Source organism: Myotis myotis, unplaced genomic scaffold (assembly GCF_014108235.1).
Source record: "Myotis myotis isolate mMyoMyo1 unplaced genomic scaffold, mMyoMyo1.p scaffold_m19_p_4, whole genome shotgun sequence".
In the NCBI taxonomy this organism is placed as follows: domain Eukaryota; kingdom Metazoa; phylum Chordata; class Mammalia; order Chiroptera; family Vespertilionidae; genus Myotis; species Myotis myotis.
Genome location: NW_023416346.1, coordinates 92,294,591 through 92,361,493, shown reverse-complemented (window position 1 = coordinate 92,361,493; position 66,903 = coordinate 92,294,591). Strand labels below are relative to the sequence as shown.

The window sequence follows — 66,903 nt, the reverse complement described above, 5'->3', positions numbered from 1 at the left end:
ACAGAGCAAACTATTTCCTTTGCACTTTTTTACTTATCAACATTTATTAAGAGTTGTTAGCTTTTAAATCTCTTCACCTCAGCAATTTAGGGATCAGATTGCTGCCATCTTCTGCAGAATAGCTGATTGATAAGCTCAAGTTTCAAGCATAGTAAGTGTGTTCTAGACAAGCACAAAAGAGTTTGACCAGGGCTAAGGAATTTACTACCAGAAAGGTGGCCAAACTCATGTGGCATTAAATGATGAACACAAAAGCTGCACTCAAGAAGGGTCTAATGGATGAGCTTTGGACTTCTGATCTATGCAGTATTCAACATCACAGAATAAAATGTAATGGAGGACAGTGCACAGCCATGTAACCCACTTTCTCCTACTGCCCACTCTTTGGGCAATGAAGTTGAACGTTGGTGGAGCAGAATTTCTTTAAGAAACACAACCAGGGGATTTTCTAGATAGAAAAAGTAGCTTCCAAAAGGGATGCTACATCTTTTCTAATATCTGGCTCAGTTATGCACTTCAAATACATGCCAAGAGAGCAAACTTGCCCTTAGATAATTCTTAGATGCATTACTAAAGAAGGCAGGACTTTGGGTTGAGTGGCATCATTTGCACAACTTGTTATCTTGCTCAGGGTGGGAACCTTTATAGCTAAATGCCTCTAAAAGAGGCATTTTTAGTTTTTCTTTTTTTAAAGCTGCACTAAATGAACCCCCTTTTTGAATCTATTGTATAGTTCAGCATTTTGAACCATGACTAGCTCACTATTTCATGAGCTAGATCTTAATAATTTCTATGGTCGTTTTTTCATAAAAGTTAAGAAGGCCTGGCCTTGGCCTTTTGTTTCTTCATGAGAAGGTGTGACACTGCCTATAAATGTTTCTTACTCTGAAACACTCCGAATGTGAGGCTGTAGTCAGGGTTGTTTCTGGTGGTTTGATAATGGCTTGCATGCTCTTTATTGGCTCTCCATAACTGTCCTAGTTGATCAAAAATGTATAAACCAATGTTTCCCTTCTGTTAACCATAGCTTCACATTCATGTCCTACCCTCTGATTTTTCCATTCCCCAGCATATTGAGGTGTAAAAGTATTTTCTGCCATGTAGGTCCATAGAGAGTAACAGCTGCCACTGAAGTGCTTCCTATTTCACACAACCACCATTTCATACTTTCAACTTCTTGCACCTTCTAAATCTGTCCTGTCTAAATCAGGGTATTTGACAATTTTAGAGGACTCTATTGCCTTTGTGCCGGTAAATTCATCTTCCTACCAAAATCATCAATGGCACCACAGTGTCCACTACCTGCACAATTTACCAGGAAGCACAAGATTAATCTTGTCAGCTGCAATTCATCTTGAACATGTTCATGTTTAGTAATAAAAATGTATAAGCTCCTCCCAATGCAGGAAAAATTTTTAAGGCAGAATATGTATTTATTTCCTAAAAACAATTGTCATTCTCTTCTCATAAAATGTGTATGAACCAAAGCTGCTAGGAGCAATGCCTAAAATAACCAGAAATGACCTTTTGTTGATACAAATTGTATCTCTTTTTTTCCTGATTGTATAGTAACACATGTACAAAAGTCATCTTAAACTAGGTTTGGTACTGACTTTCACCATGATGTTTGTGGCACTGTGTGTCACAGGGAAGTAGCCCAGGAGACATGAGAGAGCTTTTATTTCCAAAGGGCAGTAGTAGTTCATAGACAAAGACAGTTTTTCAAGGCCTCTTTATTACTATGTGCACATTGTATATACAGTTTCAAGCATTATATTGCAATAAATTCTCCTTAGCCTATTAAATTTAATATGTCCTTGCAAAAGGAATTTTGTATACCAAGTGTCAGTATTAGTGAATCATTTGCAAGAATTGGTAAGTAGAGCTATACAATTATGAATGCATAAATCCAGCTTGTTTCTTAGTGAAGTTATTAGAGAAACATTTTCTTTACATTGAGGCCTACACACTTCTTGACTTTTCCATTGTGTCTGTAATTATAAAACAGCAAATTCAAAGAAGCATTGGAACCCCCTTGGCTTCCTTGATAATGAAATCAAGCTTCCTTCATGGACCTAAGTGGGTGTTCTTCAGGATATTTACCTCAAAGCACTCAGCAGGGGTTACTGCACAGTGTTTTGTGTGGTTTTCAAGCAGTAGTACATTTTGCAAGAGGTGCTTTGCAATTTTAATTCTTCCTCTGAGTTTCTGAACTCATGGAAAGTCTACGCTTGTTCAGATCTTAGATTTTGTTGTTGTTGTTATGTTTTATTTCAACCTGAGGAAGTGTGACTCTGGAGTGGCATGTTCAATCCAGGGAACCTTTTCAAAGGTAGCATACAGCCACTACACTCTCTCTTAAGGTGCAAGGTATGGAAGGGGGAATGACAGATGCCTTATGGAAATGGCCTACAAACTTTTCTTCTAAGTAATTATTTCTGTCCCTCTCTCTGCTAGTTTCCAGGAGAATACTTCTAAATCCCACTTTTTCTATTTTAGAATAAATTGTATTTATACAATATTCAAACATTGATACCCATTAACCTTTGACACTGGGTTTTCTTCTAATATAAAAAAATTAATTTGAGATACCATTCTATTTATGCTATACAAATGCCCCTTTTGAGGGCCAATTTCTTTCTTTCTTTCTTTCTTTCTTTCTTTCTTTCTTTCTTTCTTTCTTTCTTTCTTCTTTCTTTTGGATATGTTTTTATTAATTTGAGAGATAGAGAGATAGGTAGATAGATAGATAGATAGATGAGAGAGAGAGAGAGAGAGAGAGAGAGAGAGAGAGAGAGAGAGAGAGAGAGAGAAATATTGATGTGAGAGAGAAACATCTGTTAGTTGCCTCCCGTACATGCCCCGACCGGGGCTCGAAACTGCAACCTGGGTATGTGTCCTGACCGGGAACCAAACCCATGACCCTTTGGGGCACAGGGAGACGCTCCAACTAACTGAGCCACACTGGCCAGGGCTGAGGGCCAATTTTAATACACTTTGTTTTACTCTGGAACTACACAGGGAAAGTAAAGTTAAGCTGTCCAAAGAGTCCTGCTCAGGTCTCCTGCTAACCCTTCTCTGCCTTCCCCTAGTTTGCTTCTCCTCAGTTCTGACACTGAGGAGTATATAGTCTTCAAATGAAATGACGTTAGTTCTCATTGTAAACCAAACCAGTATATTTTGGGAACCTGCTTGTCTAAAGTAGTCAATGCCTTTGAAAAGAGTCAGAATGTTCACTATCTATTATATTGTAGCTAGCTATATATATAGGCAGATTGACTATTTTCCATCCTGGTTTGTGAATCATTGAGCTATAGTAGTTTGCTTTATCTATTTGTAGGATTAAACAATACTGTTTAATGGTTGTAAACTTTTATAAAATCTCTTTGGGTTTTTTGTTTGACCCAAACACAATGTAAGTCTCAATGACAAAATATACAAAGCTAACCAGAGGTGAGTGAAAACATATTCTACCCCATTTTGTCTGACTCTATAATGCATGTGCAATGCTTTGCAATATGTACTTACTAGCATGAATGTCTATGACTATGAGGTTTTCATTTGTTTCGCCTATAATAGTGATGGAAAATGGTGTATACTTGACAACAATGAACTGTAACTACACTTATTTACTGCATAAACTATTTGTCTACTAACCAGTAATGGCTTTGTTTCTTTAAGAACAACACCAAAAGTCACACCACACCTACATATATACACACTCTGGTTTGCTCCTAAAATGATTAAATTTCTGTCCTTGGAACTGGCATCTTGACATAAGCTATAAGGAAGGGGATCTTCCCAAATGATTTCAACTGAATTTTATCACAGTAGCAGTTCTTGTCTACTAACACAGCTCTAAATGCTAGTCAACTGGAGATTCCCTCAGGCTTGAGTGGGGCAAGGCATCCACTGGTGGTTCAGAACAAGGTGGAGAACTCAGATTTGAGGCTTATTTCTGTAAAGAACCTATAGTTTATCCCCTGAATAGCCTCAGTGTCACAGAGGCATCATCTGCTGGGCCTTAGAGCTAGAAGCCTCCTGGCACTCTATACTTCACAGAAAAGTCACTCGGGGAGTACTCAGCAGCATCAACTCTATCAGGTTATAGGTGTGGGAACTGAGATTCCAAAAAATGAAGTAATCTGACCAAAGCTGAACAGGGAGTTAGTGGCAAAGCCATGAATGAAACCCTGGCCTCATTGCTCCAGGCCAGTGAGCCCTTTATCACAGGGGTGTCTGCTCTTCCTTCAGTCCTCTCTGGAGCCCCCTACTCAGCCCAGCCCTGCCACTCCAGGCCAGTCTCATTATAAAGGCAGAGGTGGCCACAGCTGCAGAGCTCAGCCTAGAAGCCTTTGGGAGGGGCTATTCGTGAATCTGAGAATATCTTTTTTTTTCTTTCATCATCCTTCTTGAGATTAAGAGTGCTCATCTCTCCCCACCCTCTTGCTCTCTGTGTCCTTCCCCTTGCTGCCTTCTCACACATTTCTCAGGCATACTTATGACAAGGTCTTACTGAGTACCAAATAGGGGCCTGGCCTATACTGGGCTAGAGAGAAATGAAGAAGAGGAAACAGTTCCTGTTTTCTGGAACTTGCACTCTATTGAGGGAATGAAGTACACTTAGAGTAATAAACTAATAAAGACTTTCATTGTTATAGGATTGTACACCTGAAACTTATATAATGTCATTAACTGATGTTATCCTAATAATTTTTTATTGATGAGAGATTTGTTGTTCCACTTATTTATGCATTCATTGATAGATTCTTGTATGTGCCCAGACAAGGGATTAAACCTGCAACCTTGGTTTATGGAACGATGCTCTAACCAACTGAGTTACTTGGCCAGGGCTAATACATTTAATTTTCTAAAAAAAAGACTTTCTTGGAGAGCAGTAGCAGCATGAGGGTAGGGGAAGTAATAAAAATAGAATTTCAGGAAGGAACAATTCAGTGTTCAATGCCTCTCCCTAATCATAGGTGGAAAATCAACTAATCTGACCATAACCCATTGTATGTAGCTTACCTCTCTGGACTCAGGACCTACATTTTCTTCACATAACGCATGTTCCAATCATCCTGAACCCTTCACAGGTGCCCCAACATGCCATGCTCTTTCTTATCCCCTCCAGACTTTTGCCTTCTTTCTAATCCTTGTTATGACTAGTACTCTATTGACTTTGAAGACACACTGCTAACGTCAACTCCTCTATTAAGCTGTCCCACCTCCTTGTCCAAATATTGTTAGTCCTCCCTCCAGTGGGCCTTGCAAGTATCTTGAACAATACCTCTATTTTAGTACATGTCACTCTGTTAATAATTGTGTTGGCACAGCAGACTCCCCCACAAAACAGGAAGTTCCTTGGGGGCAGGAATCATGAAAGAGTGAATCTCAATTACTGTTGTTAAATAATATAATCTATGCTCCCTTTCCTTGACTCCCAACTCTGTTCCCTGTTAAATGTGTGTAGCTGAAAGACTTTCTAACCAATCTCTAGTCAGAAGGAAGAGGTCCAAGGACATTGGGCTAATGTCCTTCCTGGCTGGTCCTTCCCCACACCCCCCACTCAACCCCATCCCTGCTATCTGAAGCAGCCCACCCAGGAACCTGGCTCCACAAATCCCAGGTTTTAGGAGGATTTCAGCCAACAATGACCCTTGCTTCTTACTCTCCTTTGACCTGGACTAAAAATGAGCTCAGACAGCCTGCCCCTCATCTTTAGGTCAGTCTTTGAAGGCCAGGAGAAAGCACTTTGTCCAAGGATATATGAAGACCTGAGTCCTGAGATCAAGACCCACCAACTCTGGTATGAATACATATCATTCATATATACAAAGCTTTATATCATAAGCTTTATAGAGCACTTTCATGTTATCTTTTTTGATCCTTGCAACAAGCCTGTGAGGCAAACAGTATTCTCCTTCTACATATGAAGAAACTGTAGCATTATTTGCCCCGGGTTGTTCTCATTAAGTGATAGAACTTGCCTGGAACATAGGTCTTTGGGTAGCTTTCTACTCAGTGCATCTCAAACTTTACCATGCATCAGAGTCATGTGAAGGGCTTGTTAAACTAGATTGCTGCCCATCTCAACCTTTCTGATTCTGGTTAGAAGTGGGGTTAAACATTTGTATTTCTAACAAGTACCCAGGTGATGCTGATTTTGCAAGAAATGTGGATCTATACCAAGCTATTAAATTGTTCTGTGCCCTTAGGCTAATTCCTTCCCTTTTTGTCTGCCTCAGTGTCTCAATGCCTAAAATGAGGGGTCTAGATTAAAACTATGATCTCCAGGCCCTGGCCAGGTAGCTCAGTTGGTTAGAGCTTTATCTCAATACACCAAGTTTGTGGGTCCAATACCCAGTCAGGGCCCATACAAGAATCAACCAATGAATGCATAAATAAGTGGAAAACAAATTGATGTCTCTCTCTCTCAATGCATAAATTAGTAGAACAACAAACTGATGTTTCTCTCTCTCTCAAATCAGTAAAGGAAAAAAACTGATTTCCCAACTTTTTAGCCACTAAACCCATTTTACAAAAAATTTAAAAATCCTATGTAGAATACCAATACATACATAGTAGATAAAATTCAGGCTGCTTTAGAGAAGTGGTGGAGGGAAACCAAGAACTTGCAGCACCACCTTCTCGTGGAGCAGGTGCTGAGCTATCTCCCAGAGTACTTTTGTAAGTCTCTTGACCAGATATGGCCTAGATGCTTGAGGGCTCCTGCAGCTCTGACATTTCAGGATGCAAAAAGACAGCATTTGTCATTGTGGCAGGAGAGGGAAGATTAAGAGAAAAACTGACAGTAATCAGTGCAGGAGACTGCTTGGCCCGTGCTTAATGCTTAGGTTCACACAGCACAGGAAATCTTAACCCCGTTGGGCTGCTGACCTCATGGACCCCTTTAATAATTGGATTCGATCTGTGGACCAGCCCTAGAAAAATTATATACACATAGCCACAGAGACATTCAGGATATCCTTTAAAAGGTGTTGAGCAGCCCCTAGAGGTCCTAACTCAAGTTAAAACCCTTGACAGAAGGCTCTAGCATAACATTTTCATTAAATTCCTCCTTGGCATTTTTTTAATTGATTTCATAGAGGAAAGGAGGAGAAAGAAAGAAACATCACTGATGAGAGAGAATCATTGATTGGCTGCCTCCTGCACGCCTCCCACTGGGGATTGAGTCCACAACCGGGTGTGTGCCCATGACCAGAATCAAACCTGGGACCCTGCAGTCTGCAGGCCAACACTCTAACCACTGAGCCAAACCAGCTAGGGCCCTCCTTGGCATTTTCATAGCATAATCCTTCTCCATCGTTCCTTGGCTCAGCCACTTCTTGGACCAGCTTCTTGACTGGAGAGTTGCCTGGTTCTGTCCCTTGCTCCCCTCCTCAGGGCCCAAACTTGGCCCCACAGAGATGCTCACTGTCTCACACAGTTAATTACTCTCCCCAGACTTGGGGCTGGAGATACTATAGCTAGACTTGACCTCAGTCAACCACCACCCTGGAAATTTCACCCTGAGAAAAACAAAGAACTTGTGGTAGCATACTGCAATCCCTTATGGCACTTATGGGTGACTGTTCTTTCTTACTGGGAAGAGGGCTCTAAGGAGTGAGAACATGGTTTATTCATCCCTGTCTCTCAGTGCCCACCACAAGGAAGTTCATTCTATATTTTCTAGGCCAAAGGAGTGGGAAAGTAACGAAAAAAGGTTACTCTCACTTTTAACTGCTGTTTGGTCCCCAGTGAGGGCAGGCAGGGAAATGAGTCAGAAGCCTGCTGGGTAACATCAGTAAGGTTGGGTCTTCCTGCTGTCTGGGAGTTTCTGAGCAGATTTCCCTGATGCTGGCTGGCCTGTATGTCCAGCAATGCCTCTCTTCTGGGGCCTACAACTGAGAGCAAAAATGATTTGAGTCAGGAAGAAGGTATGAATGGAACCTTGTGATAGAAACAATCAGGGGTGATGAGTCCAAGGGGCCCCAGGACCCAGCTCCTGCTCAAAGCCCCATTATGATCCCGCCTTCTCTGGAGCCCACAGAATAAAGGGAAAACTATATTGGTCTGCCCAAGCACATATCTCTCATCTCATAAACACCAAAACAACAGTTGCCTGTTTATTGTTTTTCAAAAGACAACAAAAACAATCAAAATGACATTGTGGTAAACGCTGAGCTGATGTGGCTGCCAAGGACTGTCTCCCAGGTTGTTTCATGGAACATCAGGTGCACTGAGGGGTGGGCTCCTGCCCCAACAGAGGTGGTACTGGGGTGGACATCAGAAGAGCTGCAGACCAGTTTTGAGCCTGTGCAGCTGACCTTGGCTCCAGAGAAGGCCCTCCAAGTTGTTGCTGCCGTTGCTACAGTTGCTACTACCGATGCCACAGCTCAGGCCCAGGGTGCTACGAAGAGGTGGCACAGTCAGGGAAGGAGGCAGCTCTAGGCTCTGGAAGGCCTAAGGGTGCTTGATTGTGTATCTATGGGAGTGGCCCACCATCCTGCCTGAATTTACAAAGAAGAGACTAGAGCAAATCTAAACCACTTCAGATAACCCCCAGAAGTGGCTCTGTCCTCCCCTCACTTGAGGAAGGGGAGGAACAGAACTTTTCAAGTGAAATTTTATGCAGAGCCCCAGTATATAAACCAGACTAAAGCAGAGATATTTGGGTTGAGGTGGGATGGGGGACCAGCACTACCCCACCCACAGGAAGATATTAAAAGTGCCTACCATAACAGGCCTCTTACAAGGCTCTACAGCTTGGAGGCCCAGAGAACCCTAGGCTGGATCCCTCCTACCCCAACAGCTAATTAAGGGGCCCAAGGCCAGGTATAAGCTATAGGACTAGGCCCAGCTCCCAAGCCAGGATTTTAACATTGCTTCAGGGAGATACTGCACCCTCCCCTTCCCTGGCCCTGCTCAGAAACTCTGGCTTCCCCTGCTTCCTGCAGGTCAAAGGACCTCCCAGGTAGATGAGGACAGCTGAGAGCAAAGCCATCATCCTCTCCTCAGGCAGATCCATGGTTACATTAGAGCATCTAAAAAAAAGTTACAGATGATTTAGTCCCATCCCCGCCCATTACCCACCAATTTACAGACAAGGGAATTGAGGCCCAGAAATGAAAAGGGACTTGCCTAAGCCACAAAGCCAAGTCAGGGGGGAAAACCTGGTACAATGGAAGAAGCCTCCCTACTATAGGGGGTGTGGGAGCTGGCCCAAATTAGCTCCCTTCTGGAATTAGTTCTACCTTCCCACATTTCATCTTTAGTACCCTGGTGTTCATCAAGCCAGTATTACCCAAGGGGAGAGGAGATCTCTCTCCGACGTGTGGACCCCACTCTCAGCTACACACTATGTGGCTTCCCCAGCTGCCTCCTCCACTCTCTCCAAGAAGCCTGCTGTCTCCTAGCCTCGGACAGTGAGTTCATGACACTGCCTTGGGCCTGGCTGGCTGCTGGCCTCTGAGTTCTATAGCCCTCTCCCCAAATGTCTAGAGGAAGAGGGGCTCATCTCCCAGGGAGTGGGCAGGCAGCACAAAAATAGACTCTTAGTTTCCGGGGCCCACAAAGGTCTCTCTCTGGTACTCACAGGAATCCCCCAGTCACAATGGCCCTGCATTCTGGAATATACAAGCCCATGGGATGGGCTTCTTTGTGTGACCACCAGCAGAGCCCCTCAGTAAGGGCTGCGTGTTCCTGCCTTCCTGACCCAAGAGTTCCCACACCTGTGATACAGAGGTGAGTCTCGAGGGAGAGCATGAAGCTCTGTGCAGGCCTTGCTACCAAGATGCCTTTACAGTGTGGGAAGGTCTACTGATTACTCTGTGCACCTTTGGACAAATCCCTTCCCCTTTCTGGGCCTTAGTGTTCTCCTCAGAACATGAGGAAATTGGATTAGAGTATCCATTCTTGACTTTTTGGGAGTGGTTGACACTTTAGAGCAAGCATGTCAAACTCGTGGCCTGCAATGCGGCCCACAACGAATATTTTTGTGGCCCAGCCAATATAATGTTATGTAAGAAACGTTTTAATAAAAATTTCGTAACTTAATTTTTACAATATCCTGTTATATATAATTATTAATAACGAACTACAATGTTTGTTAATGACTAATTACTATAATTATGTTGCATTCATTTCCTTTACATGCCTTATGCGCAGGCTCACCATGTCTCTCACTAATACTAGCAGCGAATATTTTAGCAGCTGATTGCCATGCCATTAGTCTTGTACTGACTTGTTTGGTGTGTGCAACAGGAAATATTTTGCTTTCAGAAAACAAGAGAAATATTAATGTTATGCTTTTTAATTTGTGCAGTTATTCAGTGTCTGTTAAGTTAATGTTCAAGAAAAAATATTTTTATTAAAATGTTATTTTATGTTAACAACTAGAGGCCCGGTGCACAAAAATTTGTGCACTGGGGGGGGGGGGGGGAGAGGGGGTCCCTCAGCCCGGCCTGTACCCTCTAGCAGTCTGGGACCCCTCGGGAGATAACGACCTGCTGGCTTAGGCCTGCTCCCGGGTGGCAGAGGGCAGGCCCAATCCCTAGGTGCAGCCCCTGGTCGAGCTCAGAACAGGGCCAATTGGGGGGTTGGGGCACCACCTCCTGTCACACTCAAGGCAGGGTCGATGGGGAGGTTGCGGCGCGACCCCCCTGCCACGCACAGAGCAGGGCCAATCCGGGGGTTGGGGCGCTGCCCCCTGTCACACACAGAGCAGGGCCCTTCAGGGGGGTTGGGGAGCTCCCTCCTGTCACACACAGAGCAGGGCCCATCAGGGGGTTGAGGAGCTCCCCCCTGTCACTCACAGAGTAGGTCTGATAGGGGAGTTGGGGCACCGTCCCCTGTCACACACAGAGCAGGGCCAATCAGGGGATTGGGGCGCCACCACTGTCACACTCAGGGCAGGGCTGATGGGGAGGTTATGGCTCTACCCCGTCACACACAGAGCAGGGCCCGTGGGGCGGGGGGGGTTGGGGCACCACCCTCTATCACCCACAGAGCAGGGCCGATCAGGGGGTTGGGGCGCCGCCACTCTCACACTCAGGGCAGGGCCGATGGGGAGGTTATGGCTCTACCCTGTCACACACAGAGCAGGGCCCATGGGGGGGGTGGCGGTTGGGGTGCCGCACCCTGTCACACACAGAGCAGGGCCGATCAGGGTGTTTGGGTGCTGCCCCCTGTCATGCTGATCCTGGTGCCGGGAGGCCTCTCGGCTCCGCTGATCCCGGTGCTGGGAGGCATATTACCCTTTTACTATATAGGGTAGAGGCCTGGTGCATGGGTGGGTGTCAGCTCGTTTGCCCTGAAGGCTGTCCTGGATCAGGGTAGGGGTCCCCACTGGGGTGCCTGGCCAGCCTGGGTGAGGGGATGATGGCTGTTTGCAGCTGGTCACACACCCTTCAGGGTGGGGGTCCCCACTGGGGTGCCTGGCCAGTCTGGGTGAGGAGCTGAGGGCTGTTTTCAGGCTAGGGGTGACTGAAGCTCCCAACCGCTCCTTTTTTCCTTTTTTTTTTTTTTTTATTCTGGGCCAGCTTTAGCTTGAGGCTTGGCTCCAGCTCTTAGGCCTCCGCTGCTGAAAGTAGGTTTCTGGCCTTTGCATACAATGTTGCCAATCTGCTGGCTGAAGTCCAGCGGTATTTGTTACAATGTTTCAAACTGCAGGCTCAGAGGCCTGCAGCCCCAGGCGGGGAACGTTGGTTTCCTCTGTCACTGAGGCAAGCAAGCCTCATGTTAGTTTCAAGCTGCCTGGCTGCCGGCCGCCATCTTGGCTGACAGTTAATTTGCATATCTCGCTGATTAGCCAATGGGAAGGGTAGCGGTCGTACGCCAATTACCATGTTTCTCTTTTATTAGTGTAGATTACTCAATTATTTCAGTCTTTGTATTCAGCATGTCTCTATCAAAATAAACCTATGTTTTGCCATAACCGGTTTGGCTCAGTGGATAGAGCATTGGCCTGCAGTCTGAAGGGTCCCAGGTTCGATTCCGGTCAAGGGCATGAACCTTAGTTGCAGGCACCTACCCAGTAGGGAGTGTGCAGGAGGCAGCTGATCAATGTTTCTAACTCTCTATCCCTCTCCCTTCCTCTCTGTAAAAAATCAATAAAATATATTTTTTAAAAATAAATCAATTAACCTATGTTTCTATGAAAATTGAAGCTTTTGTTTTTTTTGCAGCCCACATAAACTTAAACCTTGTTTATTTGGCCTTTGTAGCCTTTGAGTTTGACATGCTTGCTTTAGAGAATCTGTTGAAAGCTTCAGAGCTCTCTCCTCCCAAAATGCTCGTGTGTGCGCACACACGCACACACTTACATATGGACAAAAATTTGATGCAATCTGAGAGAGGAGCCAAGCCAGTTCTATGTGGCTGATTCACTGGCTCCCCTCACTGGGGGCTGGGAGCCCTTACAAGGGCCCAGGAAGAGACTGGAACTATACTTAATTTATTTAGGCCCTGACTGGGGACCGGTACCTTCCCACTCACCCCACTTTGTGTCTTCTCCCTCCCTTCTTCCTATCTCCCGCTTGCAGGAGACAAAGGGGTGAGAAATCCTGCTGTTATGGACACTTACCTTATCTTGCATGTTGGAGGTTCCAGCCGCTGCTCTAGCACAGGCTGGTCCAAAAGATACATGGTGTCATAATTCTCCAGCATAAGCTCTGCTGGGTCCTCAGTCTGACCTGGCATTCGGCCGATGGGGAAGATGCCCCACTGCACATCTTCTATGGAGCAAAGGGAGGAGACAAGTGCAGGTTGATTAGTTAGTTCTCAGACTGGTGCACAGGCCTACCTCCCCAATCTACCCACCCATCTCAGTGAGTCCACTCAGCATAGGCTCTGTGTATCTCTAGCCTCATTCCTTTCTGCATCACTTCTCCTGAGCTCCTCTCCACTTTAGCACCTCCCACCCCTTCCACACTCCCCCATACACCCTTTATGGTCCTTCTTCCTCTTTTTTTTTTAAAATATATTTTATTGATTTTTTACAGCGAGGAAGGGAGAGAGACAGAGAGCTAGAAACATCGATGAGAGAGAAACATCGATCAGCTACCTCCTGCACATCCCCCACTGGGGATGTGCCCGCAACCCAGGCACATGCCCTCGACCGGAATCGAACCTGGGACCCTTGAGTCTGCAGGCCAACGCTCCATCCACTGAGCCAAACCGGTCTCGGCCCTTCTTCCTCTTTGTGTTCACACACACACACATCACCTCCACCGACCCCCGCCACCCACACAACATGCACATAACTACAGACACTTTTGTTCCTCTCTACTCTTCGCTCACGTCCCCAGGAATGTCTCTACACACAACATCTTCAGATCTGGCTATATCACTATGTAAACCTCTCATCCTCACCCCTATTTCCACACACTCACAAATCCTGGAGTCTAGATGCCCCAGAATTTCCGCCACATCTCCTCCCCAAACCCACAGACACCTCAGAGCATCTGAATGATCTGGATTTCCTACATATGTACACACAAACTCCCTGACCTGCTTGAAGGCCACACCACTTCTTAGGCCTCGCCTTGTGACATTTACACACCACCTCAGCATGGACTCCCTCTCAGAGATATTATGCTCCCCCTGCTCCCTGCATGATCTTACTTCCCCCTGCTGCACACACAAAGAACACCCCGTCTCTAGGGAAGGGCTGTCTCACTGCATATCCCAGCCCCCCCCACCACCTAAGTACACACAAATACCCAGACCAAGTCCTCTGTTCAACAAATGTTCTGTTTCACTCCCTGCCTCCTACACCTCTCATGCACAGGCACACAACCCAGAAAATTTTTAAAAAGATTTTTGATAGGTTTTTATTGATTTTAGAGAGAGGAAGGGAGAGGGAGAGATAGAAACATCGATGAGAAATATTGATTGGCTGCCTCCTGCACGCCCACACTGGGGATCGAGTCTGCAACCCGGGCATGTGGCCTGACTGGGAATCGAACCATGTCCTCCTGGTTCATAGGTCAACACTCAACCACTGAGCCACACCTGCCGGGCACAACTCAAAAATCTTAATGTCACTGCATCCCCACATGTGTATGCACATAGAGCAAGCAATGGCAAAAGTGAGAGGGAAAAGTTTTAATGTTCTAGCCTTTCCATGTTCACAAACTATTACTTACCTCCCCTACCCCACACATACTCCACAGAAAATGGACTATGTCAGGCTTCTCTCCACCCACTCTGCTCTATCACTTACATACCCTCCACATAATATTATACTAAATCCCTGTCCCCATCCTTATAAAGGATGTCCCAAAATTCACGCAAGAAGTAATTTTGATAGAAAACACAGATTTATAATTAAAAATTGTAAATTTTTTATTGATTCATAAAGTATACAGTATAGGGTTATGTATGGAATAGCAAACTGTATTATCATGTCGCGATCGTGAGCACCATTAACTGTTATTGCCTGAGCAGCCGCATTTTTGAGGAATGGTCCGATGATGCCTCCAGCCTCAAATCCGCACCAAACAGTGACACGTTGTAGATGCATTTGTTTCTCAACAATCACTCGTGGATTTTCTGAACCCCAAATGCGACAATTTTGTTGATTAACCAAGGCATCAAGATGAAAATGAGCCTCATCACTGAAGATGATTTTGTTTGAAAAATCAGTATCCACTTGTTGTTGTTCCATAATCCATTCAATGAACTCTATTCGCTGTGCGTGGTCAGTAGGCTTGTTTTTGAGTCAATTGAACTTTTTAAGCATGAAGATGCAAATCTTTCATGAGAATACGCTGTAGAGAGCTTCTCGAAATGTCCAATTCTTGACCACGGTGCTGAGTTTGATGTCCCTGGACTCTTAGCAACACTCTCACGAACTGCTTGGATGCGGCTGCTCAGGCAATAACAGTTAATGGTGCTCGCTATCGCGACATGATAATCCATTTTGCTATTCTATACATAACCCTATACTGTATACTTTATGAATCAATAAAAAAATTACAATTTTTAATTAAAACATGTGTTTTCTATCAAAATTACTTCTTGCGTGAATTTTGGGACACCCTTTTTCAGTACATCCAGTGTTTTCAAGTGAAGCTTTTAATAGTGAGCTTCTCCAAGTAGATCCAGTTTCTGCCTTCTGCGTTTCCCTGATACCCAAAGAATTTTCCCTGTCACAATGCTCCTAACATTCTGGAAAGTACCAACCCTGGACTAGCTTTTTCTAAAATTTATATTTTTATTGATTTTAGATTTTAGAGCAGGGGTCCTCAAACTACGGCCCGCGGGCCACATGCGGCCTGCCAAAAACATTTATCCGGCCCGCCGGGTGTTTTTGCCACCGCTGTGTGCATAGGAATTTGTTCATAGTTTTTTTTTTTAACTATAGTCCGGCCCTCCAACGGTCTGAGGGACAGTGAACTGGCCCCCTGTTTAAAAAGTTTGAGGACCCCTGTTTTAGGGAGAGAGGAAGGGAGAGGAAGAGAGAGATAGAAACATCCATGAAAGAGAAATAGTAACATTGATTGGCTGCCTCCAGCACGCCCCTTGCTGGGGATTGAGCCCACAACCTGGGTATGTGCCCTGAGCAGAAAGCAAACTGGTGACCTCTTGGTGCATGGGTTGACACTCAACCACTGAGCTATACAGGCGGGGCTGGACTAGCCTTTTATGTTACCCATAGAAGCCCCTCAGAAAGGGCTATTCCCCTGCCTGCCTATTTCCCCACCCCTACTCTTTTACAGGAAGGAAGTTATGCCTGTCTTGATGCCCTACATTGCCCTATGCATACAAAGATACCTTTGTATACAGGGACCCTACCCCCATGTCATTGACCTGACGATCCTTCCTCCCCATCACTAACATCCACAACCATGTCTACGTCACCACCCCTGCCTCTGTAGTCTAACACCCTTACACATATTCCTTCAGTGACAGCATGAACATACACAGGTGATCTCTGGATGGCTGTCTCACTCATGGTTTTCCATATACTCCACCTCATTGCTGCCACTTCTCTGCCTCATACAGATACCTCCTGGCAACCCTGCCTCCTCTTCCAAAAACATGCATGACTATGTGTGCATATATACACAGAAGCATATGATCTCTTTTCACAGCCTTTCACACACACACACACACACACACACACACACACACACACACACACACTTCCTGCTTCAATTCCCCTCACTTTTGATATTTACAAAGACCCACAAACACAGACCTCCTTCCCCTAAGATAGTTCTGTCATTCTGCCTTGGTTTGTCCAGCACATGCAGGCACACAGCCATTCACACACACATAGACATAAACATAATTCTTTCACCCCTACCATTCAAAGCCTTTATGCCCCAGCCCTTCCATGCACGTCCACACAAGGGCAAAGGTTCCACTTTTCCCCTACGTTTCTTCACTGCCTCCCCTCTCTCTCCCTGTTGTTTCCCACCATGCCCACCCTACACCACCCCAGTCCCAGTTGTTTTCCCTCCCTCCCTCAGTCTCCATAACAAGACTTTGTCCCACATCTATGTATGTATGCATACACACATGCCCACACACACACACACACACACCAGACTGTTCATTCCTTTGGGATCTCCCTGCTTTAAGATTCCTGCTCCCTAACCTAAATGAGGGCACTCAAAACACCACCTTCAGGAGAAACAGATTCATGTTCCCCCACTTTATCACACAATTCTCCCTGTCTTCTCCATGTTTTGTTAAACTAGCTTGTGTACTCATCTAAAAACCATGTCACTCCTTATTTCACTATTCTGATCTTACTTCTACTTCCTGACTTAATGCCTCTGGGTTCCTCCTTTCTCATACACACAGCAAAATCCTGTCTCATCACCATCCAGCCTCCATGTGTACATACACATTCCCATATACACAAAAAGCACTCCTTTGTCTCTCTGTCCCTGCACTACTGCATGACGTGAAAAACACATGCAGAATCAGACATATATCTACCCTCTACCGCTCACTTTCTCCTCTATGTTTTGCTGCACAGGGCCATACCCATACCATCCCCTCTGAATGTGCTCTTTGCATGAAGTAGCTGGCAACATGACAGGGCTTAGGTACCTGGCACCTACATACTGTCCTAAGGGGGAGGGAAGCCAGCTGTCAACTATATACTAGGCTGTCTCCAAGGCTTGCCTCACACGAGCTACCTTCTGCTACTTTCCATTTCTTCTCTAGGATGGAGAAAAGCCTCAAGAGGCAGCCTGAGAGAACAGATGGGTGTGGGGACAAAGTGTATATCAGGCTTCTTACCCGAGCTAACTTGCCATGCAGAACCCTGCAGAGCTCCTCTTTTCTGAGCCAGGAGCCTGGCATTCTCGACAGTAGGGGACTCTTCCTCCAAAGAGAAAGTACCCAACTCCATTCTGTCTTCCTCCTCCTCATCTTCATCATCTTCATCATCGTCGTCATCTTCATCCTCCTCCTCCTCCTCCCACTTCTCTTGGTAATCATTTTCCTCTTCCTCCTCTTCTATCTGGTCTTCTAAGACCTCATTCTCCTCCATCTCATCTTCCTTGACATCATTAAGGTTTCCCTTCTCCTCCTGCTGCTGGGCTTCTCCTTCAGGCCTGGAGTTGGGGCCAGAGGGTTTGAGGCTCCAATACAGGCTGTCCAGTGTGTATGCAGACTTTCCAATAGGGGAGGCCTCTGAGCCATCCTCCACCAGGCTGTTTTTTCCATTCTGGGTATAAATGGAACAGATATGCAGCAGCTTCTTCTGATCCTCATCTGGCAGGACCTGCCCCATGGCTTTGAAGATGCTAAGCAAAGGAAGGGATGGGATAAAAATGATACAGAACCTCAAGTCACTACATACCCACTACTCCAGAGTTTGAACTTGTCTCTGAGCTTCCACATTTGCCTCTAAAAGGCAGTGTAATAGAGCGAAAACAAGACAATGGACCCTGAACAAGATCTGTGATTCATCTGGTGGCTCACTTCCATTCTCAGTAAAATGATGACAATAATGGCACCTGACTAACAGAATGCCTGGCACAGTGCTTGGCACATAGTGGGCATACAATAACTTGCGGACTGAAAGGTCCCAGGTTCAATTCTGGTCAAGGGCATGTACCTTGGTTGCGGGCACATCTCCAGTAGGAGGTGTGCAGGAGGCAGCTGATTGATGTTTCTCTCTCATCGATGTTTCTAACTTTCTATCCCTCTCCCTTCCTCTCTGTAAAAAATCAATAAAATATGTTTTTAAAAAAATGCTATGTAAATATACAAACTAGCCAATAGGCCTATAGGCCTATAGGCCTGGACATAAGAATGACATATCTTCTGGTCTATCTAAGCAATCTGTCCTGAAATCCAAAAATATGCCTGTAAGTGTGCTGGGCTCCTTCTGAGTGAAACAAAAGTGTGATCCCTCTGTGGGAACAACTACAGCCAGCCTGGAATGGCTAAAAAGAAAAAGAAAAAAGCAGCAGTTGACAAGACAAATCAGGAATGGAAGGGATGCCAAATGAGCACTGTGGAGCTCTGGCACTACTGGAGCTTGTGGGAGGATGAAAGCATAAGGACAGCAGGAGAGATCAAGGGAGAACTTCATGCAGAGACAAAAGTGAGCACACTGTGCTGTGTGCATGTGGGGAGACAAGCCTGGTTCAAAGGGGAAGGGCTGTGCTGAGGAGCTGCGCGAGAACAGGCTGCAAAGGTTAAGTGTGTGTGTTGGGTGGAAAGGGTCACCTGATGACTGAGCACAGGTGAAGGCTGCGTTTTTGAAGATCACTATGGTGCCCGTGTGGAGGATGGCCACATGGAGGATGGCCTGGATGGGACAGCCTGGAGGCAGCGAAACCAGGGAGAGTTGGTGAGGGCTGACGGAGGGCACTGGCAGTGGAAGTGGGAGGGAGAGAAGCTGTGAGGACAAATAGACAGAGAGCAGGGCTTGATGACCATCTGGCAGGAGTTAGGGGAGAGTTAAAGATGATGACATGGTTCACACAAAGGATGGTGCTAACAGCAAAACAACGAGCAGACAGAGCCACTGGGAAGGAGAGCTCTTGGGGAGGAAGAGGGTGAGCACCCCTTGCAGAACCTCACATAGAACCAGGCACCTGGTCACTGATGGAGGCATGGGTGGGTGGAAGATGGATAGTTTCTTCTAGGTGCATCAAGTTTGAACTGTGAGCCATTCATGGAAGGGCCATATAGTCTGAGGGGGCTGTTCTTTCTCTGCACCCCACAGGCAGACATATGAGTGGTCTCTGGTCACTGGTCACAGGGGGCAGGGCTGGAGGCTAGTGACTCTACTGGGAAACTGGGGACCTTCTCTGCAGGGCTAATTTCATGCTGTAAGGGGACACTGTCTCAAATTGAATTGATATTGGCTGGCTGGGGGAAGCTCTTGAAAAGCTTCCAGCCCTATTAGAGGAAAAGTCAGAGAGAAACTCTTTCCTCTCACGGTGGCCCATTAGTATGATTAATAATAAACATTCCCAGGTACTTGACATTGCTGTATCACTGCTGTTTATTATTAGCTACCTGCTATCTAGAGCTGTCTAGTCTGACCACAGAGGTGCAAGGGTGGTATGAATCTTAAAATGCATCTCCTTTCTCGGGTTTGCCAGTCACAGGTCAGGTTGGTGGAAAGATGGTGGACTTTGGACTCATGAGACATGTGTCCAAATCTCTGCCCCAAAATCAACAAACCATGTGACTTTGGATAAGTCATTTTGCTCCTCAGAGCCTCAATGTCTTTGTTATCTGTGAAATAAGGATATTATACCTCCACCTTCAAAGACTGCTATGTCAAATGAAGTAACTTTTACAAAAAACACAGCACCATGCCTGACAACTAATTGCCACTGGTATCTTTTATTTTTCCTCTGGGGAAAACAAAAGCCAAAATTTTTTTTATGTATCTAATAACACATGCTTTTTTGCAATATTGCTATCTAATGGAACACTGTAGAAAGAGCACAGGAATAAAGACAGTGTATCTGGATTTTGGCCTCAGCTCTGACTTGCAGACTTGCTACTGACTTGTAGCATAACACCTGGGTAAATCCTGTTTCCCGATCTGTGTAATGAGGTGACTTGGACTACATTCATTAATTAACTGGGAAAAGCAGGACCTCTGCACAAGAAACCACACCCAAGTGAGCCACTGTTACTGCTGGCATGTGTATGTTTTGGTTGGGAGATCTCTATGGTCCAGACTTTTCCCAGACCAGCAGCTTCCTCTCTGCAGGCATTTAGGATTGAAAAGTACCTTGAAGGTCACCTATTCAAACCTTTCCATGCTCCTCTTTTCACAGCCTCCCTCCATTACATACACATGCTGTGTTCCTTCTGGCTTTGAAACTTCCTTTATTCTTTTCTGTGCTCAAATTGCTCCAACGCCTCATCTGTGATGCTTTCTTGATGCTTCTAGGCCTTTTTGATTCTCCTCCCAGTTTCCCACCCATCGATATCACTTCCAGTCTGGAGCACACATATCTGGAGATTTGGCTCTTTGGTTCAGTCCCATCTCCTACAGGTCTTGCCCTGGCTGACTTTCTATACAGGCTTTTTTCTCTTATAAGCTACTACTTATCCTATCTAATAATAGACAAACATGGTAATTAACCATACCTCTGACATGCTTCCCATTGGCTAATCAGGGCGATATGCAAATTAACTGCCAACCAAGATGGCGGCCGGCAGCCAGGCAGCTGAAGCGAACAGGAGGCTTGCTTGCGCCAGTGATGGAGGAAGCCAAGGTTCCCTGCCTGCCTTGCTGGCCTCTGAGCTTGCACTCTAAGCAACTATGTTGCAATTATAGAACCTAAACAAACCCCATGCTTTCAGCCAGCCGGTTGAGCTGGAGTTGCAACAGTGTTTCAATTATAGAAGCCAAACAAACAAACCCTAGATTCATGCTTTCAGCAGCCGAGGCCTCAAGCTGGAGCCGGCTCTCAGCTCCAGTGACAGCCATAGAAGGTAAATAAATCCCAGAATAAAAGAAAAAAAGAAAAAAAGGAGAGGTTGGGAGCTTCAGTCGCCCGCCAGCCTGAAAATGGCCCTCAGCCCCTCACCCAGACTGGCCAGGCACCCCAGTGGGGACCCCCACCCTGAAGGAGGTGTGACTAGCTGCAAACAGCCATCAGCCCCTCATCCAGGCTGGCCAGGCACCTCAGTGGGGACCCCCACTCTGAAGGAGGTGGGACCAGCTGCAAACAGCCATCAGCCCCTCAGCAAGGCTGGCCAGGCACCCAAGCGGGACCCCCAACCTGATCCGGGACACCCTTCAGGGCAAACCAGCCGGCCCCCACCCATGCACCAGGCCTCTATCCTATATAGTAAAAGGGTAATATGCCTCCCAGCACCGGGATCAGCAGAGCCGCGAGGCCTCCTGAACCCGGGATCAGTGGAGCCGCAAGGCCTCACGCCCCGGGATCAGTGGAGCCGCAAGGCCTCCCGGCACTGGGATCAGTGGAGCCGCGGGGCCTCCCAGCACCGGGATCAGCAGAGCAGCGAGGCCTCACTGCCCCTGTGTCAAGCAGAGCTGTGAGGCCTCCTAGCACCGGGATCAGCTGAGAAGCGAGGCCTCACTGCCTCGGTGTCAAGCGGAGCCGTGAGGCCTCCCAGCACTGGGATCAGCAGAGCCGCAAGGCCTCCTGGCCCCTGGAGCAGCGTGACAGGGGGCAGCGCCCAAACCCGCTGATCGCCCTGCGGCTCTGTGTGTGACAGGGGGTGGCGCCGCAACCTCCCCATCGACCCTGCCTTGAGTGTGACAGGGGGCAGCGCCCCAACCCCCCAATCGGCCCTACCCTGAGCGTGCCTACGGGTGGCATTGCAACCTCCCGATCCACCCTGCTCTGTGCATGACAGGGGGCGGCGCCCCAACTCCCCAATCGGCCCTGCTCTGAGCCCGACCAGGGGCTGCACCTAGGGATTGGGCCTGCCCTCTGCCACCCGGGAGTGGGCCTAAGACAGCAGGTCGTTATCTCCCGAGGGGTACCAGACTGTGGGAGGGCACAAGTGGGGCTGAGGGACACTCCCCCGCCCCCCCCCCCCCCCCGGCTAGTGCACAAATTTTTGTGCACCGGGCCTCTAGTCTTATCTAATAAAAGAGAAACATGCAAATTGACCATACCTTCGCTACACTCACAAGCCACGCCCACCAGCCAATCAGAGTGACTATATGCAAATTAACCCAACCAAGATGGCGGCCGGCAGCCACGAAGCTGGAGCAAGCAGGAGGCTTGGTTGTCCCGGTGATGGAGGAAGCCAAGCTTGGCCAGCTGTGGGCTCCGCTCAGGGCAACAAAGTTTCAATTATAGAAGACAAATAAATCCCAGATACCGGCTTCCAGCTGGCCTCCACTGGGAGCTTAGGTGGCTGGGGGGCTGTGGCCAGCCTACAAACAGCCATCAGCCCCTCACCCAGTCTGGCCAGGCACCCCAGCAGGGACCCCCACCCTGAAGGGGCTGTGGCCAGCCTGCAAAGAGCCATCAGCCCCTCACCCAGGCTGGCCAGGCACCCCAGCAGGGACCCCTACCCTGAAGGGGCTGTGGCCAACCTGCAAACAGCCATCAGCCCCTCACCCAGGCTGGCCAGGCACCCCAGCAGGACCCCCACCTTGATCCGGGACACCCTTCAGAGCAAACCAGCCAGCCACCAACCGTGCACCAGGCCTCTATCCTATATAATAAAAGGGAATATGCAAATGGACCCTAACAGCAGAACGACTGGGAATGACTGGTCACTATGATACACACTGACCACCAGGGGGCAGACGCTCAATGCAGGAGCTGTCCACTGGTGGTAAGTGCACTCCCATAGAGGGAGCTCTGCTCAGCCACAGCCAGGCTGACGGCTGCCAGTACAGCGGTGGTGGTGGAAGCCTCTCCCGCCTCCTCAGTAGCGCTAAGGATGTCCGACTGCAGCTTAGGCCTGCTCCCCACTGGCAAGTGGACATCCCCTGAGGGCTCCCGGGTTGCCAGAGCGATGTCTGACTGCCAGCTTAGGCCCAATCCCCCCAGGGAGCAGGCCTAAGCCAGCAGGTGGACATCCCCTTAGGGGTCCCAGACTGTGACAGGGCACAGGCCGGGCTGAGGGGACCACCCTCCCCCCCCCCCCCCGAGTGCACAAATTTTTGTGCACCGGGCCTCTAGCAATAATAAAAGCAACTACTGAGCCCCAAAAGGCAACAGAGCTCAAGAAAGACTGTCTGGCCCTAGTCAGTTTGGCTCAGTGAATAGAGCATTGGCTCGTGGACTGAAGGGTCCAGGGTTCAATTCTGGTCAAGGGCATGCATCTCGGTTGCAGGCTTGATTCCCAGCCCTGGTTGGGGCATGTGCAGGAGGCAACTAATCAGTGTGTCTCTCTTACATTGATGTTTCTCTCTCTGTCTTTCCCCATCCCTTCCACTCTGTCTAAAAAAAAATTATGGAAAAAATATCCTCCAGTGAAAATTAACAAAACAAAAGACTTTCTGACTCTATTGGGGGCATCAGGGGACTAAAAGGGTCTTGGCATCCAGATTCCCACTTCACTCATTTCCCAGGCATGGAGTTATCTCCCACAAAAGATAGACTGTTGGCAAAGTCAGCAAAGTATAGCTTAGTTCAGCAACATTTACTGAGACCTATTTGGGACCTAGATTTGTGTGGTGTGCTGGGGCACAGATGGCTAATGCAGAGCCCTTGCCCTTGAAAGGCATAGTCTGATAGAGGGAAAGAGACATTAGGAGAAAGAGACATGGCAACACAAAATCTCAGATTTGGGAAGTACTTGAGAGTCAACATGACAGGGTAGATAGTGCTGGTACCAAGTGAGATAGGGAGCAGAAAAGGAAGACCCCTTTGGGGTTGGGGTAGGGAGTGAGATGATCAATTTTCTTTTGGTCAGAGTAACGTGCCTGTGGGCCATCCAAGGGGAGATGTCTGACATGCTGTCAAATATAGGAGGTTGAACCTTGGGTGAAAGGCCTGGGCTAGACAAAGATTTGGGCCTCGGAACTTTATAGGAATTAGCAAAAAAGCACAGGCATTTCAAGGAGGGACTGGTAAACAGCATCAATGCAGCAGACACAGCAAGGAACAAGGGCCCACTGGATTTGGTAATTAGGAGATCAAAGAAGCTCTGGGGGTGAAAGCCCAATTGTGACTGGTTGAAGAGTAAGAGGACAGTAAGGAAATCAAGATTTGTTTAATGCAGATTATTTTTTTGAGATGTTCTGACAGGAGAGGAAGGAGTGACAAGCTGGTGATAACCCAACAGAGGGATGCAGGGTCAAATGGAGGTTTTGCTTGAGTTGTTATTGTTTTCTTTTAAGATGAGAAACACTCAGGCACAATTATAGGTTGAAGAACAAGAGCCAGCAGAGCAAGGGGGAGCCTGGGATGAGGACCCAACGATGCTGGCAGAGGTGGCTCCAAAGCACACATGGAGGGGCACACTCTGAGGCAGGGGAAGGCCACCTCATCCTGGAACTGGCAAGTAGGTTGACTGTAGACCAAGATCAGTTCACGAGGACTAGACCTTGGGTCGAGGGGGCCCTGCAGGATGCCTCCATGTGGTCAAGGAAGGTAGGGTGAAAGGGGGAGGGGCCTGAGGTGAATGGTAAGGATTTAAAACAGTCAGGAAAGAGAAAATTGGGCAGAAAACAAATACAAGTTCAGATAAGCAGAACTGAAGTTTGGCCTGAGATTAAAAAAATCATACCTCTGCAGTGGTAGCAATCTGCAGGGCTATGTGGTTTTCTCCAGCAGAGATCAGCTCCCTGGGCTGAGGAGTGAGTGAAGCAGAGTGGATATCAATTCCAGCTTGGAGGCTTGCAAGTCAGATACACCAAAGAATGAGCAGAGCCAAGAGTGCTGATGAATAGCTGAAGTGATCAACACAGGATTGAGGGGAAGCAAGGTCAAGGGAGGTAGGAAATGGAGGGATGGAGGTTGGATGCAGGCAAAGAGCAGATGCCATGGAATGCGAGGATGAGGGCCAGAAATAAGGACATGAGGTGGTGGTCACTGACTGGGATACTGTGATGTCAGCTTTCAGAGACTGAACAGCTCTGAGTGATGGAAATGGGTTGCTGAGTGTCATGGAGAATGAAGATCACTGGAGTTGAGGAGCTGCAGAGAGTCAGATAGGTGACTCAAATGAAACAGATATTGCTCCAGAAAGAAGAGAATCAGGTGCTAAAGCCTCCCATGAGTGTGAGGGAAATGGCTCAGGGTGAGGAAGCGACAGAGAAAAGGGAAGAGAGACAACCACAGGTGTTTATAGGAACCAGTACAATATCCAGTTTGACTATAGTCCCCAGGGTGAATGGGTAAAGGGGAATCACATGAGGTGGGGTTACCATGATAGGTTGGGGCAGAAAGATCTTTGAACGTCATCTAAGAAACCTAGATGTCATCAGGAAGGCAATACAGAGTCACTGAAGGTTGCTCAACCTTCTATGGGAGGTATATTTTGGGAAAACAATAGAGGAGACAGCACTAAGCTTAGAGTCAGAAGAATGGGTTCAATAATAAACAACAGCTACCATTTATTGTACACTTACTCTGTACAGGCCACTGGCTAACCACTCTAAGGGGGTTGTCTCATCCATTCTTATATTGGACTCAGCCAGGTCCTAAACTGTGTGACCTTAGACAAGAATACCCTACTCCTCTCCAAACTGGGACTCAGTTCTCCCATCAATTAGTAGGAGGGAGATGGGACTAGGTATCCTTGCAAGGGCTGGTCTGACTCTGCCATTCTAAGGTTGTGAGGCCCTGAGGCCTGCAGTGCCTCACCCTCTTAACAGATGGAATTCAAGAGACTTACAGCTGGAGGAGATGGGGGCTGGCCCAGCAAGGTGAACCCAAGCAGGACTCAACCACCCAGGGCCAGTCAAGGGTTGCAGAGCAGTTGAATAACCGCCAACTCTTTCTTGCTTCCCACTGGACTGCAGAAAATCGGCGGGCATTCCGTCCTAAGAGAGAAGAGAGGACCTGAGAAGAAGGAACCAGTAAGCCCTATCCAACCTTAAACTTTAAAAAGCTTGACTTTGTCCTCCCCACCCCACCCCCAGACTGCCCACTCTACATTGCTCAAAGCATTCTGGAGGCCCCTTGCTTCCAGCTCAGTTTAGTTGGCTCTGAGAAGAAAATAGGTGAAGGGAGATTTCTCCACTATTGCCGCAAGGCCCTCTTAGAAAAACCTAAACCTCTAACAAAGGATGTGTCCACCTGGTGCTATTTAGCAGTGCTGAGAACAGTAGCAGATACTCTTGTCAGGGGTGGGTTAGGCCCTGGGGCTAGGACTAGTCTCCCTCACCAGTCTTGGTGTTAGCCACGATCAGTTCAACCGTCCATCTGAGGATGTAGGTGGGCCGGATCCCACTGTTCCCCAAGGCTGGCAGTTCGGAGAACATCCTCTCTAGCAGGGCCTGCGTGAAGGTCTGGGAGTGCAGGCCCCTGAGCAGAGGCTGCCAGAATTGAGAGAACGGCTTTGGTACCAGGATATCATTGAAGTCCACGTTTTCTGGTTGTAAGGGTCACGCATTGAAAGAGAAAGCGGAGGTGGGGGTGCAAAGGGAGACAGGAAGCGGGGAGGTAGAGGGAAGAAGAGAAGGAAGGGGAGGAGAGAGAGGAAAAAGAGAGGGGGCCCCACCACCAACAAAAACAGAGATGCCATTGCAGAACAGGAGGAAAGAGAAGAGCAGAGCAGCAGGGAGAGAAACTAGTTAGTACCAGACAAGGAACAACTGACTCAAAACAGTATAAAAGAAGAAGAGCTCTGGTTCTAGCTTCAGCTCTGTCAATAACTCACTGTGTGACTCTGGGTCAGTACCTTCCCCTCTCGGGACCTCAGTCTGCCCATCTGTAACATGAGGATGTTGAACTAGATGACCACACAAGGCCCTTCCAGTTCTGCTGTTCTAGCTCTCTAGCAAGTGGCTAAATCACAATTAACACAGCACAATAATGGCATTGAGATTCCCCCAACCCAACCCAACCACACCTCACCCCACACAATTCCAGGCCACCTAAGAAAAGCCCTATAAGGGCTTATAAGTGAGGCCACCTGTTCTGCTCAGCCCAGTGGGGCTTCCAGAGGCTATGGAATGGCAGGAAACAACCTTTCAGCCCCAGCCCAGGGCCACCCAGCCCACCCCTGATGTTACTACCCAAAAAACACAGGTCCCTAGGCAGTAGTGAGCCCCCAAGACCCTACCTTCATACTCTATCTGCAAAGCTGCCAACTGCTCAAATGTGGGGATGAGAAAGCCATCATCTAGAAAAGCATCCAGCACAGCTTCCCTGGAGAAAGATGACACTCAATTAAACAAACTGAAGCCAGGCAGATAACCCTCTCCTACCCCCTATCTACTCCTAAAGCAGCTAGCTAATGCCTCTGGCCCAAGTGGCTAAAGCAGCAGGGGGGGGGGGGGGGGAAGATAGTTGACAGTTGGATCTCAGGCTTCAGCCTCCTGGGGTAGGGGCTGGGCCAGAGACTGAGATCAGTGGGTTTTGAACAAGTGTTTACCAAGCACATGCTGACCTAAGGCCCATAATAAGGGCAGCAGCGACTGAACAAGCCTGAAAGCACAGATGGAGAAAAGTCTAAGGTCCACACAGGAGTTAAACGTCTGTAGTAAAAGGGTCAAGGGATTTCACACGTTAGTTCCTGTTCAGACTGTGTCTCTGGACAGTGCTCCAGTCTCCTACCTCTCCACTTCTCCCGAGTTGCTCTCTTTCAGATCCTAGAAGTAGAAACTGGGGACTTCATTGCTAGACTGAATATGATCCTTATTCCTAGGGACCTCAAGAACCCAGAGCTAAGTTATAGAGGTTGAAAGTGTAGGCAGTAGGAGTAATTCCTCACCCCTATCTAGCTCCAACTGAAACCAGCACTAGCCATCGATCTCCTCCAGAGCTAGCAGTTTCCCAAGAGAGGCTCTACTAGCTGAACAGGCCTAGAGGGGAAACAAGAGTTCCCAAAGTGTCTCAATACCTGGAGAGTTGTCATGCTCAGATCCCACCCTCCACCAGGCTAAAGAAGGAAATAGTTGTCTGTCTTTCCATCCATCTCCGATCTCCCCAGGTCATTATTCAGGAAGAGCACGTAAAGCAGCCTACCAGCTGCCTACATAGCACAACCAGGCAGATACTACTGTATAGTGGCACAAGGATAGATTTCCCAACTGCTGAGGGGGCCAGCCAAGAAGCCCAGGCTGAGCAAACATTGATTAAACATGTTTGGACCTAGCAGTATCCTGGAAGTGAAGAAGACTCCAAAGGCAACCCCAACCTTCACTGCAGGATCCCACCCAGGCCTACTCTGCCACTTACATACCACCTTCCTACCTTCTCTGCTCCATCCCAGATTCATTTGTCTCTCTAGCTGGGAAGGTATAGCATTTCTTCCGCAGGTTCTCAGTGGAAGGTTCCCCAAACTTCTTTCTAGTTAAATTTAGGTAGCAAGCCCCCAAGAGCTAGGAAGGAGAGAAATGGATAGACACTGTCTGAACACTACTGGGGCAGGGGGAGTTGGTGGCCATACTGAATAGGGAGGGACTTAGTCTTTTGATGAGCCAGGCCCTGGGAAGGTCCCTCCTGTTTCCCCAATCACAACTATCCAGGGGTTGCTGATACTCTGATAGAATTTCAAAAGAAAAGACCAGAAATGACCATCATATATCTTTTACCTCAAATTTGGACAAGGGCTAGGCAGCAAAATGGTAAGGATTAAGGCCTTTTCCTAGTTGCCAAGAGCTCCACAACCACTGGACAGAGAAGGCAGACCTAGCTAGGAGATGGATAACAGTAGACCTCCTGCCTCTGGCCATTTAAGTGATTTAGTAGCTGCCAGGACAGAAGAAAAAGGGTCATGCAGAATGCAGGGTCACCCTATGGGGAATCAGAATTATCACTGAGATTTCCTACAGCAGAGGTTGGCAAGCTGAGATACAGAAACTCATTTCAGTGAGGCTGCTACACTCTACCCTAGAGAGTAGGCAGCCCCTGATTACTTAATTACACACCTGTTCTCGCATGTAATGCCTTTGAGTTCTGCCAGGATACAGTCTACAGGCGGGGGCAGTTGATTCCACACCTTAACAGCCTGAGGTAAATACCTAAATTTCTCCAGTACCTGCCAGCAAAGAGGGTCCTATCAGAAGGCTGGGTTAGCCAGGCAACCCGCCCCCAACCCCTCCATGATCCCTTCCCATAAGACCTCTCAGCACTTTCCTTAAGGGGCCAGGGCAGGACATACAGGAATGGGCTTACCTCTCCTCTATGGGACCTGAAACTAAAAATATCCTGAACCTCAAATACCAGATATTCTCCCCTTCCTCCTCCTCCTCCCACCCCTGAATTCCCTGTGGCTCCCAATCACCATATACCCTAATACTGAGTTGTTCATTAGGGGCATTTGGCCGGAGTTGGGCCAAGGGGTGAGGGAAATCAATGGAAGAAAGGTAATCTGGAGACACAAATTCTAATCCTGGTTCCATCGCTAACTGCATGTGACCTTGGGCCAATCCACTTATCCATGGATTCAATTTCTTCATCGGAGGAAAGGCAGGGTTAAGCTAAATGATTTCTAAGCTACCTCCCTTCCTGCTAAAAAACAGCACCCCTCAAGCTTACCAGATCTGGTAAAGTTCTTGGGCACCATCTGCTGATCAGTTGCAGTACTGCAGGGCTATGCAATCATCTATGCCCAATTGCTCCCTACCACTCAGTGGGACAGATAGATTATCCACAAACTTCCATCATCTGCTCCCTTCCATCGGTGTGGGGGATCAGCCAACTGGACTCTGCTCCTCTTGTCTCCTTCCTAGTCCCCCACTCTCTTACCAAGAAGTTCCCTCAAGCTTTGCCATTTTTCTTTCAAATTCTTTCTCAGGACTTCTCTCAGGTAGCTGGCAAAAGGGAAGAAGTGGCTGGGGCAGGTGAAAATATGCCAAGTCAAGGGCACTTTCTTACCTTAAACTGCTCCTCTTCATATGATACCAGTAGTTCTCGGGCTCTTTCTGAAAACAAAAGAGGGAAACAGATAGGACAGCCAGCCTAGCACCTTCTACTGATAGGGGATTCTGAGCCTTTCTCACATCATTTGTTGAGTAACTAGAATTCTTGCCTCTCCTACCTTACAGGACTCAAGGAAGATGGTTTGTGTCTACAATTCTTCTAAGCTAAGACTCACCACAACCCCAGACGAAATGCTGAGCATGGAAAATAACCAGTATTAACCCTACACCTGAGTCTTCCAGGTTCATGGATCCCTCTCTGCCTCACCTAAGGAAACTTACCATACAGCTCTTTATGTCTCTGAGCCTTCTCCCAATGTGCATCAATCTCTTTGTCACCTGTGCTGTCTCCATCAGCCCTGACATCCAGCTCTGCACCTTTCTCTTCATCCATAGGCTTTGGTTTCTGTTCTGTGATGTCATCTACAATGTTCTTTGATTCCTCTTGGTTGTCTTCATCTGTCTCTTCCTTGTCCTCCTCCAACTCCCAGGTCTCTCTCAGGCTATTCTCCAGTTGGCGGCACCAGTAGGTTTTCTGGAGCCAATCCAGAACAAAATAGCAACCTAAAAGAGGGGAGGAAGGAAGGCAGTGCCCTAGGAGCAGCCACATGAAAGTTCCTAGCAGGCCCCCAGCTCATTTTGCAAGCACTATGGGAAGGCCAAATAGAAAAGGTTTAGCTCCAAGAAGGCACAAATCTTAAACATCCAGAAGCAGACCTTCTTCCTCTCAGTAATCCCCGTCCTTTGCTTTCTCCTGCTTACTATCACCTTTCCTAGAAAAAAACTAATACCAGATTTACATACAGGAAGCCAAAAATGGCACAGGGCTATCAAGTGGGAGAACAGGAACAGCCTACTAGGTAGTTACATGGCCTTGGCCAAGTTTCCCCAACATGAATGGGCTAGGCTGAATCAGGGGTTCTTACTTGGAATGGAGTGTCCAAAGAACTGCTGAGTTCCTACACTTGATGGCTCACACCTCTCAACCTACTCCCATTCACCTCCTCCTCAGGCATAAAATTTAAGGGGAAGCCAGAAAAACTCAATTCAGATCAGAACAGTGCTCTGCCAACCCATATTGGAGTCTAAAGCAAAAGAATAATTCAATAACACTAATCCTGTCTTCATTTTAAAATGTTGGTATTTTGTTCATTATGGGTTTTTCCACATTGAAATGTTATCTATCATGATTACTGAGCTTTTCAAGTTTGCACCCAAGATGAGTGCCTCACTTGCCTCACCTTAGTCCCGGCTCTGACCCCAGGTGAAGACCTCCCTCCCTCTCCCTCTCCCTCTCCCCCCAGTGCCACCCAACCCAGGATCCCGGGCTCATGATAGACATTCCTTAGGGATTCACCTCTACGGCAGTCATTTATATGAGGCATTTTCTTGTGGGTCAACTCATGGCGAAGTTCAACAATCCAATCCGGGATGTTCACCTGATTGTGAGGGAGGGTGTAAGTGCAGAAATTAGAAAATGTTAAAGCTGGAGGAGACCACAGAAATTAATTAGCTTGGCCTCCCCCCATTTTACAGATAGAGAAACTGAGGTAGGAGGTTTCAGTTTTTCTGGCAGAGCCAAGATGATAAACCAGGTCTCCTGATTCTTTTTACCGTTCTGAGGAGGTAAACTAGAAAATAAAACGATACTTGCATCCCCCAACCACCAACCACATTCCTCCAACAAAGAGATTCCTATAAATGAGCATCAAAAACCACCTTCTCCAGACTTCCTCTCTCTTGCCTGTACCTGGGTACCCTTACCTTCCTCCCTCCCTCCCATCCTTCCTCCAGGAAGCTTCACTTGATGGCTGAGAATCCTCCTGCCCTCTACGTACCTCACATACTCAGGGCAGGAATACCTGGTATTTTCATGCTGCCTGGCTGGGCTTATCTTCTCCCTCAAACTGTCAGCTCCCAGAGGGCAGGTGCTGTGATGGCAACCTCTTTCCTGGCCCCACCCAGTAATGCATTCCATTTGGGCACCTTGGCTTCACTGGGCTACTCCCAGAAAGATGGGAAGGCCAAGCCCACTGAAGATAGCACTCATAAATAAGGGAGGAAGTTGGCTTCTTTCAAACTGAAGGCTGAGTCTCTGGGGTTCTTGCCTGGCTGGCTGGCAGTGATGGAATGAACTAGCCTTACTGTGTGCCCACATCACCCCATGCCCCATTTACTGAGCTCTCCTGGGGAGAGAGAATTGAGCAAGACCACTTTATCATACGCACCTCCTGAGCCAGGAACCTGAGGGGGAGCCTGACAGACTTTGTCTTCCTCTCCGAGATAAGATTCACAAACCTGGGGTTAGGGGAGAAATGAGTGGCACAGCCCAAGTAACTGTTTTACTCAAACCAGTAGGGCTTCAAAACACCTTGCTGAATTACTGACAGCTTGCATTTCCACAACCTTTCCACTGACTGTTCTGTCCTGTTCTTATGGTTGGTGTCAGCCAGAGCAAGGATGGTTCCGTACAGTCCAACATTTACTGAGAGTGTGCCCTGTACTAAAGCCATATAGATGAGTAAGACACTGGAAAAGTTCAGTCTAGGATAAATAGTCATGACATAATATAACATGTTTATGCTAGAACATTCTAGGTTTTAAGTGTTAGAACAAAGGACTGCCCAGCTGGTGTGGCTCAGTGGTTGAGTGTCAACCTATGAACCAGGAGGTCACGGTTCGATTCCGAGGCATGTACTCGATCCCCAATAGGGAGCGTGCAGGATGTAGCAGATCGATGATTCTCTCTCATCATTGATGTTTCTATCTCTCTCTCCCTCTCCCTTCCTCTCTGAAATCAATAAAACTAGATTTTTTTAAAAAGAGAGTAGGTCAAATGACATGGGGAGCACAGCTAAACAATGGAGAAGGTACGAAGAGCTAGGAATGACCTCAAGTCAGACAAGGGGAATAGGATGAGATGAGCAAAATCTTTGAGATGAGAAAACTCAGTAGCAGCCTTTTCCCCAATGTTCATGAGACAGCTAGAACCACTCTGAGTCACTCTGTAAGTTAGGAACTCCCAGCCCATGTCTCCACTTCCACAACTCAGCAATCTTTCAGAGAAAGGTAAAGGGTAGTGCTAGGTATAGATGAGGTAGGGTTGGAGAATCCACATTAAATCATGGCCAGGACACTGAACCATTCAGAAAAGTTCCTCTGGGTGAAAGACTTAAAGAGGAAAGAAAGAAATCAACCTGTCAAAGCTGGAAGAGACCTACAGGGATCACTAGTCTGAACTACCCCACATTCTAAGAAAGAAAAGGAAAGAAAAATGGAAGAGAGAAGGCTCTCAGGAGAAGAAAAAAAGGAAAGTGTGTTGACAGGGAATAACAAAATCTGTCAAGTCAAGCAATCACAGGGTGACCCATACACATGGACACACAGGGCTTTTTCCTTCAGGTATCACCTGAGGCCAAGATTTGTTTGTCACATGCTACCCCACCCCATCTCTGCCCCCAAACCACCCTCCACCCCTACCCATGTAGGTCTTACCTGACCAATGCCATGCCATAGAGCAGTCTAAGTTCATCAGTGCCCAAGCCACCAGTTACATCCAAGAGCTTACAGCGTACCAGGTCAGCAGTAGAAGCCACTGCCAGGGGCAGTTCGTTGCCTAACCTAAAGAGCCACAGTCCAGCACCATCATAAAGGTCCCTTAACACTGGTCCACCCTCCACCTCAGAACCTAGGTTGCTGTAGATTATTCCAAATACAGGGATGTGCAAAAGTAGGTTTACATTCTGAGTATCCAAACCACAGTTTATTCCTGTATAATTATTTATTTATTACTGTATTTATTTGTATTATAACTGTAAATCTACTTTTGCCCATCCTTGCATATACTGGCTCAAGTGTACATGAACAGGAATAAATCAAGACGGTGGGAAGAGGAAGGGTAATGACCCTGGGATCCAATAATATACAGGGAATGAGAGGTTGGCTAGGTTACACAGACAACATCTAACTGCTATGCAATCAACCAACAATTCAGCATGGACACAACCCCTTTTTTCCCCTTAAACCCTCAACTCATTCTGCTAGAGAAGACTCTTATTTCCTTGAGACTTTTATACCTTGTCTGCTTCCAAATAAATCTTACCAACTGGACTGAGGCGCCCCATTCAAAAATGGTTTTGCAGGCAAGCTCTTCCGGAACCTACCTAATTCAAATCGGAAATACACCCTAGGATACTAACCTACTCCTTAAGCCCTGGCTCTCTGGCACCCTCCCCAAGATGAGGAGAGAAAGGTAAAAGGTCGCAGATTTAACAAGAAGGTTGCTGAGGCAACACCCCTTTCTTTCCTCAAATAGGATTAGTGCAAGAGCTTGGCTGCGACTTTCCCCCAGGCACTTGAGAGAAGCAACCCCAAGCCACTCTTAGGGAAAATAGGGCCTTATAGGAATTCCACAAAGGAAGGTGCCAGCAGCATGCAGGCAGGTTGCCTTACCTGCTCCTCCATGCTGTGATGCGGTTCAGCGCGTACCGCTGCAATTTATGGTCATCACAGAACAGATACACCGTCACCTGATCCCACTCGGCCTTACTGAGCCAGGCAACTACGATGCGCTGGGCCCAGAGGGGCGACAAGCTTTTATCTTTGACGAACTTCCCACACCACGCACTCCACACCAGATCCATCCCCCCGGAAGGCCCAGACCTGACCCGGCCCTGGTCCTGGATTCCCCCCATACACTCGGCTAAACGCTAAGCCTTGGGCCACGACACTCCTCAGAAACTTCAGCTGAACACGCTAGCCTCACTTCAAACCGCCACCGCGCCAGCAGCCAATGGGACAGTGTGACCTCCAACGCAAGCCCTCCTCCCAGCGTTAGCTTGACAAATCGGAATGTGAGAGCTGGGGACCAGCTAAACCACAAATTGAGGGTACGTCTTCGTCAGCCGGAAGTGTTCTTTCTCAAAGTAGCTGTACCAACAACAAGCCTTCGGCCTCTAGGTTCCGCTGATTTCCTGGTTGCTAACAGGTCTCTCCATCCCAGATCCGGACAGAAGTCTGGAATGCAGGAGGAATTTTAGTTTGCGCCCCCTTGCGGGAAAGAGAGGAATTGTGACTGTCCCAGGTACTGGAAATGTGCTTATGAAGCAAAACTACAGAATATCTAATCTTAATATATAAAGAGGTAATATGCAAATTAGCAAATTAGGCCCGTAAGGGGACAACCGTTCACGGGTGGGCGTGGCTGTAGGGCCGGAGTGGCACTCCGGTCTAAGCGCCATTTCGTCCTGCCCAGGCAGATTCCCCCGTGGCCCGCAGCCAATCCCAAAGCCAACCTGGGGCTTACTATTTTGCTGGAGCTGCCCCCCACACCCCCACCCCCTGCACCAGGACCGCGCTGCCCGCAGCAAGGAGCCCTGGCAGCGTCCTGACTGGCGGACTGCCTGGGAGAGCGGAGCGGGGGCTGCAGGAGCCACGGAGGGGCAGGGCCGCCGGAGCCAAGCTCCTGGCGGTCTGAGGAGAGGCCTGAAGGAAGAGGAAGCTTTGGCAAAGCGGCCGGCCAGGAGCCGCCGTCAGGGGGTCTGCAGGCGAGAGGACAGGCCTCCGCCTGAGGGGCAGCTCCTGGGTGAGAGCTTCCTCGAAGAGGCCGGCCAGGAGGCGGGGGGCCCAAGGGGCGCAGAGCGGCACCGAGGCGGGGTGCACTGAAGGGGACTGGGGCCGGGACAGGGGGCCTGCGAGCGGGGATCTGCCTCGCCCGAGGAGAGCGAGGTTCTGCAGTGGCCCCAAGACTCGGGAAACAAGAGGCGAAGACTGCCGGCATGGAAAGATGCCCGGGGGGAGTGGCGCGACCCGCAGCCCTGAGGCGGGGGTTATGGGGCGGCGCCACCTCAGTGCAGGGGCCCGCACTGCCGGGTACCCCACTGCTGCAGTTAGGTGAAGCTCACGGAGCTAAACGGGCCTCGCCGCGGCCTGGGCACTGGAGAGGCTGGGACGCCTGCTCCCGCCTAGGCCCAAAAGCAAGCCCGAGCCCGCCCCACTGAGGCCCGGTGCCTGCGAGGTGAATGCAAAGACTACCACCTGCTCCCCAGAAGAGGGGTGGGCGGTAAAGAATGGGGGGGGGGGGGGGGAGGACAGAATGTGGAGCATCCATGATGAAGAGGTGCTTGAGAACAAGGCTCGGAAGCCTCATGGGGAGGTTTGTTCTGTTTGTCCCCCAGCAGCCCCTTGGGAAAGGCAGAGGGCATGGCTGTGAGGGCTCCCTGCGTGAGGAGTCCAGTTTCATAGCCAACTGGAATTGGCCTCAGTTTCCTGGTCTGTAAAATGGATTAAGCATGTCCCAGTGCCTTCACTGAGCTTTGAGGGCCAATTGAGATACTATATAAAGAAAATGAGGGAAGGCCTGAGAAAGAAAAGGAAGGAGGAGCAACACAAAAGAAAGATGGGAAGGAACCTGTAAACCTATTGTCACTTAAATAGGGAATAGAGTCAATAGTGTAACGACGGTATGAAGCCAGGTGGGTACTGGAAATATCAGGGAACACTTTGTAAAGTATATGATTGCCTAACCACTATTCTGTAACTAATATAAAACCTGAAACTAATACAAAATAATATTGAATGTAAATAAATGAAAATAGGAGTGACATTTTTATAAATTTCAAAGTTTAAATAAAGGCTATCAAGGAAGGAAGGGGGAGATTAAAATAGTGTTTTTCATTTTATCCCTTTATTGTCTTTTCAGTACATGAAAAAGACAGTTGTCTTTATATGGTGCCTTTATACTTTTCTAAGTCATTATCTCATTTGATGTTCAGGGCAACTTAAAAACAAGATAATTATTCCCTCCACTATTCAAAGAAAGGAAATCTTGGTGCCTGGACCCAATGATTCAATCGTCAAGCCCTTATTGTAAAGCAGGGTTAGTGAAATTTTCTGTGAAGGGTCATATCTATACTAATAAAAGCCTTGGGGGTGATCTGGCCAGCAGGGGAGGGCAGTTGGGGGTGATCAGGCCAGCAGGGGAGCGGTTAGGAGCCAGTGGTCCCAGATTGTGAGAGGGATGTCTGACTGCCGGGTCCAAGATTGGAGAGGGTGCAGGCTGGGCTGAGGGACTCCCCACCCCCACCCCCCATGCATGAATTTTGTACACCAGGCCACTAGTATGTATCTATCCAAAGTTGAGTTGAAAAATCTGCTGGGTTTTCTCATCTGTACAATGAAGGGTTTAGGATGGGTGATCTAGGTTCTCTTTCATAGCTGAAAGTTGTAAGGATTTTACTCTGCCAGCATCCCACTGCTATGTTGGTTTCACCATCCACAAAGGTATACTTAGTTTTTCTAAATAATTCCTTGGAATTCTGCAGTTCTGAGAGGGAAGCAATTTTATGTACACCTTCTGATTTTACAGGTTGGCTAAAATGTGTTCAGGACTCTGTCCCAATTCTCACAGAAGTTTTTTTCCAATCTAATATTGGAGAGAGAACTATTGTTAGCAATCTGAATATCACTGCTGTAAGTAGGCTCTTTTTTTTTCACTTTGCAGCAACAAATTCCAATATATTCTCTATATGTACTTCTTCAGCTAGATTCTCCTAAAATATAGTCTGTCCATGGTTCTTGAATGACGGTTACTCTGTTCTGAGTAATCATGCCAACAACTTAGCCAGGTATCTGGCAGAAACTAGATACCCTTTCATCTTCAGAATCTCACATTTCTGGAAGTCAGAAGTCTAAACTCTGTATTATTTGGCTAAAATCAAGGTGCTGGCAGAGATATAGTCCCTCTAGCTGCTCTAGAGGAGAATCTGTTTCTTGTCTTTTCCAGCTGTGACAGGGGATCATTCCTCTAAGTCAGGGGTGGGCAAACTTTTTGACTCGAGGGCCACAATGGGTTCTTAAACTGGACCGGAGGGCCGGAACAAAAGCATGGATGGAGTGTTTGTGTGAACTAATATAAATTCAAAGTAAACATCATTACATAAAAGGGTACGGTCTTTTTTTTTTTTTTTTTTTTTTTTTTGTTATTCATTTCAAACGGCCGGATCCGGCCCGGGCCGTAGTTTGCCCACAGCTGCTCTAAGGGGTCTATCGGCATTTCTCTAAGGCAGTAGATTTCGCACATTTCTGGATTCAGACACATTGTAAGAAATACTTTCTATTTCATTATTCATTTCACGTGTACATATGTCTAACTGAAATAAAATTTCCACAAAACAATACTTACTACATGCAATTCAACTCTAGTTTATTTAGTTGTTTTTTTTAATGGTGGCCATCACCATCTTGGAAGGGGGTCATGGATATATGCCATTAGCACTTGAGAACCAAAACCTTCTATCCCCATACTTAGCCTGGTCATGGAGAACTGAAAACATGCCTTACTGTATACACTAATATGATTTTGCTATTTCACTGTCTTCATCAGCATGACTTTACTTTTCCAGGACTCCCTGCTCAGGGAAATGGTTCATTACCAGAACACCCTAAAAAACCCAACAACTAACTCTTCAGTGGAAAGCCCCAACAGAGGTTTTGAAATGCCCTAGGATTCTTTAAATCCCTCACTTCAAAAACAGCAAGCTATTTCCACCAATGCTGGACTGTTGTATTATGATCCTTGCCTAATTCTAATCAAGTCTTTCCATTGAAACACCTATCTCGAACCAAACTCCCAATTCTCAAGTTCTAACCTTGCCTTCCCTCCCTCTGAGACACCATGGCTGAAGCTTTGCAAAGATGGTATTCTCCTTTACCCAGTAAGCAAGAAACACAGCTTGTTCTTATCAACAAGCTATGTTGGTAATATTTGGGGATCCAGCTTTCCACATGCAGCAGGGTTCAATTACAATATGGGGTTTATTGAGGGAAAACTTACAAGCAAGCCGAAAAGTAGCAGAGCAGCGTCCCAATCTCTCCTTGTTCCATGGCATAAGCAGTCACAGTTGTTCTGTGTGCACTAAAGCCAAAGTCCCAGCAAAGAGGAGCTGCTTGGACAGCAGGCTGACTGTTCCACAGCTAGCACTAAAAGAGAACAGGAACTCTGTGTACACACTGGGGAAAGGGATAAGTTGATACCTAGTATCTCTAAGTAACAAGAAATGTATCAATGATCTCTCATATCAGGAACAATGCGAGGGAGTGTGCATGATCAGGTCCAAAGTCTGCATACCCAGGGCCCTAGGAAGAATCTTGCTTGTCAGAAATGCTGACATTATCCAAAGGACTTGTCTTTCCACAGCTGGCTCAGTATAGCATAGCCAACTCTCAGCTAAGCTACTGAAAAAGAGAATGAAATGAAACTCGAGAGATATCCAGATTTGTCTCTCATCAATCACCCTAAAAGATTCCCCAAATAACTATTGTGTTGCAACCTGCAGTTCACAAAACACTGTTCTGGCTTCCCTCCCTCCCTAGCTGAAGCCAAGGATGCCAATAAAAACTGCTACTGTGCATAACCTCAGCCTTACTGGAAACAGTAAACCTAAATAGATACAATCAGCAGCTTTTTCTACATTGTGGCCAAGGCTCCATAGAGTCACATGGTAGCTGCCAATGAAACTGAAGCGGCATCTCAACAATAGCAGTATGTTAATGATGTCATATTTCTCCACATTTACATCCCAAACCTCCTTTGTCCCTTATTACCTAAACAGGCAAGCACTGTTATTGTGCAGAGGAGGACCTCAAAGTTTAGAGGGGTAAAAACCCCCAGAAAAACAAACAAATGAAAAACACTGTTCTGTCCTGGCCAATGTGAGCATCGTACTGTGCACCAAAAGGTGGCAGGTTCGATCTCCGGTTAGGGTTAGGGCATGTGCACGAGGCAACAGGTCAATGTTTCATCTTTCTCTCTCTCTCTCTCTCTCTCTCTCTCTCTCTCTCTCTCTCTCTCTCTCTCTCCCTCTCTCCCTATCTCCTTCCCTTCATCCCCCCTCTCTCCCCCTTCCTCTCTCTGAAATCAATTTAAAAAACAACAACACTGTTCTCATGGGATGATTAAGATGTTCATTATATTGATTGTGGCCATGGCTTCAAGAATGTATTCATATACCAAAACTCATCAAATTTTACACCTTCAACACATGCAGTGTATTGTGTAAAAGTATATCCCATTAAAGCTGTAAAAAGTAATAAAAGGAATAAGTGGAATAGAGGGTATAGATGCAACAAGAATAGTTATATGTTGATAATTGTTAAAGCTACTTTTGCTTGTTTTTGAAAATTTCTTAAATAATTTTAAAATGAATTTTACCATATAGATATGAAAACAATTCAAAAACACACACCAAAGAACCTGTTCTGAACCATGGTTGCACAGTTATTATAAGGAGAGTGGAAAGTGAAAGTAGCTCCAAAGTTCATGCAGAAACAAATTCCTTGAGAGTCTTCTGTTACCTTGGTGAAATAATTTCTAACATCCTAAGGGCAAAGAAGAAATATGGGGACTAAGTGGTATTCATGCATTCACTAATTCATTGAAGAAATATTAATTGAGCACCCATGTGTCCCAGGCACTCTTCTAGATACTGGGAATGCAACAGTGAATGAGCAAGTCCTGGCCCTCATGGAGCCTACTACATTCCAATGTAAGGAGAGAGATAACCTACAATAAAACAAATACTGGCTGATATAATTTCAGGTAATGATAAGGGCTATATTAAAAATAAATAAATAAGTACATGGATAAGAGAGTATCAAGGAGTTCAGGGAAGACCTCTTCAAAAAAGGCTCAATCTAGAGTTGGGAGGGAAACACTGGAAATGGAGACAGAGGAAGGAACAGGAAAAGAGGGTTAAATATTAGAAATGAATGTACTTACTGGATATTAGAAGAAAAGTGCTAAAGATAAGGGAGATATGGCTTAAGTAAAATGTGTTAGAGCATCTGCTCTTACTGCTACTAAGAGAAGTGAATAAATACAGGGCTTTGGGAGACTATGTCCTAAAGGATTGGGGCTCAGGAGTCTCGTCCCAGCACAAGCCTGAGACCCTTAGGGAGTACCCAGATCTCTTCATTCTGGGCTGGTTCTGTTAGAGTTGAAATAGCACGTCTGGTTTCTGGTTGGTCACCTTTCTGTGTGTCATTTTTCATCTGTTCAATAACTTAGCTGTGCCCTATGTTGCTCAGCAGTTGATCTGTATATTAGGTCAGAAAGCCACAGCTTAGGGGCTTGGCATTAAGGAACTGAGTTCTTTACTGACTGACCATGATTAAGGCACTGCTCCACTTGTGGGAGTGTGACCTTATATGGGTCCTCGATACTATTGTCATGCCTACTACTATCTTAACACCTCCTAATTTTATATCATTTTAATTATATTCTTCCAAACAGGTTTATATTTACAGATTATGTAAATTGTCATTAACTATGTAAATCTGACCATATAAATATTGAGATATTTTGAATAGTCCTTTTTGTGGTAATCGTCTTTCCCATCATTCTCATAATGTGTGTTGATATGCTATTATATGTCTTTTCCTGCACATAACCAAATATTCCTATGCATAGATGTACATATTATTTATTTTCTGAAATGGGATCATAAAGACTTTTTTACATATTCTCTTCAATAATATTGCATTAAAACCCCTTCAAGTCATCTGGTAAAGCTGCAATTATTTCTTTTTAACGGCTGCATAATATTCCCTTGTGAGTTGATACTGTTATTTTATTTTTTTCAGTACTGTAATTTTTTCAACTGCCCCTTGTCACTGGTGTGGGAGTACAGCTCCTCAGACACCAGGTATTAGACAAAGACATGAGAAGTCTCAGGCATGTACTAGTACAGAAGAGACTTTATTGTAGACTGAGTAGCCATTGCTACTATAGGAGCCATCAGACAAAGTAGTTCTTCAAAGTAGCCGCACAAAAGCAGCCATGCAAAGTGGCCTAGCCACCTGGCTGGTCAGTGGCAACTTATATACATGCTCAAACAAAAGAGGCCTCGATGCCAATTAGTGATACACACTGAAACAGAAGAGGCCTTGTGCCAATTCATGCCACTTGTGCTACTAGTACATTGACATAAACAGGTTACATCCTCACCTGCACACATGGGTATGGCAAATAGGCCTTGATCATCTAGCATATTCTGATTAGGTTCCCACAACTGGTCATTCACTTTGTTACCAACTTTTTGCCACTAAGAACTATGATGAAAGAACATTCTTGTACAGATTTGCTGGAGAAGCAGTACTGCAGTACGTAACTCACACAGCTGTCCCTGGTAGCCCTGCTAGGAAGGGGAGACAGATTCTAGATAAAAACAAACAAACCCTGACATGTACTGTTTGTTGATTTCCATGCTTTAAATACTTTCTTCATAGCTAATTTCAAGCTACCAATGTGAAATCACTGAATGCAGAGTTGAGAAGAGATGTACACAATTGGCTCCAACTTGTATAAACAAGCTCCAGGACATCATCGTGACGACTAACAAGAAATGTGGAGTTCTTTACTTGGTTTTTATTTGTTAACTTCTTTTCATGGCAGGAAGAAAAACCACATCCTTACTAGTGGTATAGATTTCTACACTGCACAAATCTTCATGGCACCATTCACATCTACATACAGAAAGTTGTACAAAGTGCAACTGCTCTCAGGTGGTCCTGAGGCAGATTAGTAAAAAACTAGGAAAATTCCCTGGCAAGTGGAAGGAGGACACCGAGACAAATGGCTGAACAAACAACCACAACAGGTGAGTAATTAAAAGCCAGCTAATAAATCATGAGACCCTGTCCTCCCTAACTGAAGATACCTAAAAACAGATGGTTTCAATCACCATATTCAGGATGGTAGATTAAAAAAAAAAAAACAATTAGCGCCAGACTAATCCAAGATAGAGGTGAAAGTAACCAGAGAATGATGCATCATTGTAATGAAAACTGACACCACAAGTAGAAGTGGGTGGGGCTCAGGGGTTTGAACACCATGACAGTTGTGGAACAGACCATATTAGGAACAAGACCCCCTCCCAATCAGAAGGCAGTCAGAATTTGGGGCCAAGCTTGGAGACAACCCCCTCTTGGAAGCACGTAAAATCCTAAGTATTAACTGACCACGTGCACAACTCACTTGTGAGATGGCCCACATCCATTCAAGTGCATACTATTTGCTTCTTTCACAGCTTATGTCCTCCCTGACCTCTTTCTTTTTCTCTACTTGAATAAAACTTGCTTTTTTCTCAGACTCATCCTTAAAAGTTTTCCTGCTTAAGTCAAGAACCTGGAGGTCGCCTGACACCAAAGGTCCCGGACCTTGCAAGGTATGGACGAAAGGGGCCACCTGCTAACCTGACAAGCTCAGGGGAGGCCTGCATGGCAGTCTTGCAAACTCAGAAACCTAAAATAACCACAAAGGATGGTCTGTAATTAAACTTTAACTAAAAGCAGTTATGGTGGGCAGTTATGTCCTAGGCCAGTATCTTCACTGACAAGGTCGACCTTTACCTTAACTGAGCCTATCTGTCTTTTTGCATCTATGATAACATACCCTTTAAGTGTCTGGGTAACTTGTAACTTCCCTTTTTCTGGACCCCTTGGGGCACAACCAAATGTACTGGGCGCCAGGACAGATAATGTGATGGGCATACACGCTTAGCGTCATATAGTGAAATGGGTATAGATATATAACCTTTAATTGACGTAAAGAAAATTTTGTAACCTCTTTGTGCCCTATGTATCAGGAACTTGATGTTAATCTGTACTTCTTGGAGGCCCGGACATGCTCCAGCCAGGTGTGACACCAATTTCCATTGAGCTTGTTAAAGGAATAGGTTGTGGTTAAATGCTCCAGCCAGGTGTGACACCACACCCATTTCCATTGATGGTTAACACCCTTAAATAGGCTCCAAGAGAAAGGTTCGGGGCTGCAGCAGGGTGGGGCTTCCTATGGAGGCACCTGTGGCAGTCGCTGGCCAGCTTTCAATAAATCCTTGCTTGCTGCTAAGACCTAATTGGAGTTGGTGGTCTTATTCTCGAAAATCTTGGTCCATAACAATACCACAAATTCCTTCATTATCATGTTAATTGTTCCTGCACCCACCTAAGTATGTGTCCATTATTTTACTTTTTATCCAATCCCAGGGGTTTCCCCTGCCTCTCTAATCTATCACCACTGAATTTCATGTAACCCACCTATGTCCCTTCCTTTGATTGCAATGTATAAATACAGATGTAACCTTCCATTCTCTGGAGCATTATCTCAATTCATTGAGGTTCTGCTTGCCGGCATAGTCAACAGTTTGGCTCAAATAAACTCACAAACATTCTTTACAGGTTTCAATGGTTGTTGTTTTTTTATGTTAACAAAGGTCATGGCCAGCCCCTGGCATGGAAGCAGTCTGGTAATAGACATACTTCCTAGTATTCCTAAAATGATATGATTTGGCTTCTTTGTAAGCTAGCCTACGGGTACAGGACAGAATGTCTCCAAGTTTAGCTTGTAGCAGAATTACCAGGGGTACTGGTTAAAAGTTAAAACCAAGATTACTAGGTTTCACCCCCATAGTCTTTAACACTGTAGGTCTGGGGTGGGGCCTGATATTTTGCATTTCTAACAAGTGGTGACATTATTGATTTAGGGACAACCTTTTAAGAACCACTCTATATACTAAACTAGGTGTTTTCTCTGTGAGCAGGATTTACATGTCTGGAATACTCAATTAGACTACCTGCCTTAGGGAATAAGGGCTCAGGGTAAAGTGGGGTACCAAACTCAGATGCTTATTAGGCCTGGCAGGTAACCGAAGTATATGTAAGGGCTAGCTTGGGTGTAGAAAATGTTACATTTAGGATTAATTCATTTGCTTTGAGGTTTAGTTGTGTTAAAGACAAAAATCCATTGAGTAAATTTGAAGATCTAATTGGCTTTATTAAATAATTCCTGAATCAGCCTGGCCGGCATGGCTCAGTGGTTGAACATCAACCTATGAACCAGGAGGTCATGGTTTGATTCCTGATCAGGGCAAATGCCCAGGCTGTGGGCTCAATCCCTAGTGTGGGGCATGCAGGAGGCAGCCGATCAGTGATTCTCTCTCATCATTGATGTTTCTATCTTTTTCTCCCTCTCCTTTCCTCTCTGAAATCAATAAAAATATATTTAAAAATATAATTCATGCATTGAACAACATCCTGTCAACTTGAAATTTCCAAACCTGTAAGAATGTTTATGAGTTTATTTAAGCCAAACTGATGACAATTGCCGGGAAGCAAAATCTCAATTTATTGAGAAATTGCGCCAGAGAATGGCAGTTTGCACCTTATTTCATACATTACAATCAAAGGAGGATGCATAAAGGGCCTGGAAAAAGGAAATTACCCTGACATTCCAAAGTTATCTTATCTTAGATGCAAAAAGACTATAGACAGGCTCAGTTAAGGTAAAGATTGACCTTTGTCAAGGAAGCTACGAGTCAAGGACAACTACCCACCATGACTACCTTTTAGTTAAGAAGTTTAAATTTCAGAACATCCTATGTGGTTACTTTTGGTCTCTGCGTTTGTAAAGCCACCATGCAGGCCTCTTCTGAGCTTGTTAGGTTTAGTATTTGGCCCCTTTTTTGTCCACAATCCCAGCTAGCAATTAAAAGTGCTCTCTAAAGGTATTGTACTAAATCAAGGGTGGGGAACCTTTTTCGACCAAGGGCCATTTGGATATTTATAACATCATTCTCAGGCCATATAAAATTATCAAGTTAAAATTAGCCTGCTATATTTGGTCAAACATTTAATTAACTCACCCCTAGTGCCTTGGTAGGACCAGACCAAATGATTTCTCGGGCCTTATATGGCTTGCAGGCCGGACATTCGCCACACCTGTACTAAATGGAAGGTTTCTATAGGAAGAAGTATGTGGCAGGAGAGTTATTAACAAAATAAAATAAAGGATTATTTTTAGACCGGGACTTCACCTTGGGAGGAAGGGAACAGCAAGGGTTTGATCATGCAGAATGCTTCTTCTTTCTTTGGGAGGGAGAAGTGGAAAGGGCCCATGTGATAGATTATACCTTTGGTGTTGACCAGAAAATTCCAGACTGGTTGGTTAAGATTTTACACTTCTGGTTTTGGTCACATAAGGACAGGAAAAAGGCCTTTCTTTTTCTTTGCTGTGGCCTTCCACAATTTATGAGAAGCACCTAGTAATTAAACCCCAAGATTTTTGGCTTCTCTGTTCAAACTGTAGGACAAGATAAGCTACTGTCAAGGCTACATTCTGTCAAGGCTACATTATTTTTATTGATTTCAGAGAGGAAGGGAGAGGGAGAGACAGAAACATCAATGATGAGAGAGTCATTGATTGTCTGCCTCATGCATGCCCCCTTCTGGGGACCAAGCCCACAACCCAAGCATGTGCCCAGATCAGGAATCAAACTGCGACCTCCTGGTTCATAGGTCAATGATCAACCACTGAGCCACACTGCCTGGGCTCAAGGCTACATTCTTGCATTCCTTTCCTCCCTGCTGTTTTCACAACTCAGGGATAATTCTCACCAAGGAGTCTCTAGCTAATAGAAAGAACCCCCCCCCGCCCCCCCCCCCACCTCCCCTTTAAACAAGCCTCTTTTGAACTCTTCATAACTTTTGCTCTAAGCACATTTTACAGGCTTGGGAAAAATACTGATAAGACATCGCCCTAGGACGTCTGCTGGACTGTATCCTGGAAAGCAAACAAACTGTAACTTTTCAAGACAGCCTTTGGTATCTGTTCAACACAACCCAAATCCCTTCCTTTCCTTGTTGCTTGGCAACAGCCACTATTTAAAAGAACAGGCCACCTCTTTGTTTCCAGCCCTGTATTGACTAGCAATACACTGGCCCTTTCCTCCCTTGGAAAGTAAAATAAACTTCTTCTCTGCATCTCTTCTTTTAGTTGTGAATTCTTTCACACCCTAACAGATAAAAACTTCAGTTAGGTCAAGTATTAAGTCTAGGTTTGGTATCATAGGCTTTAGTACAAGTGATACCATTTGGGGCCTATAGTTTTCTGTTTAACAGGAGCTTTAGAAAGAACAAATTGACCAAAGTCAAGGGCATTAGGGGAATGGGAGCTAAATAGTGAAGCCAGGAGATGGGGTTGAGGTGAGAGAGTCAACAGCCTAGGACCACATTGCAAAAGATATGTCAAAAGGGAGAGAGGGCCCTGGTGCGTGTGGCTCAGTGATTAGAGCATCGGCCTACACACCAAAGGGTCTCAGATTCAAGTCCTGGTCAAGGGCACATATCTTGCTTGTGGGTTCACTCCCACCCCTGGTTGGGGCACGTGTGGGAGGCACCAGTCAATGTGTCTCTTTCACATCAATGTTTCTCTCTCTGTCTCTCCCTCTCCCTCCTTCCCTTCCACTCTCTCTGAAAAGTAATGGGGGAAAAAAAAATATCCTCAGGTGAGGATAACAAAAATAGGGGGGAGGGAAAGTCTATAGCTTCCTTCCTTTCTAATACTCCTCCACCTCCATACCCTAACATCTGCCTCAGTATCCTCAAATTCCAGGGTATTAAAAGAGCCTGCTGGGTGAGGTGGTGTATTGGTTTGTATCTAGCACTAAAGTGGAAGGGCCTGCTTGGCCTACAAGTCTCAGATTCCAGAGAATGCAGTGACATAACATATGCACTAGGTGGCAGGATACCCTAGTGTTTCTGTCTCTTCCTCCCCAAGGCAATGAGCCAGACCCTTATCTGGATTTCTGTTATCTATAAAATGAGAGCTTTGGGTCGATTGCATCAACAGTTCATTCCTATGAGCTCCACAGTGCAAGATGCGGCCCATCTTGAGAGCGGTTTTGGAATCAAGAGCTGGAGACATTCTTGTGGATGTCGAGAAGCATAAAGTGGGCCTTCTAAGAGTATACTACTCTACATTGGCAAAATCATCTTCAAGGGTAATTGAAGATAATGAGAAAAGGGGGAGTCCCAGGAAGATGCACCTATAAGATTGTCTTGGCTCCTTTTGGAGGTATTGCCCTTGAGTATGTTTTTGGAAAGGGGACTTAGCCCTGAGGAGGTCTGCCTAGGGCCAGCTGGTAGTGCGTGGATTCTTTTTATAAAAAATATATTTGTATTGATTTCAGAGAGGGAAGAAGGGGAAGAAAGAGATAGGAACATCAATGATGAAAATCATTGATCGGCTGCCTCCTGCGAGCTCCCTACTGGGGATTGAGCCCACTACCCCGGGGCATATGCCTTGAGTGGGAATCGAACCGTGACCTCCTGGTTCATAGGTCGATGCTCAAACACTGAGCCATTCTGGCCAGACAACATCATTGTTATGGGTCCTGGTGTTCTGCTAAAAGCACCGGGACCTCTAGGTCTGTTGCAGCCACTTGCATGGGAAGCAGTACACCATCTCCATAAGCCCCGTTCTCTTTTGTACTCCAAAACCAGTTTGGACTGTGGCTAGACTAAAAGGAAGCATAGCTATTAAATGCCCTTGCCCACTTTGCTAATATCTCAATCTCTGCTTTTTTTATTGTTTTATAATTATCTGTTTATGTCATGTGACTTTCCATCTGGACTTAAATGAGATTAAAAAAACTGTCTTAATTATTTCTGATCCCTCAGGGACCAGCATTAAACTTACATTAGAACAATGCTCATGGAGTAATTAAATAAAATAACAAATGAATACCCAGATACTAAGGACTGAGCATTCAAGCTATATTTTATTGTTAAAGCACCTAGCTCTCTCCTTAAATCATCATCTGTATGCCCAGAGTCCCATTGTTGTTGTTTTTTTGTAAGAAGTTTTGCTTCCAAGCTATTTGAGAAGCTTCCCCCTACACAAACACACAGACCGCCCCCCCCCAAACACCCCCCCCCCCAAACACACACCATTGGAGTTTACTTCTTGGTCCTCTCTGTGCACACAAAATTTTCCATCTTTATTCTGAAACTTAACATAGTCTCATAGTGTGTCATACATTTTAGTTCAGTCTCAAAGTGGCAACTCCTGAAGAGTGGGTTTGGCTTTGGAATCAGAGAGATCTGGATTGAAACTCTGGCTCTACTACTCCTTTATTGGCTGTATGACCTTCAACAAGTGGCTTAATCTCTTGAGCCCAGTATCTGTAATTGTAAAATGATATAAATTATTTGTAAAAATTTTATTTAATCCTTGTGACAATCCTATGGAAGGGGTATAGAATTGTCACAAGGATTAAATAAGATAAAGTATGCAAATTGTCCAACATAGTGTTTGGCACATAGTAGATATTTAATTAATATTAGCTTATCATTTGTTTATGAAAAATAACAATGTCATTACAGAAAAAATTGTGAAAGATAGAGAAAAGAACAATTATTCATAGTTCTGCTATTTTAACTTAACAATGTTTGTCTTTGTCTTCAGGGATCCTGTCTTATTCACTTTTGTAGTTCCCACAGTGCCTGGCACATAGTGGACACTTAATGTGTTCTATTCAATTGACTTAGGAGGGAGAAGTTAATAAATGGCAAACATATGCAGAGACCTTGACAGCTTACAAAATCCATGTCTACTACACATCTGTTGCCCACAACTATACTTCAAGGCTAATAGATTGTCATTCCTTTAATTTTACTGAGGAAGAAATTGAAACTCAAAGACTTACAAGTGATTTGCCTGAGTCCAAAACAGCAATAACTAAATGGCAGTGTTAATAGTGAAACAGCATCAGGTATTAGACATTGGGCCTTGAGTTCAGCTAAGAAAATAATCCAGAGGCCTGGCCAGGTAGTTCAGTTTGTTAGAGCATTGTCCAGATATGTCAGGTTTGCTCTCCAGTCAGGGCACATACAGGAATAGGACAATGGGTGTATAAATGGGTGGAACAACAGATTGGTGTTTCTCTCTCTCTCTCTCTCTCTCTCTCTCTCTCTCTCTCTCTCTCTCTCTCTCTCTCTCTCATCAGTTGAGTTAAACTAGGACTCAAAAGAAGCCTCCTCTCCCCCATACATCAAGCCCAGGTTCCAACTACTTCAGGAAGCTGACCCACATACCTGTGAGGCCATTTCTAGCCTACCTTGATCCCTGAGATGTAGGTATATTTTTACAGATTCATGAAATGTCCCTGCAGATGCTCATGGAGACAATTGAGATGACAGAACTCCAGCAGGAGTACAGCTCTACCAGAAAGTCCTTAAAGAAGGGTGAGTGGGATGTGTCAGGAGTGGGGATTGGAGATGCATGGCCATACTCACCTGCCTCCAGTCTGCTGGGTGTGATGATTTACCTTTCTGGGTCTCAAATGCCACCTGAGTTTGAAGAAAAGAACTCCCAGAATGTTCAAATTTGGATGCACTTTAGAGGTTTTATCCCATCTGAGACCCAGACACTTGTCTAAGGTAAGTTAATGTCAGAGCAGAGATCTGAACCCGAGGAACAATGTCAAGACAATACCTAGCACAGAGTGGGAATTCAGATGTTCATCCCCTTTTTTCTTCCTGACTTTCCGGCCAGGGTTCTTTCTATGGTGACAAACCAACTTGTCCTAGTTTCCCAGGGATTTTTCTAGTTTTAGCTTTGAAATTCCTGAGTCCTAGGTACGCCCCTCAGACTGGGCAGACCAGAAGTTTTGGTCACCCTACTTCTCTTACTGCTTTTCTCTCACCACCCTGTTTCCCTTTGGGAACTTCAAACTTGCAGGCAGAGTTGAAATGATTTCTTGAGAAAATAGAATCTGAAATTTGTTGTGTGTGTGTGTGTGTGTGTGTGTGTGTGTGTGTGTGTGTGTGTTTAACCTGAAATTGACATGTTTCATCAGCATTGTGTCTTTGGTTTATAGAAAACTTTATGGTTTTTAAAGGTATTTATAGGCATTATCTGGTTTAATACTCCCTCTAGCTCTGGAGGAAGATCATTATCAATCTATTTTACAGATCGGTTATATACATGGCTCACGTGGGTTAATTAGCTTGCCTAAGGTCATATAGCATGTCTGTGGTGCCGAGGTCAGGGGTGGATAATCAAATCTAGGGCTTCTGACATTGCCCATTGCCCCTAAAAATTGGACTTGTGACTGCATTCTCTTTGCATTTTGGGGGGGGGGCCTCTTCTCTAGGTCTGTGCACCCAATTTTTCCTCAGCCAGAGTGCTGCCTACCCACCTGGTGTTTTTGTGTATGGTAGTGGCCTGATCAATTGAAAAGGGCTGGCATCTTACTGGTCCTGAGAATTTGTAGAATGCCTCATCCTGCAAGTCTCCAGGAACCTTGAGATCCTTCTCTGTCTGCTGGCAGCCTGTTCCTCTCCACCCCCATTGCCCACGGCTCATGTTACAACTCTAGTTATTTTTTTTAGGTTAACCTTTGCATGTACTGTGAGGGTGTCAGGTAATGTGCACCTATTGTAGCAGCACATAAGCAGCCAGCTGGACATGACTCGGTAATAGGTGTTCCAGTGGAAAGTGAATATTCAGGTAAGGAGTTGAGAGACTACAACCTATTGCACCCTTCAAACACCTCTGTACCCCCACTGGGCTTGAGGGTTGGGAGAAAAGGCTGACAGGGTACAAAAAGCATGGGCTTGGGAGTCAATAGAACAGAGATGGAACCTAGCTCCGTCTCCCAATTGCTGCATGTCTTTGGGTAAGCCACTTTGCCTTTTGGGGGGTCAGTTTGTGTCTCTGTATAATTCAAGAACTGACCGACCCACAAAGTTCCTGAGGTCTCTGTCAGCATTAAAATTTTGTCATCCTTTGGTGATGAGAAAGAGGGGTCTATGGAAAGTAACCTCACAGGGTGATCTGATCATAATTTCTTAACTGGGCAGGTCATGATAGGTAGTCATGGCCCAGGTATATGTATAATAACTTCTTTTTAAAATTTATTTCATTTTTATTTTTTAAGCTTTTATAAATGAGGTTTAACACATACCAATTTAGGGGACTGTTAGTACAATTGTGCACACCTACACACAACCACACTGAAGGCCACAGCAGCGGACAGGCCTCGCGCCTTTAGTCATATTCACATTTGAAAAACATGAATGTTTCTTGTCTGTCTACATTTTTACAGTCACAGGCAACTACTTCCCAGACTCCATGCTTCACTTCTCTCTCCTGTCAGATCCAGTTTACATGGCACCAGGGTAGGTTTTAGGCATAAGAAGAGAGGCAATAAGGCTGCCTTATCACTGTGACAACCAAGATCAAGGCCAGAGTATTGATCCCCAAGAATTAGAGAAAGTGGATGCTATCTCTTCCTACCAAGAAGAGGTGTAGGTGAAGGAATAGTCCTCATCCTAAGCATTCAATACAAACGTAAAGAGAGAGAGGTACCATTAAGCAGGTATGAAGAACTGCCAACTGCTCTTGCCAACTACCTCATGGCAAAGTATTTCACATAAAATAACTTCTTTACTAAAAGGCTTATCTTTGCCTTGAGCAGCAAGACTTGTCTGTTGTTTGTGAATCTAGGTTAACATACCTTTGAATAAACCCTAATCACTCTCAAGGGAGCACATAATCTTGTGAAATATCCTGTAATCCAAACCCTGCCTAGCTTTCTTTCTCTTTCATGTAACCTTCCTTAGTTTCATACTTTTTAAAAATGCAGCATACAAACTTTATTTAACAAAAATAACAGGGAATCCTTACCTGGCAGGGGAGATAGCCTGATCAGGAAGGTGGTTTTCGCAGGGTGAGGCTTATCCATTGTACTCCGGATGTGCTGACCCCTGTGATTTCCCCAAATGTGGGAAACTCGACTACATAATTTGTAGTAGTGGGGGACTGTGTTCACACTCTCCCCTTGCCAAAAAAAAAAAAAATAAAAACAGTGACAGGTAAAGTCAAGCAGCCACTTATATTAAGAGAAAAAGTAACTAGAAGAAATTTCATCTTAAGCATCTTAAAGTAACCTACTTGCAGTTGCATTTAATTGAGTTTCTGTTGCTGTGAAGAAAGCTCATGCATAGGTATGGAAGAATGATTTTTACATTTTTCCAGTATTCACTGAAAACTGCCTTATATACACATATACATTAAATTTGAAAAAGATTTAATTGACGATCCCCAGATATACTTCATTTTTGTTGATCTTTTGGAAAAGCTCTTATAATAAAAGGATATGTGGTTCTGGCTCATTAATCACCTAATGAACCCAGCATAGACTCTGTTGGACACCAAGTCTCCTCCATTCCTCTTTTCACATTGGATGGGTTTGGGGTACTTGTTTGGAAAGTTATCTGGGTAACATGACATGCCATTACTCATAGTGCTCTTTGAAGTATTTGTCTGAGTAGTAGACCTGCTTGTTGGCCATCCTGCCAGCAGGTGAGTGTTGTGGAGGGGGAGAATTAGGGAGGGGGAATGGGTGAAGCATACCAACCATCTGTGGAAGGCCAAGGCAATGACTGAACTACCCTAGTTCCATATGTAACCTCAAATGCATAAAATAAATTGCAAAACTGTCATTCTCTGGAGATTTGAGATCTTGCTTCCTGGCATATGTCAGTTTGGCTCAAACAAATTTTCATAAGAATTCTCTACAGGTTTGGACATTTCTTATATTGACACAGACACATTCTAGTCTCTGAGTTTAGCTCCGCTGGGACTCTGCCCCTTTATAAATTAGTATGATTGTTAAGAGTAATAACTGGATATTCACCAAACCAGCAGAACAGATAAGAGCTTGGGCTTGAGAGAGCATTTGAAATCTGAAAATGTTGTCAATTTGGCTCAAATAAACTCTTATAAAAATAAAAAATAGCGTGGCTCAGTGGTTGAGTGTCGACCTATGAACCAAAAGATTAGGGTTCAATTTCCAGTTAAGGCACATGCCCGGGTTGTGGGCTCAATCCCCAGTGTGAGGTGTGCAGGAGACAATCAATCAATGATTCTCATCATTAATGTTTCTATCTCTCTATTTCTCTCCCTTCCTCTCTGAGATAAATAAAAATATTTTTTAAAAAGAGCTTGGGCTCTGGAGCCAGATGGTCTGGACTGGAATCCAGCTCTGTCACTTGTTAGTTGTGTGACCTTGGGCAAGTGACTTAACCTCTCTCAATTTTTCTGATTTTTAGCTTGAGAAAAGTAAGTGCTGAGCACAAGTGCTTGGCACTTAAGAAGTTAGATATCCTATATAATAAAAGCCTAATATACAAATTGTCCCTTCGACCAGGAGTTCAACCAGGGGGTGGGGACAGCTGGCCAACCGCCTGGGGCCCCTCTTCCCCAGCTGGGCAGGCCCAATCAGCACTGATTGGGGGGGGGGGACTGGCCAGACCCCATCCATGCACGAATTCGTGCACCGGGCTTCTAGTTATTATATAGGTTACCATTTATTCCTAACAACACTATGAGGTAGGGACTATAATTATAACCATTTCACAAATAGAAAAATGAGGCTAAAGCAGTTATACAATTTTGCCAAAATCACACAGCAAGTCTCAACAGTGGGCTTCAAACCCAGGCAGTGTGATTCCAGAGCCTTCTCTCTTACCTACTGTGCTATGCAGTTTAAAATCTCCCAATTGCCCTCTCTACATGATAACAATATGAGTTTATAAGCATATTATAATTTTCATATGTGTACACTGTTTTAGCTGTTTACACAGTACATTCTCACATACCTCTCTTGATCTCCACAACTATCCTGGGCAGAAAAGCTTCATCCCCATTTTACAGCCGAGGAAACAGAGGCTCAGTGATTTGCCCAAGTTAATACCATTGGACAGACCTAGTTCCAAAACACAGGCAGGTTGCCTCTTGTTCTACCATGAGAGGCATGAAGGAAGAGTGAACCAAAATTTAACTAGTTTTGCTTTCCTAATATCTAAAGACTAGAGGCCCAGTGCATGAGCCGGGGGGGGGGGGGTCCCCCTCAGCCCAGCCTGCACCCTCTCCAATCTGATTTAGGCTGGCAGTCTAACATCCCTCTCACAATCCAGGACCACTGGTTCCTAACTGCTCACCTGCCTGCCTGCCTGATTGCCCCTAACTGCCCCCCTGCGAGCCTAGTCGCCCCCAACTACCTCCCCCACCCCCGGCCTGGTCACCCCTCACTGCCCACTCCACCGGCCTGGTTGCCCCTTACTGTCCCCTTGCCAGCCTGGTTGCCCCCAACTGCCCCCTATGCTGGCCTTGTTGCCCCCCACTGCCCCCCTGCAGGCCTGTTCACCCCTCACTGCCCCCCTCTGTCAGCCTGGTTGCCCCTCACTGACTCCCCTGCCTGCCTGGTTGCCCCACACAGCCTGTTGCTCGGTTGTTTGGTCGTCCCTCACTAACCCCCCTACTGGCCTAGTCCCCCCACGTAGCCTGTTTGGTCGTCCATTTGGTTGTGATGGTCGCTTAGGCTTCTATATATATAGATAATTGTAATTTTACAGGGCTACTGTGAAGATTTAAAATTCCTGTAAACTTTTCAAGTACAGACATATAAGTGGGGCATATTGATTCATTCAGTAATTCCACAGATACTTACAAAGTGCCCTTTAAGTTACAAACACCCTGGGGACAAACTACTAAATAAGCAGGGAAGGTCTGAGGGAGAGTTGGAGGAGCTATTCTGTGGCAAGTCCTAGGTTTCCTTAAAACATTTTGTTTTAGCTTAAGGATTCATGAAGAACTTCTCCAAAATATTCTGTTTAACATATATATATATATATATATATATATATATATATATATATATATAGCCAGGAACCAGAACGCCTTAATAATCAGAACAACCCGTTGCTATGATGCCCACTGAAGCCAGCAAACCTGCCCAATCGGGGGGTGGGGCTGGTTGGCTAACCTCCCTTGGCCCTTTCCCCTGGCTTGCCCTACCCCTTATCACCCCCCACTACCCCAATAGGGGGTGGGGCCGACTGGCCAACCTTCTGTAGCCCTTCTCCCTGCCCAGCACCACCCCAGATCAGCTCCCACCACCCCAATCTGGGCCCCTCCCCCAAGCCAGCTCCACCCATGGCCCCTCCCCCAGGCTGCTGACCCCGATCAGCCCCCATACCCCATTCAGGGGCTGGGCCAGCTGGCCCACTGCCCACAGCCCCTACCCATGGCCATCCCCACCACCCTGATCAGCCCAGAGCCCCTCCCCCCAGCTAGCTCTGCCCCTGATTGGCACCCCCACACCAATCAGGGGTGGGGCTGACAGGCCAACCTCCCATGGCCCCTCCCCTGGCTGCTGACCCCCGATTGGCCCCCCACCCCAATTGGAGGTGGGGCCCACCAGCCAATCTCCCATGGCCCCTCTCCCCAGCTGGCCCAGCCCACCTCCCACCATCTCCTCCTTTCAACAGGGCTGGCTCCGATCTGCCCCAATTGGGGCCAGGCCGGCCAGACCCCACCCGTGAATGAATTCATGCACTGAGCCTCTAGTATTAAAATAATATGTTAGCATTATTTACCATTGTGAATGAAAAAAGAGCCACATAGCAAACCTGACAAGCTCAGGGTAAGCCTGCGTGGGCCTTACAAACTCAGAGACCAAAAGTAACCACATTGGATGGTCTAAAATGAAAACTTCTTAACTAAAAGCAGTTTGTGGTATGTAGTCATTGTCCTAGGCTAGAATATTCCCTGAAAAAGGTCAACCTTTATCTTAATTGTTTCTGCCTACTTTTTTTTCATCTATGATAACATAAGAGTGTCACTGTAATTTTCTTTTTCCAGACCCCTCAGGGCACAATCTCCCACCAGAACAGAATACAAAACCCCTCATTGTCATTGTTATTGTATTGTTAACTGTTAACTATCTTATACCTACTAATGTAAAAGAAGTATCTGTTTTTTTATTTAATGCAGAGATTTTTCTCCTTTGCTTTCTCCCACCTCCCTAATTTATCACCAACGGATTTTATGTAAGTCCTTTTTGCCTCCCCCTTTGATTGTAATGTATAAAATAAGGTGCAAAACTACCATTCTCTGGAGCATTTTCTCAATCCATTGAGATTTTGATTCCCAGCAATTGTCATTAGTTTGGCTCAAATAAACTCATAGAAATTCTTACAGTTTTGACTTTTTTTTTTTTTTTTGGTGCCCTTGACCAGAATTGAACCTGGGACCCTTCAGTCCACAGGCCAACGCTCTATCCACTGAGCCAAACCAGTCAGGGCTTGACACTTCTTATGTCAACATTTTCTTGGCATAATCAGCAGGATTCTGAAGAAGCCCACCCAGGACCACCTTTGCAGAGCCAAACTTGTGCTTGGTATCAGCAGGGACCCATTGTGCCTCACTCTGGCTCCTTGATTTGCATCTGGTGAACTTGGGTGAGTTTTTCTTGGAATTCTGGACCTTTCTGTTTTAAGGTAAGAGGACCAAATTTATTTGAGCTGTTCTTTGTGTTTTAATCCTTAAGGTGGAGCTAAAGGTTCAGAGTTGAGAGAACCCAGGCTACAGATGAGAGTTAAGAACTCAGGATAAGAGAAAAAAAATGGCTGGCTGGTTTTTATCATTGGCTTTTCAATTGGAGTTGCTTTCTGAGAGTCTGAACAAAACGTTTTTGCTGAATAAATGAGAGCCTGAACTCTTTCATCTCCAAAGATAAGGGACACTTTCTCCCTCCATCTCGACTTTTGGGTATTCTTAGGTGACTAAGAATCTTTAGGGAGGTATCAAGGGGTATCCCTCATGACATGCAGGAGCACCATAGGAAATTCTAACTGTAATTTAAAAATTGACTTGTTCTCCCTAACCGGTTTGGCTGAGTGGATAGAGCATCGGCCTGTGGACTCAAGGGTCCCAGGTTCGATTCCAGTCAAGGGCATGTACCTTGGTTGCGGGCACATCCCCAGTGGGGAGTGTGCAGGAGGCAGCTGATCGATGTTTCTCTCTCATCGATGTTTCTAACTCTCTATCCCTCTCCCCCCCTCTCTGTAAAATATCAATAAAATATATTTAAAACAAAATAAAATAAAAATTGACTTGTTCAAGGCCACACACATTAAAGGTTGGTTACCTAGCACTCCGAGTCCTCATGGCTACATTAGATAGCCCATGAGAGAAAACGATATATGTAAGAGGGATGAGATGACTGCGGAAAGCCACCACTTGCCAATACTGTCAGTGCACCAAGAAACACAGAAGGCTGATGGACCTTGGACGTTAGCAGGGCTGACACTAAGCACCAATTGTTGAGATAGTGGTGGCTCAAGGAAATTCGCTAACCTGATAATCCTTTTACTGTTTATCAAACTTTACCTTTGATATGCCTGTATGCATTGCTAGAAGGCAAGATGTGTATCTAAAACTGAATAAAAAGCAGATGGGACCTAGTCTGGGTGTGTGTGTGTGTGTGTGTGTGTGTGTGTGTGTGTGTGTGTGCTTCTTCAAGAAAGAGGTCTCCACCTGGCCCCCATGCCTTCTAAATTCATATTTCTTATATAGCATTTTCATTTGTGTGTCGGCCCCTCCTTCAGATCCTGAACCCCACCCTGAAGGTTTAGGCATCTTGTGCCATGAACAGGGACTGGAGGAGAAGATTCACCTGAATGAAAAATGAAGTGAAAAAGGAAAAGTGGAAATTCACTGGTAAGGTGGGAAGTTCAAAACATACAAAGCCCATGCCAGCTTTGGACTCCTGAGTGTTAAGTGGAGGGGGATATCTTTAATCAGCCAGGTTATAATGGGGAAGAATTTGAGTAAAGGGCAAAAACATCATTGTAAATTTTTAGCTTGCATGCTCAAGGATAAGGGAATTAAGGTGTCAAAAGGTACTCTCTTAAATCAGGCTCAAGAAAAACGAGGGCCTTTGTCATCTTTAACTATGTGGGCTCTTGTTCGAACTGCATTATGCCCACTTCATATTGGGAATCAAAAGTCTGTAACACCTAAGGGCTTCCATAACAAAACACCACAGGCTAGGTGGCTTAAACAATGGTCTGAAGGTTAGAAGTCCTGAGGTTTGGTTTCTTCTGAAGCCTCTCTCCTTGGCTTGCAGATGGCCACCATGGGTGCTTACATGGTTTTTTCTCTGTGCATATGCATCCCTGTGTGTTCAGGTTTCCTCTTATAAGGACACCAATTAGATTAGATCAGGGCCCACCCTGACCACCTCATTTTAACTTAATTACCTCTCCAAATATTCTGACTTTATGGGGTACTGGATATTTCAATTTTAACATATGAATTTTGGCGGGACATAATTCAGCCCATAACACTAGCTGTGTGATCTTGGCCAAGTCATTTCATCTCTCTGAACCTTGGTTTTCAACCAGAATAAATGGAGATAATTAAAAATGATATATAAAATATTTAACACTTGGCAGGGACTCTGACCAGCCTAAAACTTTGGAGGCCCTAGTGCTAGAGCAGAGTCTTAGAGGCCCTCTGCTATACTAGGCATTTACTTTTTGGTTGCTAGATTGTGTGGGGAGTTCTGAGTGGGGTGTATCCCCCAAAAGGAATCAGGGTGAAGGTGGTGGGAGTGAAGGATGATACCAATAAGTACAGATGCTTTTTAATATTTTTAACAACCTGTACATTTCTACCTATGTGTACCACCTGGATATCAGTCCCAAGTATATAATGCCTACCTCCATTGTCTAATTTCCCCACACACAGGAGTGGTGACGTCCTCTCCAAATATTCACTTTTGGTTTCTCTAAGGAAATCACACAGAGCTCAATTGTAGGGTCTTAAAAACCCTGCCACTCTAAGGCTGAAAACCTTGTCTCTCCACTTAAATATAGTACGACGTTCACCAAGACAAGGTAGCTGGTTGCTGTGTGGGGCATGTTCTCTGGGGTCCCTGAGGAAGACACCTGTCTATATGTCCTGGAAGGAGTGTTTTTTTGTCTACACCATCAGGGTGCAGCAACAGGTTAAGATTCCAGTCTGGGCTTAACTACTTCCTCACCAATGCTTCCCCTTGGTGGGCCTCACTCTCTTGACTCTTCCCATACAAGGGGTTGGACTGTTCAATTGCAAAAGCCTTTGCGGTGAAGCCGAAAGAAATTTGGACAGTAATCATTAAATTAGAGGAATCATTCCTCTCCCTCTTTCTTGTCACTTGACTGAAGGCAACTCCTTAACTCCGGACCCCTGCATCGCCCCCATCTCTGGGTAGGCAGTGTGGTGGAGGAAAGGTGGGGGCAAAATTTTTACTTAGGGTGGGAGCTCCTTCATTAGAACTCAGCCCACGAGAGGATAATGAGATATTTTGTTAAAGGCAAATTGTACCAGATGTTAGATCTCAGTCCTTGGGTTTGGCTAAGAAAAATAATTCAGAGTCTAGGAACTCCAATACAAGCAAATGTTTATTTAGAAAGTTATAGAAGTAGTATTGTAGGCAGCGGGAATGGCACCGGGTGTTAGACTGGTGGGGTCAGACCAGACCTGGGTTCAGCAACCTTGGTAATTGAGTTCTGGCTAGGAAATAATTCAGAGACAAGACTCAAACAATAAGGCAGGGGTGGGCAACCCCTGACACACGTGCCAAATATGGCACGCCACTAACTTTTCCTGGCACGCGAAACCCTCTCTTATAATCTTCCATTTACAATTTTTTTCTTAATATCAACTTTTTTACTTTTCAGATAAATTCAGTGTAGGTGCATCTTAGATAAATAAATAATTTTACATAACACGTATACATTAAAAAATATATTTTTCATCATCATATACTGTGTTTTTGTCGCTCAAATGAATTTTATTATTTCTTCAGAGTTCTCCACATATGTACACCTTAAGAGATATCAAGTAGGTGTAGCATGTTCACAAAAAATTAGGGTTCGCATGCAGAAGAATTTTGAGTCAGAGATTTTGCTGGTTTTGGCACGCACTCACAAAAAGGTTGCCCACCCCTGCTATAAGGGAGCATTTATTTGGTAAATCACAGAGATAGAAAAAGTAATTCCTAGAAGAAATGGGCTTAGGAAACAAGTTATAGAGGTAGAGGAAGGTCCCTTGGAGCTTGGGAGTGAGGAAGCTAATGGTAACACAACTGGGGGGAGAGGGAAGGAGAAAGGAAAAGGCACTGGCTTGCTCTTGGGAGGAAGAGCCCCATGGATTCTCCATCCTAAGGGTTTTAAGGGTGGAGATTTTAGGGGAGGTCCCGGAGGAAGATCTCAATAGAATATTCAGCAGTTTTCCAGGTGTGTCCTTTCAGAGTCTAGGTCTCCACTGATTGATTGGTGGGCACCTGGACAGGTGGTATGCTGCTCATCCTGACATCAGCTGTGGCTGGTTTTGCTGCTTATATGGGCCTGGAGCTGAAATACAACTGAGGCCTAAATGTTGTCTCTAGGGCAGTAGTTCTCAACCTTGGCTGCACATTAGAATCACCTGGGAATCTTTTTAAAATCCTGATTTCTGGGCCTCATCCTCCGGAAATTCTGTTTCTTTGTTACTAATGTTGTGGACCCACCCCATAACAAAAAAGAAATACCTGGGGCTTTTTACCTGGTGACCTTCTGTACCTGGTGCATTGTCCTTCCTTTGCTCATGTCTGTCTAACTGCCTACCACAGTAGAAGTGAGCCATGGAAGAAGTGAGCCAGGTAGGCTGTGTGGACTCCGGAAGCAAGTTGCAGAGGCTAAAGAAGGGTTCTTGGAACTTAGGAGAAAGAAAGCAAAGAATGCTCCTTGGGGAAAGAAAAGGAAAGAAAGGCACTGGAAAGAGAGAGGGGGAGGGAGAGGGGGAGGGGGAAGAGGAGGAGAACAGAGAGAGGGAGAGGAGAGAGAGGGAGAGAGGGAGAGAGGGAGAGAGAGAGAAAGAGAGAGAGCCAGAAAAGAAGCAGGTGGGGAAAGACATGGGCATGCTCAAGAGAAAGTACATTGGGTCCTTGCCCTAACCGGTTTGGCTCAATGGATAGAGTGTCGGCATGTGGACTCAAGGGGCCCAGGTTCGATTCCAGTCAAGGGCATGTACCTTGGTTGCGTGCATATACCCAGTAGGGAGTGTGCAGGAGGCAGCTGATTGATGTTTCTCTCTCATGGATGTTTCTAACTTTCTATCCCTCTCCCTTCCTCTCTGTAAAAAAATCAATAAAATATATTTTTAAAAAAGTACATTGGGTCCTTCATCTTAAGGGGTTTTATCTGTTTTCCAAAGGCAAGGATTTTAGGGGAGGCCTCATGGGAGGATTTCAATAGAATATTCAGCTTTCCATGTGAGTTCTTTTAGGCTCATGGTTTCTACTGATTGGTTGATGCTGGAGTATGGGGTCATTGTCGGGAGCCGGTCCATCCTTGCTGTTTCAAGGGACCTGGCATATATGGCATATTGTTCTTAATATGTTTGCTCACCTTCTTGGCACTATGTGTTTTAACCAAGGTCTCTGAGAAAGGTTGTTTCCCCAGGTAGGGATTTTCCCCTGAAGTTAGGGAGGGAATAAAACCTCTTAACTAGTGCCAGGTGGGTAATTAATCACTTTAACTACGAACAATCATGCTTAAGCTACATAATCTTTACTCCCTGGAATGGAGATAAGAAACGCCCTAACCTTTGTAATAGAGATTGATAGGATTGAATCAACTGGTATAAATACAGATGTAATAAGACAGCAAGACACAGAACTCAGAACACAGAACTTAGAACACAGAACTTAGAATACAGAGCTTAGAACACAGAACTAGAGACAGAAGAACTTCGCTGGAGAGAACATGGCAAAAGATCCTGGACTGAACCTGACTACAGAAATGGGCAAGAGAACCTGACTAGAACCTGGTGACTGAACCTGGCTGGAGAACCTGGACAGAACCTGGCTGGAGAAGCTAGCAAGAGAACATGGCTACAGAACCTGGCTGGAGATCCTAAGCAGAACCTCTCTGGAGATCCAGACCAGAACTTGGCTGGAGATCCTGGCTAGGCTGCTGATCAACTGAATGCTGTCTCCGTGTCCTTCCTTCTTCGCCGACTCCATCCACACCTTTGGGGACCCCTGGACCTGCTGGGGTTGGACCCCGGCAGGTCATTAGTCATTGCAGCTGGTCCTGATGTCAGCCATAGAGTCACTTCTAATTTTGCTGCGTTTTTGGGTCTGGAGCTAAAACAAAACTGAGGCCTAAGTGTTATCTTTAGTTTGACCAAAACTGTGTCTCTTTGGTCAACAAACTCAAGGTTTTATTTATAAGATTATTTTATGCAGGCCAGGTCCTCATTGTCCTGAGGGCTTAATGCTTAAGGGAGTGGTTGTGCAAAGGCTTGTTTGAGAGGCGTATGAGGCTATTATCTGGCCCATTTGTTCCTCCTCTAGGGGGTCTATCACATAACTAGCTACATGCCAGGGGAGAAAAGGTCAGGGGAGGGTCTGAACTGCATGACCAGAACTATGAAAGGTCAGGGGTTCTAAACACACATGACGTGCAATATGCTAGGGTAGGAAAGGTCACCCTGAGGCAAGTTCCCACACTACCATACTTATTTTCCCAGTACATAGGGCTTTTCCACCCTGGTGACCTTTTGTACCTGGCCTATTGTTCCTACTCTCCTTATGTCTGTCTTACTGCCTACTATATCAGTTTCAGGGCAGGCTCTTGATCCCCAACCTCAGGATTTAGCAGGACCTGGGTGATGGGTTGACGGGTGGAGTCAGCTTCACTGACTCAACAGTCCTAGGGCTGTTTAACAGTGTTCTTCTGGAAAGCTGGAGAGAGAGAGAGAGAGAGAGAGAGAGAGAGAGAGAGAGAGAGAGAGAGAGAGAGAGAATGAATCTGCATCACAGTGGTAGCCAGTCAGAGATGAAGAGAGCGATTATGAGCAAGACTTGCTGGGACGAAGGTGGTTTGGGAGACTTGAAAATCAGAACTGCTTGATCTGTAATGTTCACATGGCTGCTGAGATGCTAGGCAGCATCTTTGAGGTATTTGGGGGCCATCTGGATGAGGGAAGATATCTCTTTCAGAGACACCCCCTCACTATAAAGAGTAGAATCACATAGAGCAACTAGAACCTCTGTGCATTTCTGCCACCATGGGTGAGAATCCAGAAAAATAAGACTTTCTTGCTTTTAAAAATACATCTATAAAAGATATGAGGTACAGTGCTCTGTCTCTGGTCCCTGCTAAATTATACTCATTTGCCATGACAAGAAAATATATAATTTGGGCTTTGACCAACACATATTCACCCTTAGACTTTAGCCCTGACTAGTGGAAGTGGCAAAAATAATCACTGAAACACTTTGGCGTGACAGTATTCACTTTCTAAAATTTTTGTAATGGATAAAAGCAATGTTTAAATTACATTTTATAAAAAAATTAAAACAATATGTGCACATAGTTAATAATTTAAAAAGTGCAAGCAGCAAGACTTCCAGGTTTACTCCTAAGGAGGTACCCACTTGTAACATTCTTTTTTAAAAAAAATTTGAATTCTTTATTGTTGAAAGTGTTACATATGTCTCCTTTTCCCCCCACTGACCTCTCCCCAGGTGCTCCCCCCAACAGCACATGTCCCTGCCCCCCTACTTTCTGTGTCCTTTGGTTATGCTTAAATGCATGCATACAAGTCCTTTGGTTGACCTCTTTCCCCACCCCCTTCCCCTGCCTTTCCTCTGAGGCTCACTGGTCTGTTTGATGCTTCTGTATCTCCGGATCTATTTTAGTTCATCAGTTTATGTTGTTCATTATAGTCCACAAATGAGTGAGATCATGTGATATTTATCTTTCCCTGACTGGTTTATTTTGCTTAGCATAATGCTCTCCAGGTCCATCCATGCTGTTGCAAATGGTAAGAGTTCCTACTTTTTTTACAGCAACGTAGTATTCCATTGTGTAGATGTACCAAATATTTTTTTAAATTTTATTTTTTTGTTTAAAGTATTACAAATAGTAGTACATATGTCTCCTATTTTTCCCCATTGACCTTCCCCCGGCCTCCCATACCCCCACCCCCTGGCACATGCCCTGACCCCCCTCCCCCCAGTGTCTTGAGTCCATTGGTTATGCTTATATGCATGCATACAACTCCTTCGGTTGATCTCTTATCTCCCCCACAACCCTCCCCAGCCTTCCCGCTGTAGTTTGACAGTCTGCTCGATGCTTTTTTGCCTCTGTATCTATTTTTTTCATCAGTTTATAATGTTCTTTATATTCCACAAATGAGTGAGATCATGTGGTATTTTTCTTTCACTGACTGGCTTATTTCACTTAGCATAATGCTCTGCAGTTCCATCCATGCTGTTGCGAATGGTAAGATTTCTTTCTTTTTTACAGCAGCGTAGTATTCCTTTGTGTAGATGTACCACAGCTTTTTAATCCACTCATCTGCTGATGGGAAGGCCTCTATTTTCTGAGGGAACAGTTCTCCCTATAGTGCAGTATTCCCTCCTCTCCAGCTTCCCTCCTTTCGAAACCTCATCCTTCCTACTAGTCTCCAGGTGTTTTCTGCCCTTCCTTGTTATAAGTCACCTCCTCAGCTGGACCTCAGTTGGTAACTCCAGGTGAATTTTCTCCAATTTAGTTGTATTTCCAGTCTGGACCTGGAAAGAGATGCCCGACAGGTCTGCCTATTCGGCCACCATTTTCTCTTCCCTTTCCTTTCATTTCCCCATCCTTGCTCCTTAGAAAATCCCTTTATAACTTTAAAGTTAACAAAGGCCTCCTCACCAGGAGATGTTTTTCAAGAGGCGGTAATGTAAGCAACTAGAAGATGGCTTTCCTCAGCATGGAAATGGCTCTTCTCTCACCAAATGTTTCCCTAAGTCCAGAGAGGGAAAGAAAAATTGTATCCCTTCCCACTGCTTCCTTGGGTCTCCTGCCAAAAGGAGTGAATGTGTGGTCTGGATAAGATGAAGTCCCTGCTAGGAGAGGGGAAGCAGTATATTCAGGGCTGGGCCCCTGGGTTAGAAGTCCGGAACCCTCCATAGGCTCCTGGGAGAGAGGTAAGAAGGTAAAGAGGTAAGCAGGGAGGGAGGGAGAGTTAATGAGGTAGGTAAGGGGAGGGAGGGAGGAAGAGAGAGAGAGAGAGAGAGAGAGAGAGAGAGAGAGAGAGAGAAAATCTTTCCCATAGGCTCCTGTTCTTGCATGGAAGTGGGGTTCAGGCCTGGCATAGGATAGGCATAGGAGAGCCTCTGTCCTCTATGCTCTGAGCATTCAAGTGAGGTGAAAACACTAGAACACCAAGTCAGACCCAGACATAAATTTTTTGTGAATCAAAAATAAGGGCTGGGAAAGCAAAAACTTCAGTGGGAGAAAATGTATTTGGTCATCTTCATACCAAGAAGCTCTACTGGCTAATTGTTTTCCACTGAATCAATCAGGTGCATTAAGTTGACCAAAACTGAACAAATGGTCTGCTCAATTTTAATGTTATATGGGTAGTAACTGCTCCCTGGGCCCCAGTTTTCCTATTGATAGTAGTTTTATGTATGCTGACTATTACTTATATAATAACTGATTTAATTATTTCTAAGGCTAGCTTCTCAGGTTTTGGATGCCCTCCATCCCCAGCCCCAACTCTAAAACTAGTTCAGAGCTGGAGGGAGCTGGATTCTTCTTTTTTATTTCAGTCTTTGACATTGTGACAAAGGATGAGGAGATGTTCATTTGCAGTGTGTCAACTGCTATCCCAAATGGTCTTAACAAAATATCCAACTGATGTAGAATCCCAAATTGGAATCATATGCCATGCTGTCACCTCTGACCAGCACCCAAACTCAATCCCAGGCTAGCTAGAAACCTTTCAAGTCTCCTGAGTTCCATGGAGTTTGCTATGCTTCCTCTTTCTCTCCCATCCCAGCCTCACCCCAGACCTCCCATCTTGATTCTGGCCCAGATGCTTTTCTAAAATACACTCTTATTTTCAGCACTCCCCCATTAGTTATTTCCTTCTTTTTCTTAGGTGGTCTTGCCCTTCTCCTCTCTTGAGTCTTAATTTTTCTACGACATAAGAGGATGTCTGATACAAAACAGCTAAAGCCACATAAAAGCTTCCAACTTGGAAATAGCAAGCATCCCAGCTCTTCTCTAAGCTCAGCCTAAACCCTAGATTCCTAGTTCAGGCTCCATACCTAATAGGATGTGGGCTTTAGACAAAGCCTGTCTCAGATCATAGTGATTTCCAAGTAGATGGAAGTGTTCAAGTACTGCTGCTACTCAGTCATTGGACATGG

At 45.6% G+C, this 66,903-nt stretch overlaps 1 protein-coding gene, 1 non-coding gene and 1 pseudogene across 14 annotated transcripts; 1 reads left to right on the top strand and 2 right to left on the bottom strand.

Annotated features, from left to right (window-relative positions):
- Positions 1 to 7,198: 7,198 nt before the first annotated feature.
- LAS1L (LAS1 like ribosome biogenesis factor) lies at positions 7,199 to 34,900 on the bottom strand. 13 transcript variants are annotated; one of them, XM_036305097.1, is made up of 14 exons: positions 34,427 to 34,899; positions 33,470 to 33,595; positions 32,203 to 32,272; positions 31,332 to 31,413; positions 30,257 to 30,538; positions 29,931 to 29,977; positions 28,982 to 29,091; positions 27,172 to 27,257; positions 26,767 to 26,817; positions 26,272 to 26,478; positions 25,780 to 25,927; positions 17,263 to 17,771; positions 12,587 to 12,737; positions 7,207 to 7,907 (listed from the first exon to the last, which is right to left on the bottom strand). In XM_036305097.1, the coding sequence occupies exons 1-14, from the start codon at positions 34,666 to 34,668 to the stop codon at positions 7,805 to 7,807; spliced, it is 2,214 nt and encodes a 737-aa protein (XP_036160990.1). In that variant the 5' UTR covers positions 34,669 to 34,899; the 3' UTR covers positions 7,207 to 7,804. The 13 variants fall into 13 exon arrangements, 9 of the variants coding, with proteins under 9 accessions (XP_036160990.1, XP_036160988.1, XP_036160991.1 ...); XM_036305095.1 differs by lacking the exon at positions 7,207 to 7,907 and adding an exon at positions 8,104 to 8,413 and having other exon boundaries at positions 34,427 to 34,897; XM_036305100.1 differs by lacking the exon at positions 7,207 to 7,907 and adding an exon at positions 8,377 to 8,513 and having other exon boundaries at positions 34,427 to 34,898.
- A 17,591-nt stretch (positions 34,901 to 52,491) lies between these two features.
- On the top strand, positions 52,492 to 52,655 carry LOC118654917. Its single transcript, XR_004967158.1, has one exon. It is a non-coding gene; the product is annotated as a U1 spliceosomal RNA (small nuclear RNA).
- A 272-nt stretch (positions 52,656 to 52,927) lies between these two features.
- On the bottom strand, positions 52,928 to 53,166 carry LOC118653737 (annotated as a pseudogene).
- Positions 53,167 to 66,903: the final 13,737 nt, after the last annotated feature.

Excerpts from the sequence above, each read along its gene's own strand:
- LAS1L (XM_036305094.1), bottom strand. The coding sequence starts at position 34,668 with ATGGGGGGAATCCAGGACCAGGGCCGGGTCAGGTCTGGGCCTTCCGGG. Across the intron at positions 12,738-17,262 it reads TGCATGGCAAGTTAGCTCGG|AAGATGTGCAGTGGGGCATC; the intron begins GTAAGAAGCCTG and ends TTTGCTCCATAG. Across the intron at positions 9,048-12,586 it reads CCTCCAACATGCAAGATAAG|ATGCTCTAATGTAACCATGG; the intron begins GTAAGTGTCCAT and ends ACTTTTTTTTAG.